Source organism: Arachis stenosperma, chromosome 9 (genome assembly GCF_014773155.1).
Source record: "Arachis stenosperma cultivar V10309 chromosome 9, arast.V10309.gnm1.PFL2, whole genome shotgun sequence".
Classification (NCBI taxonomy): Eukaryota; Viridiplantae; Streptophyta; class Magnoliopsida; order Fabales; family Fabaceae; genus Arachis; species Arachis stenosperma.
Genome location: NC_080385.1, coordinates 91,575,003 through 91,647,091, shown reverse-complemented (window position 1 = coordinate 91,647,091; position 72,089 = coordinate 91,575,003). Strand labels below are relative to the sequence as shown.

Sequence of the window (72,089 nt, the reverse complement as noted above, 5' to 3'; positions counted from 1 at the left end):
AGATCATAACAAGCCATACCAAGCTAATCACTACCAAAATCACAACCCCAACCATCAATCAAACAACAACAGACCCTACCACAATCCACCTCACACATCATACCCTTTCACCTAGCAAACACACCACCATCAAGACACATTAACCTCAACCTCACAACCATGCGAGATCAGAGGTAACTTTGAGAGAGTAGAGGTTGCAATAGCATAGCTATCATCACAGCTCACATGGGCTATTTCCACCCTTTTGGAGAGACAAGCACAAGTTGAAAAAAAGATAAATGCCAACCAAGAAGAATACAGATCGAATCTGAAGAATCAAGGTGCAGCAATCTCAAAGCTGAAAGCACAAGTGGGGATCTTATCCAAGCAAATTCCAATGCCTACACACACATTTCCCAGTGACACCATGGCCAACCCAAGAAAAGAATGCAAGGCCATCATACTTAGGAGTGGAAAGGTGGGAGAAGAGGCAACCACAAGTGATGCCAGGGCATCTTGGCTAGTTTTACTAGCCATTTTTGTATGTTTCAGGATGGTTTCATGTATTTTCTTAGGAAATAAGCAAGTATTTGGGTAAAAATGCAATCATACCATGATTCAAGCAAACATTGTGAATTTTGAATGATTTCATGAGAATTATGCATGAATTGAATGATAAATTGGATGATGCATGATCCCATGATTAAGAGCAAGACTTTGATGCACTTTGTTTGATTGATTTCAGGTAACAAGAAGCAGAGAAGAGCCATGTTAGTGGCTACGTTAGTGCCACTAACATGGTCATTAACGTGGAAGAAAAGAGAAGCCCCAACGTTAGTGAGAAAGTTAGTGGCATTAACTTTAAAGAAGGAGAGCATGGAATGTTAGTGGTAAAAGTGAACGCCACTAACATTTGCAAAGCAAAGAAGGCTTACGTTAGCTTCCACGTTAGTTACATTAACGTGGGAACAAATGTAGAAGGAAAGGGAAACGCCAACGTTAGTGGAAAAAGTGAGTGCCACTAACGTTTGCGAAGCAAAAAGACCCACGTTAATGGCCACGTTAACTACATTAACGTGGTAGTTAACGTGGAAGGAAAGGGAGATGCCAATATTAGTGAAAAAGGTGATATCCACTAACATTTGTGAAGAAAAAAAAGACCCACGTTAACGGCCACGTTAACTACATTAACGTGGTAGTTAACGTGGGCAAAAGTCTCACCTGGCAGCCTGACCATGCCTTCTTCAAACAAGAATAACTTGAGCCACAAAGCTCCAAATGAGGTGATTCCAAAAGCATTGGAAAGTAGAATTCCAAAGCTTTCCAAGAATATATGGCACTACATGGTGGACACTATATTTGAGGGAGAAAACCTGCCCCGAAAGTCCAAAGATGAACATGGTATAAGCCTGTAGTAAGGCCAACTGACCTCTTCACTTTCCAAGAAGTGTAACTCGAGCAGTAGAGATCCAAATGATGCGCTTCTAATAGTGTTGGAAAGTAGACATTTAGAGATTTCCAACAATATATAATAGTATGGGGAGGACATTAAGTTTAAGCTCCAGAACCTGGCAACATTAACCCCATGATCGCTAGCGTTATTGTGACTCACTTTTTCCAGTAACGCTAGCGACTATGCCAGCGACCATGTCCACTTCAAAGGAGCATAACTTGAGTTACAGAGGTCCAATTGAGGTGATTCTAGTTGTGTTAGAAAGATGACATTCAGAGCTTTCCAAAGATATATAATAGTCTATAGTGGTCATGAAATTATAGCACAAACAAGAGGCATCTTTTAAGCCCCAAAAATACCAATTGGTAACAAGTGCAACGTTAGCCACAATAACTTTGGCACTAATGCCACACTTGTAGCGTTAGTGTGGCTAACGGTAGCACTAACATTAGCACCTGGACCTCAACTTGATTCACTTCTCTTTCATGGACCACCCAAGCTCAAGCAAGTAAGCCCACAAGTGTCAACCAATCAAGGCCACAAGAAGCATCTAGAATAGGAATTTTCATTTAATTGTAATTTGCTTTTAATTTCATTTTGTAATTTAGGAGAGCCTATATAAAGGCCTTAGTTTGTACATTCAAAGAGGCTGGAAATTGGGGATTGAAGAGGGGTCTTCGGACTCCCTCCCCTCACACACTTTTTCTTCTCTTTCTTTTCTTTGTACTTTTCATTTATGAATTTTGAAGTTTCAATTTTAGTTTTAATCTTCATCATTACTTTTTTGCATTTTCTTTATTTTCTATTTTGGTAGAGCAATGATCAACTAACTCTTTTCATTGGGTTAGAGAGCTCTATTGTGATTCAATGGATCAATTATAGTTTCCATTCTTCTTCCTCTTTCTTTCTTCTTGATTTTACTAGAAAGCTTTCGATCTTCATCCAATTGATTAGTTGTCTTAGAAAAGAAACTCTCCATAATTGGATCTCCTCTGAGCCTTGGAAAAGGGATGAGGAGATCATGCTAGAAATGCTTTCTCATGTTGGACAAAATTGGGGTTTAGGCAGATATAGTGACATGTAATCCTCCCAACACTTTGATTTGGATCTACATGTGGTATAATCAGTGACCACACTTCATCTCTTCCCATGAGCAATTAAATCAAGGAATTGGGCAATTATTCAAGCTTAGAGAGATTGGATTGCCAAGGAATTGGGATCCAATCACTTAAGATTGCCAAGGAGATCAATGAATGCATTGATTGAGGAAGAGATGAGAATGAACTTGATTTGGAGGATTGCAATATCTCTTGATCCCAATATTCATTTTATTTTTAGTTCTTACATTTACTTTTCTTGCCATTTTACTTTTTTGCACTTTATTGCTTTCTTTACTTTTATGCCATTTACATTTTCTTGTTACTTATCACTCCTTAATGATTCGTCTAAATAGGATAATCAATTAACCATTGATTGCTTAATCCGTTAATCCCTGTGGATTCGACCTCACTCTATTGTGAGTTTTTACTTGACGACAAATTCGGTATACTTGCCGAAGGAAAATTTGTTGAGAGACATGTTTTCGTGCATCAAGTTTATGGCGCCGTTGTCGGGGATTAATTGTGATTAACAAACTACCGGTTGATTGATTTACTAGATTAGACACTTTTCTTTTGTTTTTATTTTCTTTTGTTTCTTTATTTTCTTTTGCTAACTAACTGTTTGTGATATTGCCTCACTGGGAATTTCCTCATCTGTGACAATGGAGATTCCAATTTCTTTTGGTTATTATTGTTTAAGACAAAGCTTTCTGCAGGAAAGAAAGGAGCATCCATCATATGGTAGTCAATCAAATTTCATGGGAAACTCTCCACCACCACATAATGATCCACTTTACTATGCTCATGGTGGGTGGGAGTATCAAAAACATGAAATGGGGTACTTTCCAGAGCCACAAAATGGTCCATATTTTGATGACTTTGATCACTACTCAAGCTGTGCCTGGGGAGATCAAAACCGAAGAAGTTTCACTTATTCACACCCCATTCATCAAGAGCCATCATCCTTTAATTATTCAACCTCACCTCCTAGCTTTCCACATCAAAACCCTTCACCACTTGGACATGCCTCAACACAAAATTCCCTCCCACATCCATATAATTCATCTCACCACTCACACAATGCATTCTATTACACACAAAATTCTTTTCACACTCCACAAAACCCATATCATTACCCACAAAAGTCACACCACTCTTAGAACATACAACCACAAAACAACCAATTCCGTTCACAAAGTAGCCACCCTCAACCTCCAAATTTCACCCCAGCTGCACACCCTCCCCTCGAGGATAAGCTATCAAGGATAGAGAACCTACTGGCAATGCTCTTAGAAGAATCTAAGGACATGAGGACTTTCCAAGAGGAAATAAAATCCATTATGCAGAACCGGGGGCTTGCCATTAAGAAGCTTGAGGCACAAGTTGGATATCTATCGAAGTAATTCCATACCTATAATTTCCTTAGTGACACCATGGCAAACCCAAGGGAAGAATCATAAGAAAAAGAAAAAGAGGCACCCATACCAAGTGAGATTTCTATGAAGAAGGAGGAGGTTGTGAGAATATATAAGCCTAAGGCTCCATACCCATAGAGGTTACTAGTGGTGACAAAGGAACATGCAAACTCACTCCCAAAAGACTTAATGCAACATCATGTAGAAGAAAGGGAGGAAGTCAATCAAGGGAGCCCACACTCCAATGAAACAGAGAGTTGCATAGAGGGTGAGTTCATTGAACCACCAATTCAAGAAGCACTTGATGAAGAGGATGCTCCAACCATCATACAACACCCATGTCCTGAAATCAAGGTGGTGAAGGCAATCAACATGAGCACTAAAAAGAGGATGGTGACCAAGAAAAGAAGGACAATATCCATGAAGAAGAAAAGGTCAACCAAAAGCCATCCCACCCCTACCCCAACAAGCAAGTTTACTCAAGCTAACAACAAAAGAAAGCTTGCTGGGGAGAGGCACTCTAAACAAGGGGCATTAACTGGTTCCTCTTTCCTCCTGAGGTCATTCCTCTTAACAAACTGGAAGAAGAGGAAGAAAGTCATGAACAACATGTCAAGCTAATGACATTAAAAGAGCGCTTGTTGGGAGGCAACCCAACCGTAGGTAACATTTTCTTTCCTTGCTTAGTTTACTTTCAATAATTTGGCATATGATTGCATTCTAAGTTTGGTGTTGCCATGCAACAATTTCATTTTCAATCTTCACTGGGTACTTGCAACATTCTAAATTGAGAGTGTCACACTAAGTTTGGTGTTGCCACTTATCTTTCATGCAAGGTACCAAGCACACCACTTATTAATGCAATCAAAATGTCTCTGTTTGTATCTCTTGTGCCTTTATTGTATCCTTAATCTGGCTTGCTGAAACACATGCATACTCACACTTCATTCTAAGATATTCATGATCTATCATAGACCCCATCACCACTGTTTTAATTGTTGCTTGAGTATAAGCAAGCATTCTAAGTTTGGTGTGGGAAGGGAAAGACTAGGAGGAAAAGGGCAACAACAATAAAGATAAACTACAAGGTGGTAAAGTTCCTTTCTCCTCTTACTTATTTCTAGCACTTTAAATTGCATGATTGTTTTCTATTTTCTTTGTATGCATGTGTGATTACTCCTTGTGAATAAGCATAATTTGATATTTGATTTGTAACATGTTGCTATGATATCATGATTGTCATCTTGAATTTTACTTGCACCCAATATCTTTAAGAATGCAACAAAGAATTCATTCTTTTGAAAGGAAAATGTTGAAGAATTTTATAAATCATGGGAAAAGCAAAAGATTAAGAGGAGTGGAGGTTCTGATTGTATGATTATGTATTGAGGTTGCATGTTTGTGAAAACTTGCATGGGAGCTCATAGACAGGAAATGAAGTTTAGAGAAGTATTATGGAATTTCTCAAACATCTATTGATCCAAGAAGCAGTAACAAAAGAAAACAAAAGAAAAAGAAAAACAAAGAACAAGCCCAAAGCTCTGAGCATCAATTACTAAGAAGAAAAAGAAAGAAACAAGAACTCAAAGAGTTATTGTCCTAGTTAAATGCTTGTGGTAGATTTGTATCAAAGAAAGAGGCTTGAGCAAGTAAATCCTAAGGGGTACTTCAACACCTAATACCATAGACTAACTGGTTTGGGAGTATTGATTGAAAGTTTATCTTAAAAAGCCGCTTTGATACATGACACCTAGAGTCGAGGCCAAATCCCGAAAAGAAAGAAAAATGCTAGAAAATAAGTGCTGCTTCAAGGTGACAATCTATAAAGAGACTTCCATAATATTATTTGAATGAAAGTCCTAAGATCTAACACTTCCAAAATGTGAGGACTAATGAGTACTGAAATCCTTGCATAAGCATACAAAATAGAGTTCACCTCACTGTCACTTATTCACTTCACCCACTAAGGCATCATAAGTGATTCTTCAATACATTCCAATTAAGAGGATTCTTTGTGCATAGTTCTTTTCTTGCTTGGGGACAAGCAAGATTTAAGTTTGGTGTTGTGATGCCAGGGCATCTTGGCTAGTTTTACTAGCCATTTTTTGTATGCTTTAGGATGGTTTCATGCATTTTCTTAGGAAATAAGCAAGTATTTGGGTGAAAATGCAATCACCATGATTCAAGCAAACATTGTGAATTTTGAATGATTTCATGAGAATTATGCATGAATTAAATGATAAATTGGATGATGCATGATCCCATGATTAAGAGCAAGACTTTGATGCACTTTGTTTGATTGATTTCAGGTAACAAGAAGCAGAGAAGAGCCACGTTAGTGCCACTAACGTGGTCATTAACGTGGAAGAAAAGAGAAGCCCCACCGTTAGTGAGAAAGTTAATGGCATTAACTTTGAAGAAGGAGAGCATGGAATGTTAGTGGTAAAAGTGAACGCCACTAGCGTTTGCGAAGCAAAGAAGGCTTACGTTAGCTTCCACGTTAGTTACATTAACGTGGGAACTAACGTGGAAGGAAAGGGAAACGCCAACGTTAGTGGAAAAAGTGAGTGCCACTAACGTTTGCGAAGCAAAAAGACCCACGTTAACTACATTAACGTGGTAGTTAATGTGGAAGGAAAGGGAGATGCCAACATTAGTGGAAAAGGTGATCTCCACTAACGTTTGCGAAGAAAAAAAAGACCCACGTTAACTACATTAACATGGTAGTTAACGTGGGCAAAAGTCTCACCTGGCAGCCTGACCATGCCTTCTTCAAACAATAATAACTTGAGCCACAAAGCTCCAAATGAGGTGAGTCCAAAGGCATTGGAAAGTAGAATTCCAGAGCTTTCCAAGCATATATGGCACTACATGGTGGACACTATATTTGAGGGAGAAAACCTGCCCCGAAAGTGCAAAAATGAACATGGTATCAGCCTATAGTAAGGCCAACTGACCTCTTCACTTTCCAAGAAGTGTAACTCGAGCTGTAGAGATCCAAATGATGCGCTTCTAATAGCGTTGGAAAGTAGACATTCAGAGATTTCCAACAATATATAATGGTATGGGAAGGACATTAAGTTTAAGCTCCAGAACCTGGCAACATTAAGCCCATGATCGCTAGCGTTATTGTGACTCACTTTTTCCAGTAACGCTAGCGACTATGCCAGCAACCATGTCCACTTTAAAGGAGCATAACTTGAGTTACAGAGGTCCAATTGAGGTGATTCCAGTTGTGTTAGAAAGCTGACATTCAGAGCTTTCCAAAGATATATATTAGTCTATAGTGGGCATGAAATTGGAGCACAAACAAGAGGCATCTTTTAAGCCCAAAAAATACCAATTGGTAACAAGTGCAACGTTAGCCACAATAACTTTGGCACTAACGCCACACTTGTAGCGTTAGTGTGGCTAACGATAGCACTAACATTAGCACCTGGACCTCAACTTGATTCACTTCTCTTTCATGGACCACCCAAGCTCAAGCAAGCAAGCCCACAAGTGTCAACCAATCAAGGCCACAAGAAGCATCTAGAATAGGAATTTTCATTTAATTGTAATTTGCTTTTAATTTATTTTGTAATTTAGGAGAGTCTATATAAAGGCCTTAGTTTGTACATTCAAAGAGGCTGGAAATTGGGGATTAAAGAGGGGTCTTCGGACTCCCTCCCCTCACACACTTTTCCTTCTCTTTCTTTTCTTTGTACATTTCATTTATATATTTTGAAGTTTCAATTTTAGTTTTAATCTTCATCTTTACTTTTCTGCACTTTCTTTCTTTTCTATTTTGGTAGAGCAACGATCAACTAACTCTTTTCATTGGGTTAGAGAGCTTTATTGTGATTCAATGGATCAATTATAATTTCCATTCTTCTTCTTCTTTCTTTCTTCTTGATTTTACTAGAAAGCTTTCGATCTTCATCCTATTGGTTAGTTGTCTTGGAAAAGAAACTCTCCATAATTGGATCTCCTCTTAGCCTTGGAAAAGGGATGAGGAGATCATGCTAGAAATGCTTTCTCATGTTGGACCAAATTGGGGTTTGGGCGGATATAGTGACATGTAATCCTCCCAACACTTTGATTTGGAAATACATGTGGTATATTCAATGACCACACTTCATCTCTTCCCATGAGCAATTAAATCAAGAAATTGGACAATTGTTCAAGCTTAGAGAGATTGGATTACCAAGGAATTGGGATCCAATCACTTAAGATTGCCAAGGAGATCAATGAATGCATTGATTGAGGAAGAGATGAGAATGAACTTGATCTGGAGGATCGCAATATCTCTTGATCCCAATGTTTATTTTATTTTTAGTTCTTACATTTACTTTTCTTGCCATTTTACTTTTCTGCACTTTATTGCTTTCTTTACTTTTATGCCATTTACATTTCCTTGTTACTTATCACTCCTTAATGATTCGTCTAAATAGGATAATCAATTAACCATTGATTGCTTAATCCGTTAATCCCTGTGGATTCGTCCTCACTCTATTGTGAGTTTTTACTTGACGACAAATTTGGTATACTTGCCGAATAGAAATTTGTTGAGAGACAAGTTTTCGTGCATCACCAAGCCAGGAGAATCACGAAGAAGATGCTGCAGAAAAGCCTAAAGAAAAGAAGAAGGAAGAGACCCCTGGCCCATCTTCACCAAAGCCAGTCTTGAAGCTTTATGTGCCAAAGGCACTATACCCACAAAGGCTAAGGAAGGATGGGAAGGATGGCCAGTTTTCCAGGTTCTTAGAAATCTTTAAAACGCTCCAAATCAATATACCATTTGCTGAAGCACTAGAGCAAATGCCCCTCTATGCCAAGTTCTTGAAAGAACTCATGACAAGAAAAAGAAACTTGGGAGAAAAATAGACTGTAGTCCTAACTAAGGAGTGTAGTGCCATCATACAAAAGAAACTCCCCTAGAAAATAAAAGACCCAGGGAGTTTCCAAATCCCCTGCATCGTAGGGAATATTAATATTGAGAAGGCCTTATGTGACTTGGGGGCTAGCATCAATCTCTGTCCTTGAACATGATGAGAAGGATTAGAATTGAGGAAGCCAAACCAACAAGAATGGCACTCCAACTAGCTAACAGGACATTCAAGTTTCCACATGGAGTAGTGGAAGATTTATTGGTGAAAGTGGGTGAATTCATTTTCCCAGCTGACTTTGTTGTGCTGGATATGGAAGAAGAGGTTAACACTTCAATTAACCTAGGAAGGCCATTCCTAGCTACTGCTGGAATCATCATTGATGTGCAAAAATGGGAACTAGTCTTGAGATTACATGAGGAGAAGATGATCTTCAATGTCTTCAAGGCAATGAGTTACCCCAAGAAATCAATAGGAGAATGCATGATAGTGGACACCATAGAATAGATAGTTCAAGTAGTTTTGGAAGAAGAGCAACGTGAAGGAACTAGAATTGGAGCAACAAACATCACGTGGAAAACTACCACAAGAAACCATAGGAAAGTTCAATCATGACAAACCACAAAGACAACAATGGAGAAGAGGCACCAAAACTAGACCTGAAAACCTTACCTTCAAGCTTGAAATATGCATATCTGGGTGACAACATCACCTACCCAGTGATCATTAACTCAAGCTTGAGTACGGAGCAAGAAGAGAAACTCATCCAAGTGCTGAAACAACACAAGAATGCTATAGGCTGGATACTCACAGACTTAAAGGGGATTAGCCTCTCAATGTGCATGCACAAGATCCTGCTTGAGGAGGGTGCTAAGCCCTCAAGATAACAACAAAGAAGGCTGAACCCAACTATGATTGAAGTGGTTCAGAAGGAGGTGTTGAAGTTGTGGAAAGCTGGGGTGATCTACCCCATCTCAGACAGCCCTTGGGTGAGCCCTGTACAAGTAGTTCCAAAGAAGAGAGGGGTCACTGTTGTACCAAATGAGAAGAATGAGCTCATACCAACAAGAACGGTGACTAGTTGGCGCATGTGCATCGACTACAGGAAGTTCAATGAAGCCACCAGGAAGGACCACTTCCCCTTACCATTCATGGACCAGATGCTTAAGAGGTTGGCCGGACATGAATACTACTACTTTCTTGACGGTTATTCGGGTTACAACCAAATAGTTGTAGACCCCAAGGACCAGGAGAAAACTTCTTTTACTTGTCCATATGGTGTCTTTGCTTATAGAAGAATGCCCTTTGAATTGTGTAATGCACCTGCAACATTCGAAAGGTGCATGCTCTCCATGTTTTCAGATATGATTGAAAGATTCATTGAGGTGTTTATGGATGACTTCTCTGTATTTGGTAACTCATATTCTGATTACCTACATCACTTGGCCTTGGTGGTAAAGAGATGCCAAGAGACCAACCTTGTTTTAAATTGGGAAAAATGCCATTTTAAGGTTACATAGGGGGTGGTCCTTGGTCATAAAATCTCAAAAAGGGGCATAGAAGTGGACAAGGCAAAAGTGGAGGTGATTGAAAAGTTACCCCCACCTTGCAATGTCAAAGCAATTAGAAGTTTTCTAGGACATGCTGGCTTCTATAGGAGGTTTATTAGTGACTTCTCTAAGGTTGCCAAACCCTTGAGTAACCTGCTTGTCTCTAATATGCCTTTTGTTTTTGATAATGAATGTGTTCATACCCTGACCGAGCTCTCCTAACCCGGCTAATCCACAGAAGGTCCGAGGTCGTCCCAAAGGCCCACGCCTGAGGTCGGACCTCGGACCAACAAAGGAAAAGGCCCATCAAAAGGAGCGAAGCCCAAAACCTAAAGGCCGAAAAGGCCTGGGAAAGGCGGTTCCACAGAGATAAAGATAAAACTCCCAAAAAGATAAGATAAGATAAGAATATCTTATCCAGGGATGATCACGACCAACTACTATAAATACACTGGAGCACCCAGGTATAACTCATACTCTAATTCTACTCGATATCTGCTTGGACCCATGCTAACTTAAGCATCGGAGTGTCATTGCAGGTACACCCCCCCGTCGTTCAGCACACCAAGCTCGGGTCACAGACCCCTACCTCGGACCTTGCCTGAACGACCGAGCTACACGTTTCAGGTAACCCTCGGAACATTGGCGCCGTTGCCGGGGACCCTGGAAGTCATCCATGGCGGACGACCCTCCCAACAATAACCACGCTACATCAGAACAAGAAGAGGAAGTTGACACCGGAGAACGGCCGGACAGCCCTCTATCACCACGCACTCCAGGGGGAAACAAACAGAATCGCCCAAAGACATCACTCCTAGACAAAGATCCACAAAATCCCGAAAAAGAAAAGAGTTCGGAGATTCTGGAAACAGTACAAGCGCAGCAAAACCGGCTGAAACAGCTCGAAGAAGACATAAAGAAGCAGAAAGAAACTGAACAAGATCTAAGAAGGGAAGCTCGCAAACGCAGAGAATTAGAAGAAAAACTACGAAAGATAGAGGCCAACCTGAAAAATCGGACGGAACGCGGCACCACCCCCGAAGGCAATCATGATCCCTTTACGCAAGAGATCATGAAAGAAAAGGTACCGCGAAACTTCAAACCGCCCGATATGGACCTCTACGACGGCACCACCGATCCAAGCCTTCAGAAGCAGAATGTACCTAGTCGACGCCTCCGACGCGATTCGATGCAAAGCCTTCCCTACCACTCTTACAAAATCGGCCATGAAGTGGTTCGACAACCTGCCGCCAGGATCAATCTCCAGCTTTGAGGACCTGACCAAAAAATTCTTAACAAGGTTCTCTATTCAAAAGGATAAGGCAAAACATGCCCCCAGCCTACTCGGGATCAAACAAGGCAACCAAGAAACCCTCCGAGAATACATGGAGCGATTCAACAAAGCCTGCCTGGACATACAACACTTGCCCACTGAAGCAGCCCTCATGGGACTAGCAAACGGCCTAAAAGAAGGACCGTTTAGCCAATCCCTATCCAAACGATACCCGACCTCCTTATACGAGGTGCAAGAGCGAGCAGAAAAATATATCAACATGGAGGAAACTTCCCAGATAAGGGACTCTTCCAAGAAGGAGTCAACCCATTCATTCCGAGATCGAGATCGGGAACAGAAAAAGAAAGAAGAATCCAGTTCGGACAGGCCACGGAAATACCACAGCTACACCCCCCTCCGAGTCGCCCTGGTAGACGTCTACAGAGAGGTGTGCCACACCGAAAGAATCCCACCACCCCGACCTCTAAAGCACAAGAGAGCAGGGAGAGATCGGTCCGAGTACTGCGAATATCACAGACTCTACGGCCATCCTACTAACGACTGCCACGACCTAAAGAATGTTATAGAAAAATTAGCCAGAGAAGGAAAACTCAACAGATATATAGCAGAGAAAGGAGAAGAGACCAGGAAGAGGAGACGAGGAGATAACGAAGATCGGGCCGAACCGACCCCACGAACCCCTGAAAGGCACGTACACATGATAAACGGAGGTTTCGCAGGCGGAGGAACATCTAGATCCTCGCGAAAGAGACACCTCAAGGAAATATATCACGTCCGAGAAGACAGTCCCCTGCCCGAGTTACCCACCATCTCATTCACCCGAGAAGATGCCCAAGGGATAATACCCGGGCACGACGATCCAATGGTGATCACCATTATTCTAGCAAACGCCAACCTACATCGAACCCTGATCGACCAGGGGAGCTCAGCAGACATCCTGTTCAAAACAGCCTTCGACAAGCTCGGACTTGAAGAAAAAGAGATAAAAGCCTATCCCACCGACCTGTTTGGACTAGGAGATACCCCGATCCGTCCCTTGGGATACATCTCGTTACACACTACCTTTGGAAAGGGCGAGCAAGCCAAAACATTAAATATCGACTACATTGTAGTCGACGTCACTTCGGCATACAACGCCCTCATCGGACGACCAACCTTAAACAGACTAGCAGCTATAGTCTCGACCCCACACCTCTGTATGAAGTTCCCTACCGCAAAGGGGATCGCTACCCTAAAAGGCGACCAAAAACTAGCACGACGATGCTACAACGAAAGCCTGAGCCTAAAAGGGAAAGAGGTCAACACAATAGAACTCGGGCGAGTCCAGGCCCGAGAAGATCTTCGGCCACAACCAGAAGGAGAAACCGAAAAGATCCAAATCGGGAACACACCCGAGAAAGTAACAAACGTGGGGGCAAACCTCGAAGCAGGCCTAAAGGAGGAACTCACAACCCTCTTAAGGGAGAATTCCGACCTCTTCGCCTGGAAAGCCTCCGATATGCCAGGCATAAGCCCCGGCCTAATGTGCCATAAGCTATCAGTATACCCGGGATCCCGACCTGTCCAACAAAGACGCAGGAAGCTCGGGCCCGAACGCATGCAAGCAATAGAAGAACAAGTACAAGCACTACTAGATGCAGGGTTCATTAGGGAAGTAAAATACCCCCTATGGCTCGCAAATGTGGTCCTAGTAAAGAAGCCCAATGGAAAATGGAGGATGTGCGTCGACTACACGGATCTCAACAAAGCCTGCCCCAAAGATCCATATCCACTACCAAACATCGACGCCTTAGTCGATGCAGCTTCGGGCTACAGATACCTCTCCTTCATGGATGCATACTCGGGATACAATCAAATCCCGATGTATGGACCTGACCAAGAAAAGACCTCGTTCATAACCCCAAAGGCAAACTACTGCTATGTAGTAATGCCCTTCGGGCTGAAGAACGCAGGGGCAACCTACCAGAGGCTAATGAACAAAGTATTCTCAGAACACATCGGGCTACAGCTAGAGGTGTACGTCGACGACATGCTGGTAAAGACACAAGAAGACAAAAACTTGGTGGCCGACCTCAGCAGTATCTTCGACACCCTCAGGAAACACAATATGAGACTTAACCCGACAAAGTGCACCTTTGCCGCGGAAGCCGGAAAGTTCTTAGGCTTCATGCTGACTCAAAGAGGCATCGAAGCAAACCCGGACAAATGCCAAGCAATACTCAATATGAAAAGCCCGACGTGTGTCAAAGAAGTACAACAACTGAATGGAAGGCTAGCCGCCCTATCAAGATTCTTGGCAGGATCAGCGATAAGGTCACTACCTCTCTACTCACTCCTAAAGAAAGGGAAACCCTTCTCATGGACCCCGGAGTGCGAAAAGGCCTTCCAAGAATTCAAGGAATTCCTCGGGCGGCCACCAACCCTAACCCGACCTCTAAAAGGGGAAGAGCTCGTGCTATACCTCTCAGTCGGACATCGGGCAGTCGCCTCGGCGCTAATACGAGAAAACGAACAGGGGCAACACCCCATATACTTCGTAAGCAAAGCACTACAAGGGGCCGAATTAAACTATCAGAAAATAGAGAAATTCGCCTATGCACTAGTATTCACAGCTCGAAGACTCCGCCCCTACTTTCAAGCCCACACCATCAAAGTCCGGACAAACCAACCCATGAGACACATCCTACAGAAGACAGACATGGCAGGACGAATCCTACGATGGGCGGTGGAACTGTCCGAGTTCGACCTCCACTATGAAGCCCGGACTGCTATAAGATCTCAATATCTAGCCGACTTCGTCGCGGAATACACTGAGACCCCAGGAACCCCACTCTCATGGAATCTGTATGTCGACGGGTCCTCAAACAAAACAGGAAGCGGAGCCGGTGTTATACTCGAAAGCGATCAAGGAACACGGATAGAGCTATCCCTAAAATTCGAGTTCCAGGCCTCAAACAACCAAGCTGAATACGAGGCCCTACTAGCAGGACTAAAGCTAGCCGAAGAGGTCGGAGCCAAGAGAATCACGATCTTCAGTGACTCCCAGGTCGTCACCTCACAAGTAAATGGAAGCTACCAGGCCAAAGACCCTACTATGAAAAAATACCTGGACCAAACACAGGCGCAATTACGACACTTCCCGGAAATACAAATCCAGCACATACCTCGGGAGCAAAATGCTCGGGCAGACGCCCTCTCAAAACTTGCTAGCACCAAGCCCGGAGGGAACAACAGAAGTCTCCTCCAAGAAACTCTACAATCTCCGTCCGTGTTAAGGGAGGAAGAAATACTAAACATATCCGACCAACAACAAGGATGGATGACCCCCATACTCAGCTACCTGAAGTCGGGAACTCTCCCCGCCGAAAGAAGAGAAGCTAAAAGGCTTACAAAGGACGCCCAGAATTATACGCTAATCCATGACGTATTATACAGAAGAGGATTCTCAAACCCCCTCCTGAGGTGCGACCCGACCTCAGAAACAAAGAGCGTCCTCGAAGAAGTCCACGAAGGCATGTGTGGGAACCATCTCGGAGCTCGGGCCCTATCCAAGAAAATAGTCAGAGCCGGATTCTACTGGCCGACCTTGCAAAGAGACGCGGCGGAGTTTGTGAAAATATGCCCCCCCTGCCAAAAGCATGCCAATTTTCACAAAGCGCCACCCGAAGACCTCATAAGCATCACTGCACCATGGCCCTTCGCAAAGTGGGGACTCGACCTACTCGGCCCGTTCCCACAAGGACCGGGGCAGGTCAAATACCTCATAGTAGGGGTCGACTACTTCACAAAGTGGATCGAGGCTGAACCCTTAGCCACTATTACGGCCCAGAAAAGCCGTAAATTCCTATACAAAAACATTGTCACGAGGTTCGGAGTCCCCTACTCCATCACAACAGACAATGGAACACAGTTCACAGACACAAGTTTTCAGAACTTAGTGGCCGACCTAAAAATCAAACAACAGTTCACGTCAGTCGAACACCTACAGGCCAATGGACAAGCAGAGGCTGCAAATAAAGTCATCTTGGCCGGATTAAAACGAAGACTCCAAGAGGCCAAAGGGGCATGGGCCGACGAACTCCCCCAGGTATTATGGGCATATCGGACAAGCCCACACTCTACAACGGGAGAATCCCCATTCCGACTAGCTTACGGAATGGAAGCAATGATTCCCGTCGAAATAGACGAAGGATCACCCAGAGCCGTCTTCTACAACGAAGGAGGCAACCCTCAGGCACAAAGGGAAGAACTCGACCTCCTCCCCGAGGTCCGAGAAAGAGCCCGAATCCGAGAAGAAGCCTTAAAGCGGCGAACGGCCCTCAGATACAACCAAAAGGTAATAAAGCGAAGCTTCTCCATTCACGACCTGATCTTAATCCGAAATGACATCGGAACACAAAAGTCGGGAGAAGGAAAGCTAGCCGCAAATTGGAAAGGGCCCTACAAGGTAACAGAAGTCTTAGGGACAGGCTACTACAGGATATCCGACTTAGAAGGCAATGAGCTGCCCAGAGCCTGGCACGCCTGTAACTTAAGACGGTACTACAGCTAGAAAAACTTAACCCGAGGTGTACTCTTTTTCCCTACAAGGGTTTTTTAATGAGACACCCGGTTAAGTAGGACACCCGACCTAGTCAAAGGGGTAAACACTTTGTAAATACTCTTCTTTTTTAATACTAATCAAATTTCTTTATTTTCTCTTCTTCGTGATGAAGCATATCCTAGAAAAGTACCCCACCAAGGCGCATTAATTTATGCTCGGCAAAACGCAAAAAATCATTTGCCAAAAGGCCATACAAGGTCGGCAAAGATGAAGCGACGAGGTTCAAATTAATGTGAGAAGTTATAAAAGTAACTCTGAAATGGCTCGAAAAGCCAAATAGAAAAGAGGTTACAAAAATAACTTAAAGGGCCGACCAAACGACGAAGTCGGACCTGACTAAAGGAGGTACTCAAAGGATCCCGAGGTCCGAGAATAAACTCGGACCCAAGAAAGAAAGCCTTAAAACGGCAAAAGAACCAGGACTTCGAGAAAACGCTAGCTAAAAAGTTGTTACCCGAAAACAACTAAAAAGCAAAAAAGCGAAAACGAGAAGCCAAAACGCTAGCTAAAAAGTTGTTACCCAAAAACAACTAAAAAGCAAAAAAGCGAAAACGAGAAGCCAAAACGCTAGCTAAAAAGTTGTTACCCAAAAACAACTAAAAAGCAAAAAAGCGAAAACGAGAAGCCAAAACGCTAGCTAAAAAGTTGTTACCCAAAAACAACTAAAAAGCAAAAAAGCGAAAACGAGAAGCCAAAACGCTAGCTAAAAAGTTGTTACCCAAAAACAACTAAAAAGCAAAAAAAAGCGAAAATGAGAAGCCAAAACGCTAGCTAAAAAGTTGTTACCCAAAAACAACTAAAAAGCAAAAAGCGGAAACAAAAAAAAGCCAAAACACAAAAGCATGGCATAATAAAAGCTACAGAGTAGCTAAAGTAAAAAAGATGTCCAAAATGTTTGCAGAACACATCCAAAAAACAAAGAAGCCCACAGGCCGGGCCAACCACCAAAAAAGATCACAGAGGATCAAGGACCTTCCCGGTCTCCACATCAACAGAAGGCTCCGGAGGGACCATCGAAATCGGGACCGCAGGAACAGCACCATCCCCCCGGCTTGGAACTTCCACACCAGATCTATCCTCGGCCAAAGGGGAAGTCGGGTTCACAACCGGAACCTCGGGATCGGACGCTGGAGCCTGGGGGTCGGACACTGGAACCTCATCCTCAGCAGGAGCAGGAATAATCTTTCCCTCCACAACCATGTTATCAGTACTGAACAAGCTCAGATCCAGGTCGGGAGCAAGAACCCGGACCTGATCCCTCAGATTCACAAACATAGCATCCATACCCTTGGCCACATTATCCTCCAGCTCATAAAAATCATCTCGAGCAGACTGCAATTTTTCCTTTGCCTCCACAAGCTCGGCATACAGCTTAGTGTAGTTCTCCGTCGCCACCCTCGCCATCTCCTCAGACGTCCTCGCCGCCGCCACAGCCGCAATAGCCCTAGTCTTCTCTACCTCCAAAGAGGCCTCCAGCTCAGTAATCCTAGCATCCTTCAGTTGACTAATTTTATCAAGGTCAGACCGTGCCTTCTCAAGTCGGGAGCTGGTCGCCCCAAGGGGAGCTTTCTTGAACTCCCGAGCAATGGCGGCATGAAGACTAGCCATCCGAACACAGCTCCGCGCCATATACTGAAAGTGATGCTCCATAGACGCATCATCAGTAGAAATATAGGTTTGGGGGAGAATGTGCTGCTCAACCCAACCAAGAGCGTCAAAATCCTTGTCATTAAAGCCGGCAAGCTCTCAGGAGGTCTTCTGTTTCTTGGGGGGAGGACCCGAGGTCGAGGACGGGGAAAGCTGACCGGGTCCGGAGGACGGAGGATCCTGAGTTATAGCTCGGAACTGAGGGGTTGGAATAGTCTTCGACCGAGTCTGAACACCCACGGTAGTCTTCTGCGGGGAAGGTCGGGCAGAAGCCTCAGCCTCAATATTCCGAGCTGCAGCGGACTTTTTCGACCGACGAAGAAACTTCATAGAATCAGCCTGAGAAGACATCTCTGCAGAAACAAAAGAAAGAGACTATCACAAACAGAAAAACCAAAAACGAAGCCAAAATACGAAAAAGGAAATCTCAAAGAGAGGTCGGGAACTACCTAACTCGGAACGGAGAAGGCTTGGATCTCCCAGCATTTTCTTCGTATCCAAGTGAGGTGCCCGACCCCATAGACTGCTCAACACACCAACAAAAGCCTGTTCCACCTCATCTAAACTCTCAAAAGTGTACTTAACCGACACCACATTCTCTTGCCAACAAAGAGGAAAAGAAGGCTCCCCACTCTCATCTAAAAAGAAAGGTCGGACATCTCCAAAAGCCCGAACTTTGAAATAATAGTTCTTGAAATCATGAAACGACTCATCATACAAAGTACAAAACTTCTTTCCGGCGTTTGCCCTAAAAGAGACCCAAGACACCTTCCCTCCACCCGAGCCCGGCTTCGTCAACACAAACAGATAAGAAAAAAGGGAAACAGAAGGAGAGACGCCCAAAATCTGACACAAAAGTTGAAACAGCTTTAAAAATGCCCAAGAATTCGGATGGAGTTGCGTAGGGGCAAGGTTACAAGACCAAAGGACCTCGGATTCTAAGTCGGTGAAAGGAAGTCGGACACCTAGCTTAGAGAAGAAACAATCGTAAGCATAGAAGAAAAGTTTCTCGGAACTCTCTAAAGGCGGGAAACATACCCTCTCCTCGGACTCCGGGGCTACTAGCTCATAATCTCGCTCAGACTCCCTGTTCTCACAAATACTACACTCCCTACGGAACCTAATCAAGTACTCAGAATCTACAACAGACGGGACCCTTAGAGGAGCAGGATCTACCCAACCTAGACCACTCGGAATCTTGGTCGACATTGCTTGAAACACCTTTCGAGACATAAAAAATCTTGCCTACAAAGAAAAAATACAACAGCAAGGCAAAAATCACACAAAGGCAGAAAAAAACCCATTTCAGCAGAAGCAAGAAAACAAAGTTCTTTTAGGGAAAATACAGCAACCCGAATAGGCAAAGTAATCAGAGAAAAGAGCCCCCACCACACAACATGCAAACAAACAGTGGCGGCACCTCTTTCCGGGGCAACCCAAACATAGAAGAAAAAGAAACAGAAGCATACGTACACAGCAACAGTGAAAGACGAAAACAAACCTGGAAAAGAAAGGAAGACGACGGCGAGCTCCAACGCAAAAAGAGCGAGAACGGCGGCACAGAAGAAACTCCGAAAAGAACGCACAGAAAAACTGGAGAGAAGAACAGAGAGAAAAAAGGAAGGTGCTCGAAAAAGAAAAGCGACGAAAAAACTCAGAAAAGGAAAGGAATAAACGAAGAAAAATGAGGAAAGGGGCAAATATATAAATGCCTCCACAGAGCGCCGCACGGAAATCGAGGAAGAAACGGTAACAAAGCAATAAATGCTGAAACGACCGTTTTTTCAAAATTCAAAACTACTATGCCCGAGCTCGACCTCTCAAAAGGACGAACTCGGGCAGGGGCACTGTTCATACCCTGACCGAGCTCTCCTAACCCGGCTAATCCACAGAAGGTCCGAGGTCGTCCCAAAGGCCCACGCCTGAGGTCGGACCTCGGACCAACAAAGGAAAAGGCCCATCAAAAGGAGCGAAGCCCAAAACCTAAAGGCCGAAAAGGCCTGGGAAAGGCGGTTTCACAGAGATAAAGATAAAACTCCCAAAAAGATAAGATAAGATAAGAATATCTTATCCAGGGATGATCACGACCAACTACTATAAATACACTGGAGCACCCAGGTATAACTCATACTCTAATTCTACTCGATATCTGCTTGGACCCATGCTAACTTAAGCATCGGAGTGTCATTGCAGGTACACCCCCCCGTCGTTCAGCACACCAAGCTCGGGTCACAGACCCCTACCTCGGACCTTGCCTGAACGACCGAGCTACACGTTTCAGGTAACCCTCGGAACAGAATGCATGTTTGCTTTTGAGGAACTTAAGAACAAACTTTCCTCTGCACCTATCATAGCACCACCATGCTGTGATTTGCCCTTTGAGTTGATGTGTGATGCATCAGATTTTGTAGTGGGTGCTGTTTTAGGACAGAGGAAGGATAAATTGATGCATGTCATTTACTATGCCAGCAAAGTTCTTAATGAGAATCAAAGGAACTACACCACTACAGAGAAGGAATTATTGCTATTATCTTTGCTTTTGATAAATTTAGATCATATCTCATTGGTTCTAAAGTAATTGTATTTACTGATCATGCAGCACTCAAATACTTGCTTACCAAACAAGAGTCCAAGCCAAGACTAATAAGATGGATCCTGCTACTCCAAGAGTTTGACATCGAAAGTAAAGACAGGAGTGGAGCAGAGAATAAAGTGGCTGACCACCTCTCAAGAATTCCACAAGAAGAAGAAGGAGCACACCATCTTGCAGGGAATGAAAGCTTCCTTGATAAGCAATTGATGATGATCCAAGAGACCCCTTGGTTTGCAGACATAGCCAATTTCAAAGCCATTGGGGAACTACCAACCAACATCAACAAACACATGAGGAGAAAGCTCATGAAAAATGCCAAATACTATATCTAGGTTGAGCCATATTTGTTCAAAAAGTGTGCTGATGGGATCTTGAGGAGGTATATCCCATGGGAAAGGACAAGAGGTGCTTTGGCAATGTCATAGATCTGCATATGGAGGCCATTTTAGTAGAGAAAGGACAGTAACTAAGGTGCTTCATTGTGGATTTTACTGGCCAAGCATTTTCATGGATGCAAAGGACTTGGTGTCAAGATGTGATGAATGCCAAAGGGCTAGAAATCTACCCAAGAAAAATGAAATGCCACAGAGATTTATAATGGAGTTAGAACTATTTGATTTATGGGGGATTGACTTTATGGGGCCTTTCCCATCCTCGTACTCAAATAGTTATATACTTGTGGCTGTAGATTATGTGTCAAAATGGGTAGAGGCTATTGCCACCACAACAAATGACAACAAGGTCGTAATGAGCTTCTTAAGAAGGAACATTTTCAGCAGGTTTGGGGTTCCCAGGGCACTCATCAGTGATGGAGTAACACATTTCTGCAATAAATAACTGGAAGCACTCCTTCTCAAATATGGAGTTAAGCATAAGTTGGCAACTCCTTATCATCCGCAGACCAACGGGCAAGCAGAAATTTCCAACAAAGAGCTAAAAAGATTCTTGAAAAACCTGTTGGAAGCTCAAGGAAGGACTGGTCTAAGAAGCTGGACGATGCTTTATGGGCCTACATAACAGCCTTCAAGACCCCCATTGGGATGTCTCCATACCAATTGGTATTTGGCAAGGCTTGCCACTTGCCAGTTGAGCTTGAACACAGAGCATTCTGGGCTCTAAAATTGTTAAACTTTGATGAGCAAGCTGCTGGAGAAAAGAGACTAAGGCAACTCAACGAACTGGAGGAATTTAGGAGCTAAGCATATAAGAATACAAAGATTTACAAAGAGAACACAAAAAGGTGGCATGATCAAAAGATAGCATGGAGAGAGTTCACTGAAGGACAAAAGGTGTTATTGTATAATTCTAGACTTAAGTTCTTCCCTGGGAAAACATTGAATTCTCTTCCTTTCCCACCATTCGAACCACACTCTCACCCCTATAAAAACCTCACTTCCCCATCTCCCTCCTACTTCAAACCCCATCCCACACACAAAAGAAACTCACATAGATCTTTCTTTCTCTCTTCTCTTTTCTCTTTTCATCCCCTTTCTCTCTATCTTTCTACTTGATTGGGACAATCAAGTCCTAAGTTTGGTGTTGGAGCAAAACTTTTGTTTTGCTTGTGTTTCTTTGCAACACTCTATTACTATCTCAAAACCTTTAAACACACACTCTCTCTCCACCCAATGGCACCACCAAGGTCCTCAACCTCAAAGAAAAGAAAGACCAAAGAACCAACTTCCGGTTCCTCAAGCTCAACCTTCAATGAATACAAATTCCTCTCCGCATTCAACCAAAACCAATTCTATGGTTGGGTGAGTGAGAGGGAGATCATCCCAGAGGTTGGTTTCCAACTGGGAAGGAATGAGCACCATGAGATCAACATTGAGATTAACAATAGGGGCTGGGCACTCTTTTGTAACCCACCAAGGAAAATGGTGGAAGGCATGGTAAGGGAATTTTATGCCAACGCCGTGCCACAACCAGGGCAAGCTTATGGGTACATTAGCTATGTGAGAGGGAAGTCCATTGACTATAGTCCCTCTAAGATAGAAAGGGTGCTGATGGTGAAGAGGACAGACTCCACTCGGAGTTATGAGGAGAGGATGAAGCAACCAAACCCAGGATTTGATGAAATCTTGAACGAAATTTGTGTACTAAATGTGCAATGGATCAATGATAAAGATGGAAAACCCAACCAGCTGAGAATAAGGGACTTGAGCCCCAAGCTAGGGGGTGGTTGGACTTTGTGAGAAGATCTTTGATTCCTACATCCAACACCTCTGAGGTGACCAAAGAGAGAGCTGTGCTCATATACAGCATTATGAAAGGAGAGAATGTAAATATTGGGTAGTTGATTGCCAACAACATCAACAAGATACTGAAGAGCACTAATGAAAGCACAAGGTTGGCATTCTCCAGCATCATACAAGAGCTATGTGATGACGCTGGAGTTGAGAAAGTTATTGAGGAGGTGCTAGTGAAGCAAGATAAGCCTATAACTGCCAAGAAAATGGCCAAGGTGTTGGCTGTCAACCCACTTCAGAGGGCCAGAGAGCATAGAGCTCATGCTCATGTGCGACAACAACAACAACAACAACAACAAGAGGCTGAAGAGCAACCACATTTCTTGGCACTTCAACCACCACAATATCAACAATACCAGCAATTTCAACAATTTCTTGAAGGAGTAAACTGGGAGCAGCTGCAAGGAGACGTGCATCAAATGAAGGGAGATTTGCATTAATTGAGGGAAGATGTCAACCAATTTCAAAATAGCCAATAGGAGCAATGGAATTAAGTGAATGAGAACATACAAAACCTCCATGAAAGCTTTGAGCAAGCAAGGAAGGAACAGCAAGAGGAGTTCGATTGGGGAGAGGTGCGAAGTGCACTCGACAAAGTAATAGAGCAGAACAAATGGTAGCAGAGGAACCTCGCTGAGTTCAGGCATCTTTATGATGCCCAAACCATTTCAAGGAGGCAATATGATATCAACACACAAGCAAAGCTGAATCACTTGTGTAATGCTGTGGCCGCTCTTAATCCCGGGTACCCAACATTCATGCAAGGACTGGAGGAATTGAGTGCTAGACAAGAGGAGATCCTAGCTAAGCACAAGGAGGATGAAAGAAATTATATGGTAAGGCTGGGATTCTGGAAGCCCAAGAACAAGAAAGCACAAGAAGGATCCTCCCAAAAAGGTAAAGATGACTCCTTCCCCTCCAAGAAGAAAGACAAAGGCAAAGGGCCAATGAACTAAAGTTGAAGCTGCACAAGGTTGTTGAGTTCCATGGTTGCCATTTTCCAAATTTCTGAATTTTGTTTAATTTTTTATCTATCTACTTTACTTTATGTTTGAGAATAATTGGTAATGCTAGGATAGTTTATGTTTTATGTTTAGTTCTTTATTACTTAAAGTCTTTTGTGAGTCCCTTGATATGCAAGAAAGAGAATGCAATGTTAACTGTAGTCTTTTTCAACATCAATAAAGTGTAGTTTGTCTCCATAAGAGTTGTTGTGAGTTATGCAAGAACAAGAGTAAATGAGACTAAGACCAAGAAAGCTCTTTCAAAGAATAAAGAAACAAAAGACTAAGTGTAAAACTGGTGCACGAAATTGCAATCACAATTTTGCAATTCCGCACAACTAACCAACAAGTGCACTGGGTCGTCCAAGTAATACCTTACGTGAGTAAGGGTCGATCCCACGGATATTGTCGGCTTGAAGCAAGCTATGGTTATCTTGTAACTCTTAGACAGGATATCAATAATTCTCAGGTTTAATTGTGAACAATAAAAGAACATGAAATAAATACTTGTTTTGCAGTAATGGAGAACAGGTTGAGGTTTTGGAGATGCTCTATCTTCTGAATCTCTGCTTTCCTACTGTCTTCTTCTTCATGCACGCAAGGCTCCTTCCATGGCAAGCTGTATGTAGGGTTTCACCGTTGTCAATGGCTACCTCCCATCCTCTCAGTGAAAATGTTCAACGCACTCTGTCACAGCACGGCTAATCATCTGTCGGTTCTCAATCAGGTTGGAATAGAATCCAGTGATTCTTTTACGTCTGTCACTAACACCCAGCCCTTAGGAGTTTGAAGCTCGTCACAGTCATTCAATCCTTGAATCCTATTCAGAATACCACAGACAAGGTTTAGACCTTTCGGATTCTCTTGAATGCCGCTATCAATTCTAGCTTATACCACGAAGATTCTGATTAAGGAATCCAAGAGATATTCACTCAGTCTAAGGTAGAACGGAGGTGGTTGTCAGGCACACGTTCATAAGTGAGAATGATGATGATTGTCACGGATCATCACATTCATCAAGATGAGGAACAAGTGATATCTTAGAATAGAAGCAAGCGTGATTGAATGAAAAACAGTAGTAATTGCATTAATCCATCAAGACACAGCAGAGCTCCTCACTCCCAACCATGGGGTTTAGAGACTCATGCCGTAGAAGGTACAATACGAAACGTGTAAAGTGTCATGAGGTAAAAATACAATGTCAAAAGATCCTATTTATAGTGAATTAGTAACCTAGGATAAACAGAAATGAGTAAATGACGTAAAAATCCACTCCCGGGGTCCACTTGGTGTGTGCTTGGGCTGAGCATTGAAGCTTTCATGTGTAGAGACTTTTCCTGGAGTTAAACGCCAGCTTTTATGCCAGTTTGGGCATTTAGCTCCAACTTTTGTGCCAGTTCCGGCGTTAAACGCCGGGAATTCTGAAGCTGGTTTGCAACGCCAGTTTGGGCCATCAAATCTCGGGCAAAGTATGGACTATTATACATTGCTGGAAAGCCCAGGATGTCTACTTTCTAACGCAATTAAGAGCGCGCCAATTGGGATTCTGTAGCTCTAGAAAATTTGCTTCGAGTGCTGGAAGGTCAGAATCCAACAGCATCTGCAGTCCTTTTTCAGCCTCTGAATCAGATTTTTGCTCAGGTCCCTCAATTTCAGCCAGAAATTACCTGAAATCATAGAAAAACACACAAACTCATAGTAAATCATAGAAAAGTGAATTTTAAATAAAAACTAATAAAAACATGCTAAAAACTAACTAAAATGTACTAAAAACATACTAAAAACAGTGCCAAAAAGCGTATAAATTATCCACTCATCAAGAACCTTGAATGAACTAAAAAGAAAATAAGTCATGAAAGGCAACTAGTCCTAGAAGGCATGACAAGTAGAGGTTGAGGGGTGTTCCTTGAATATCTATAGAACCAAGAAGTAGTAAGCAACAAAGACCCAAGGCTCTGAGCATCAACTACTAGGAAGGAAAGAGAAACATTAAAAAAAACTCAAAAGAGTTAGAGACCCTAGTAGATGCTTGTGGTGAAGATGTGTCAAGAAGAGGCCTGGGCAAGTAAATTTTCAGGGGTGTTTCAACACCTAACACCCTAAAGCCAACTGGTTTGGGAGTGTTGATTGAAAGTCTAACTAAAGGGTTGTCTTGAGACAGAACACTTAAAGTCGTGGTCAATGAATAGAAAAGAAGCAAAACCAAAAATAGAATAAACTAACTCTTACTACTTCAAGGTGACAATTAATGAAAAGGACCCCTGAGACACATACTTGGAAGAACCCTCAAGGATCTAGGGACTCTCTGTGACATTCAAAGCATTCATGCATGTGTTGAGCACTTAATCCCATTCTTAGTTATATTACATCCATTCAAGGTCAAGTCTCAATTCACAAAAAGACCACTCACATTGATTTGCTTGGGACAAGCAAAGCTTAAGTTTGGTGTTGTGATGACTTACATCATCTACCCTTTTTCTTGCATAAAAAGGACCATAAAAGAGGCATAATCCTATTTGATCATTGCAATTCATGCCTTAATTAATGAATATCATAGTACATTACTTTGAAATGAGTTTGTGTTGAATTTCAGGAGAAAAAGACATCAAAAATGGGAAGGAAACAACTAAACAAGTGGGTGTGAGGCAGGCGTGCCACTTGGAACAAACGCCACAAAAATGTATTGGCGTGGCATGCCAGAAGCTGGGCGTGGCACGCTGGTACAACATTCCAGAGAGCAACAATGAAGACCATCAAAAGGGCGTGGCACGCCAGAAGTTGGGCGTGGCATTCCAACTCATTACTTAGAAGAGTCATCACTAGGGCGTGCCACTTTGTATCGAAGGTGTGGCACGCCAGTTCCAGAATTCACTTGGGTGTGCCACTTGAAGATCAAGGCGTGGCACGCCAAGCCTAGGAGACCCACAATTGAATGGGCATGCCACTTGAGCAACATGGCGTGGCACGCTGGTACAAGAATCTAGAGAAGGGGGTCGAAGGCTAATAAGGTCTGGGCATGCCACGTGAGCAACCAGGCGTGGCATGCCAATGAACAAGGCAAATAAAAAAGTTGGGCGTGCCACTTGGTGTCAAAGGCGTGGCACGCCAGCTCAAGAAGACCCACAAGGGCGTGCCACTTGAATGATCAGGCGTGGCATGCCAGCACTGAAGGAGGCCAAACAAAGCTGGGCGTGCCACTTGGTATCGAAGGCATGACACGTCAACTCGATTGTCCCACTTTGGCGTGCCACTTGAACGTCCAGGCATGGCACGCCAACCTTTAGAACCAAGGCAAGTAGAGGGCGTGGAACGCCAGTCTCATGGCGTGGCACGCTAGTAGTGTTTTCTAGAGGACGAGATAAAGGGCCAAATGAACTGGGCGTGCCACTTGGATGATAAGGCGTGGCACACCAGCAAGAGGATGAAGCATTTAGAGGGGCGTGGCACACCAGACCCTGGGCGTGCTACGCTGGTACAAGTTTCCAGAAGCATGAAGATATGGAAAATGGCCTGGGCGTGCCACTTGGCGTTGAAGGCGTGGCACGCCACGCTACTTGAGGATTTTAAAATGGCCTGGGTGTGCCACTTTGGCTCGAAGACATGGCACGCCAGGGTACTTGGGTCAATTAAAACGCCATGGGCGTGTCACTTTGGCTTGAAGGCGTGGCACGCCAGGGATGTGATAGAGGAAGGCGTGCCATTTGGAGGGTGAGGCGTGGCACGCCAAGCTTGAAACGAAGAGAGCGTGACACGCCAGGGGAGCGCCAATCACATGCCATCTGGAAGATCACGTTTATTGAGTTTCTTTTCCCTCCAAATTGTAATTTTCTTTTCACTTTTGTAATTTCCTTTATTTCTAGATCTAGGAGTATTATAAATACCCTTGGAAGTATTGGAAATGGGGGGATACGCAGATCACTATCTTAAGGGGGATACGCAGATCACTATCTTAAGGGGATTGTAGAGTTTTAGTTTTTCACTTTTTACACTTCATCTCTTCCATCTTTTGTACTTGCTTTCTGAGCTATGAGTAGCTAAATTCCCTCTAATTTCTTCATGGGAACCTTGGAAAAGAAAACATGAAACCATACTAGAAATCTCTTCTCACAATTGAGTAGAATCTGGGTTTTGGTGTTTGGATATGGTGACATATAATCCTCCCTCTACCTGGACCGACAAGGATGTGTGGTATAATCAGGGACCAAGCATATCTCTCTTCATGAGCAATTAGACTAAGGAATTGGCTATTGATCAAGATCTGAGAGATTGAGTCACCAAAGGATTAGGGCTCAATCAATCATGATTGCCAAGAGGTCAATGAGTTGCATGATTAAAGAGGATATAAGCTGGACTCATTCTTATCTCTCCCATTCTTTTATAGCTTTCATTTACATTCAGCAAATTTCCACTCCCTTTTACATTCTTGCTATTTCTATTTCTGCACGTTATTGCTTTCCTTTATTCTTTTGCCATTTATGTTTTTGCCATTTATGATCCTGCACTTACAACTTATTTTGTCTAAGCTTGACTAATTCACCAATTAATTAAAATTGTTCAAATCTACCAATCTCTGTGGATACGATCCCACTCTACTGTGGGTTATTACTTGACGATAATTTTAGTGTGCTTGCCAAAGAGCGGAATCATCAATTTTATTGGGAGGGGAGTGAATTCGAACTCATCAGATGTACAATGTGACTAAAAATGAAAATTCTTTTAATCTTTTGGGTTGGATTGCTCATAATTAAAAATGGAGACAAAAACAGAAAAATTAATGTAAAATTAACAATTTATATGGTTATGAAATTTAAAATGCTAAATTTGATTGATTTCTTGCTATAATTTTTGTTGAGTTTAAGAAAAAATTAATTTAATTTGATGATGACAAATACATCATATATGGTTGGGTCTAAAAGCCCAAGTGATTGTTTGACAAGGTGCATTTTATGTGCCTAAATGCTTGTTTGATAAAGTAAATTTTATGTGTAGGCCCATGTTAAAAGTTTAGCCCAATATTGATGCTTTTTGTGCAAATTACTACTTTTTGATTTGTATGGCACATAAGCCCAGCTTATAACACAACAAACAACCATAGAAGGAAAAGCCTTTGTGTGCTGCATTCTTATGCTAGAGCATCAACTTGGGTAAAAGAAGTTACAAGAAAATTAGGTTCTCTTAAATATATGTTTTCATCAAATGGTTGGAGGAAAAAAAATTACAGGAAGAATCAATGGTGATTATTCAAGTAGTATAACAAAGGACAAATGACCTTTACCACCAGAAGGAAGAAAAAGTAGCAGCAAGGACAACTGACAAAGCACTTCTCCTAAGCATAATTTTCTGCTGTAGATGCATTGCTCCTCTGCAACTTTGCGCCTCCACTACCTTTGGGACTCTGCTCTTATTCTAGGAGAAGAAGACAAGCAATACACTGGCTTTATACTCAAACATTATCACCAAGGATAACTTCAAGTTTTGGAATTGTAATGGCCTAGTTTTTTGTAAAATAGAACTTTTTTTCAAAGAAACGGATTTTTTTTCAAAAGTTCAATGAATGAGCACCTTTATTGCATAGTCAAGCACTTCTACTGAAGAAGCAAGAACCTGAAGCACCTTACCATGCAGTCAGCTCCCAGTGCGGTAGAAAACTTGAGTTTTCAAACCACTTCGGCTAGAAATTTCAAAATCCCGAGAATCACGGTTAAGCTCGCCTCGATGAGTCGGAACCAAATTCCGAGAGAAAAATATAATACATTATTATTATTATGATTATTATTATATTATATTATATTATAATTTTACCCACTTTAGGTAAGTCTGAGGTAAGTTTAATAACATTATAACCAGATCTAAAATCTACCGGCATAAACTAATGCCAGCACTCTCCAATGAATCTAGCTATGCTAATGCATCATCATAGATCTTTTATACCCGAGATAATCATGTTACTAGTATCATTTATAGTAGTAGCTCATATATTTACTTTGGTAGTTGGTGCGAATTTAGAAAACCACAAACTAATCGACAAGTGCATCGAGTCATACAAAGTAATACCTCAGGTGGTGAGGGTCGTGATGGTTCAAGAAAAAATAATTGAATGATTTACTTAGTCAGACATGTAGAAAAGAATGTTTTGGGTTCAAATTGCATAAAATAGTAAATCAAGAGAATTGAGAAAGCAAGCAGTAAATTGGTTTTGAGAATTATATGAGAAAACAGTTAAGGTTTTGGAAATATTTACTTTTTCGGATTAACAAATTCTTATTAACCACGTTGATTATGCAAAGATTTAATTCATAGAAAACTTTAAGTGATTAGATTCTAATTCCTTGCTAATTTAATCTTCTTCTAACGCATTTCTTGGTCACTCAATCTAATTAGAGGGTTTAAGTTCAAACCCTAGTTTATAGCCACACAAAACCCTAAAGATCCAAAGATGATATGATTATATGTCACATATCACATTAAATTTAGATAAGTAGAGAGTGATGAGAATTTAGTTTCAAGCTGTTATTCAAGTGAGATAACTTTTCCAAGATTCAACAAGAATTCAATTTAGAAAAGAGTTATTTTTCAATACACTCTAATCCATAGGATAAAAAAGGAAATAGATTCTTGAATATAAATCAATGCATTAATCAGAAGTAGAAAACAATAGTTATTAATCCATTCAAATAAATAGAGCTCATAACCTTAACAATGGTGGTTTAGTTACACGTGATGTGGAAACCCTAACAGAGAATAGTGTAATGCAGAAAAGGAGAAGAAGAAGCCCTAGGCCAAGATCTCTTCTCCTTTTATATCTAATCCTAATTAATGTAAAATATATTTTCTAAAACCTAAAATATTTTTTCTTAATTTAAAAATTAAACTCTAAAACCTAATTAAATTAAATAATAAAATTTAAAGATTTCGCAAAAGTATTCTAGGTCAGAGTCTGGCGCCAAACTTGAGTTATACCAAGTTTGGTAACACTTTGTGTGTACAAGGGGCACCTATTCCAATGTCTTCAGCGCCAAACGCCAGTGATGCGGCGTTTGGCGCTACCCTGGGCGAATCAGATTGTGACTTATGTGGTGATCCTGGTGCCAAACTTGGAGTTTCCAAGTTTGGCGCCACTATGACCGAATCAATTAAGAACTTTATGAGTTCTTGGCACTAAACATGGATGAGTAAAGTTTGGCGCCACCTTCTGTATGCATGTGGCTTTGTTTCTCCTTTCTGAACTCCATAAAATCCGCTTGAACGCTACCTGAAATGAATCAAATTACACACAACTCAAAGTAGCATTCATAGTGGCTTAAAACACCTAAAACTTGATTAAACTTAACAAATTCAAATGCAAATTCACTAAGAAAAGATAAGAAAGATACTCATGCATTAGAAGTGTAAATATATGTGATCTAATACATCTAGCTTTATTAATTATCTCCCTAATAATATTTTAACATTATTTTTTTAATCTTATAACTTTATGGCCTACCCAAGAACCAGCCACCTCCACCTTCATTTTGCTTCATGATCCATCGAGTTTGAGAGAGAAAAGAGCAAGCACACACTTCCATTTCCAATCTTCCAAGTTCAGTTTACTTAGCCTCTAAAACTCCCATTCAAATTCTAAACCGATTAAAGTGTTTTCCTTTTCCTCATCTTCACTTTCAAACCAAATTTTATAAGGTTGAATAAAGTATTTTAGTTGTTCATCTTCTTAAATGTTTCAGCCATGGCTAACCATAGAGGACATTCTTCGAGGAACAACTAGCCTGTAGGTGGGCCACATGGGAACTTGCCTAATGGCGATGTATAATTCTAATTTGGGTACACAAGGCAGCTAGCTTAAAGGCTTTTAAATGGGCTAGGCCTTAGTGTGTTGTATATTTATATATGTTTATATTTGCTATATAGTTCGATGATGGGGTGTAGACTAACTGATCTATATGCACGTTTCCTGATGATAGCTTTTTTATGTACATTATGAGTTATGGATATCTAATGGTTTTATTTATATTTATGTTGGCAGTTATTCTTGTATGGCTTGTTATATTTATTCGTCAAACATTTCCAAAAAAAATTAGCCCGTAAATAAACCACATTTTAACTATGTGACACGCTCATATATTAAATAATAGTTAAAGTTAAGAAAGCCAGTTAGTGACACTTGATTTCTAGTGCGATTATGACGTATTGAAAATCAGGGCATTACAATTTGGAATCAGAGTAGTTCATCCTTAGTGGTCCTGGGGAGTGGACTGAATCATGTTTCATTGCATAATTTGTTGTTTGTCTCATGCAGATAGGATATCCTTGTGATATACATTACATGATCGTCTTTGTGTATTCATTCTAGATATTGATTTTTTGGTGTGAATATGACCTCGATGGCTTTACGGAGATGGGGTACTCAGAGAGAAACTCCCAATAACATTCCTACGAGAGATAAGGATGCTTTTATCACTACTATAAACCCCATGTCTAGAGTCGTGCATGAGACGGTGGCTGCGACTATCAGGGAAGTTGACCATTTAGGGGTGAGAAACGATGATAGTAGCGACAATGACGATACAGATATGATGCATCACGATAGACATATGTCATTAATTGCTTTTTTAAAGGTAAATCCGCCATAGTTTCATGGAACGAATGTTGCAACTCAGGCTGACAACTAGTTTCATAGGATTGAGAGGTCTCTTTGAGCTTAACATGTTCTTGCAGGACAGCATGTAGAGTTTGCATCCTACATGCTAGAAGGAAAAGCACAACACTCGTGGCAGGGTATATAGCGCCTGCTACAACAGGAAAACACATCATCTTAAGCGATTTTTCTGTTTTATTTTAATTTATTTTCTTAGGTTTTAATCTAATTTCTTTTGACTCTCTCTCTCTATGGGCTTCGGGCTAACGCCCTAGATCCTCCACTAAATCCTCCAACGGTGAGTGTATGACTTTCTCTTAAGACTACAGATGTACGTAAAGTAGAGGTCCCTCAATTCCACTATCTCTGAATACTTTTCTGGGTGACCAAGACATAGACTAAGATTCCTTTGTATCCGGGCGCTTACCTCGCTTGTTAGGGATCGATGCTTCGCCTCATCCGTGCTCATTGGAAACCTTGACTCTTCAATAGATTCATCTTAACTTAAGAAAAGTGGTACTTTCTGTTTGCCTTCCCGTCTTTTCTCAGCGGATCAGCCACATAGTCCGAAGTCACTAACGTGACGGGAATGTAGCTATCTTTTGGTCAGGTTTTCCGGGGGTCGGTTCCTCTACTAGAATAGGTTCAGAACGCCTCACTTCCCCTTTTGGCGGAATTGCTTTCGGTGCTTATCTTCAATCATAAGATGGTCACCTGCCCTAAGCAACATCGGTTCACCATAGATATCTCGAGAACTTCTCTTCTTGACTAGGATAGCGCTCTTCCTTCTCAAAGATTTGCCTTTTTTTTCACTTCTCCCAGCGCAGCTCAAGAATCATTCAGGTATCTACTACTCCGGTACCTACTATTCTTTCCGAACCTGGGGCTTTGCTTGCTCGCCCACTTATCCATGTGTTCTTTGGTAGGCAGCATAGCATCTTTTGGTTTTCCACTTCCAAGAAAGACATGAGTGAATTAACCATTCGCTTACTCTTGTAGACCGCTCTCCTCGCTTTTTTTGTTATTAGAAATCTTTCTTACTTGGGTAGCCAGATCTTGATAATTCGAATGGGCAAAGCTATTCCTTCCTTTGGTGATAAAGTTGGGCCATCTTTATTATGTCAATTCTGAGTCAACCATATTCCCATCCTCGGCTTTCAGCCTCCAAGACTTTCCAACCTTTTCGGGAGGAAGGATCACTACAACTTTACTCAGGTTGGGTACTACCGAATGATCAAGTACCGGTTACAGTACAGGATACCACAACTAATTCATGACTCCTCCATCGAGCAATGCAACTCGAGATGGAACATGTATTATTTCATTCAAAATGGCTATTCTAAAAATATGATATGAACAATCTTTTCTCATGAAAAATGAAACTTTGAAATTGCATAGGTGATGGCAGAAAATCCATCAAGAAATTACACAGATAGAGCAGTGCAGGGCTACTCTTGACAGTTTTCATTTTCAATTGAGAAAGCGGCAAGCCCAAAGAGCACTACAATAGCGCCTTGCGAGGATGTAGAGCCGTAACCCTCGTTCGCCAAAGATCGAAAATGCTCTGTCTTTGATGAAAGAGAGATATAGAAAGTGTTCAGTGATTTCATTATTGATACTCGAGATCACTGATGTTACATTTGATCAATAGAATAGGAAAAGGTGGCATTGCCTAAGGCCTAAGGCCGTGCTTGATTTCAGACCTGACCACTTCCTTCGAACTTACTACCTCCCTTACTGGTATCGAGTTTTTAAAAGAGCTAGAAATAAGTAGTAAATCAATCGAACTCAGGACGGGAAGAGCTACATTCAAGCCACCACTAAAGAGGAGAGAATCGGACTTTTAAGAGCCTACAGAAGTCATGGCAGCTGCTAATGTAGTTGATGAAACTGCTGTGCCTTATTCAGTACCTTTGATTCAATATGTAATTTCCCGGTTGAAGAGAAGGAAGTTAGGCACTGGATCCCGGTTAATCTAGGGGCTAATCTCCACAGCTAACTTGAAGGCTTTTGGCGCCCCAGGCTTCTTCCTTAAACTTCTTTTTGGCTTCTCAATCAAAGGGTATCAAAAGTAAACTTCTAAGTCATTCACCTCCTGCGGGTGGATTCCCTGGATACTAAGAACATATCAGACTTGTTTAAGAACTCCTCTGATATGTTATTATTCGTTACCTCTAACTACGTCTAAGCCTACTAGACTGTCTTGTCTAACCTCAAGAAATGGGAAGAGAACTGCAACTTTTTAGAGGTCAATAAAGACTTGACTTATCTCCCCTACTACATTTACTTCTTACGGGGACATTAAGAAGACAGAGAAAGAGGGCTACTTCCCCAGAAGGTGATTTTAGGCTTTAGTCTTACTTCCTGGCCCTAACTTCTCAATCTATAAGGGCTCTTGCACACAAAGAGTTCGAAAGATGAAGCTATGCCTTAAAAACATACGTAATTAAGACTTATCCGAAGTGGAAAGTGTAACACTAAACTCTTATTGCGGCTTTTAATCTTTCAAAGCACAGGAATGTATCTTAATCTAAAAACTTCTTGTCTTCAAACTAAACTACTAAATCCTCAACAAGCTGTAACTCTATCTTGAAGTCAGAATCTCTAAATTCAATTCTGACTGGCTGAGGAAAGAAAGCTTACTTATCATATGACCTTTCTCTTGAAGCTAAGGTATCTTTTCCTTTTTGACTTTTGACTCTGTCTGAAGTAGAGCTAGTGTGAGTTTTGAGCCTAGCAGGCGAGCTCAATATCATGACTGTAATGCAATAGAAAGATCAAGATATGTTCCTTACGGATCTAACTTCTGAAGCGGGGTTATAGACTGGAAAGACGAGACCTGATTCCTTAGTTACTGCCTACCAGAAGTAAAGGCAGGGCTGGCAGTAGAGAAAAAAAAGCACACTACGTGACAAAATCTCAAAGCTACTTACTCTTATCTATCTTCGAAAGTAAGTAAAGTCACTTTTAGCTAAGAGATTAAGCAGGTAAAAAAAAACCTGACCTAACTTAGCTAACCTATCCTATTGTCTTCCTATGGTAATTTGCTAACAGCCTGCCAAGTGTCATTCTACTGCTAAAAAAAGATTCCTGACTATTTCTCCCGTGTAACTAGAATGAGGAAACTTGGTGCACGAAATTGCAATAACACTTTTGCAACTCCGCACAACTAACCAGCAAGTGCACTGGGTCGTCCAAGTAATAAACCTTACGCGAGTAAGGGTCGATCCCACGGAGATTGGTGGTATGAAGCAAGCTATGGTCATCTTGTAAATCTCAGTCAGGCAGACTCAAATGTATAATGGTGATGAACGAAAATAACATAAAGATAAAGATAGAGATACTTATGTATATCATTGGTGTAAGAGCTTTAGACAAGTGTATGAAGATGACTTCCCTTCCGTCTCTCTGCTTTCCTACTGTCTTCATCCAATCCTTCTTACTCCTTTCCATGGCAAGCTCATGTAGGGTTTCACTGTTGTCAGCAGCTACCTCCCATCCGCGCAGTGAAAGCTAATGCTCTTACACTCTGTCACAGTGCGGCCAATCACCGGTTTGGTTCCCTCCCCTACCGGAATAGAATCACTCTTTTGCGTCTGTCACTAACGCCCAGTAGGTTACAGGTTTGAAGCACGTCACAGTCATTCAATCATTGAATCCTACTCAGAATATCACAGACAAGGTTTAGACCTTCCGGATTCTCTTGAATGCCGCCATCAGGTCCTGCCTATACCACGAGGATTCCGATTAAAGAATCCAAGAGATATTCACTAAGCCTCAGATGCTTGTAGAACAAGAATGGTTGTCAGTCACCTTGTTCGTGAGTGAGAATGATGATGGGCGTCAATCATCACATTCATCAGGTTGAAGAACAAGTGATATCTTGGATAAAGAACAAGCGGAATTGAATAGAAGAACAATAGTAATTGCATTAATACTCGAGGTACAGCAGAGCTCCACACCTTAATCTATGGTGTGTAGAAACTCCACCGTTGAAAATACATAAGAACAAAAGTGATCATTGGTTTCGGCCCCAGAGAGGGAACCAGAAGAACCAAGATCTGATCTAAGAACTAGATGTCCCAAAAGATGAAAATACAATAGTACAAGGTCCAACTTATAGAAAACTAGTAGCCTAAGGCGTACAGAAATGAGTAAATGACATAAAAATCCACTTCCGGGCCCACTTGGTGTGTGCTTGGGCTGAGCAATGAAGCATTTTCGTGTAGAGACTCTTCTTGGAGTTAAACGCCAGCTTTAGTGCCAGTTTGGGCGTTTAACTCCCAATTAGGTGCCAGTTCCGGCGTTTAACGCTGGAATTTCTTGAGGTGACTTTGAACGCCGGTTTGGGCCATCAAATCTTGGGCAAAGTATGGACTATTATATATTGCTGGAAAGCCCCGGATGTCTACTTTCCAACGCCGTTGTGAGCGCGCCAATTGGGCTTCTGTAGCTCCAGAAAATTCACTTCGAGTGCAGGGAGGTCAGAATCCAACAGCATCTGCAGTCCTTTTTAGTCTCTGAATCAGATTTTTGCTCAGGTCCCTCAATTTCAGCCAGAAAATACCTGAAATCACAGAAAAACACACAAACTCATAGTAAAGTCCAGAAAAGTGAATTTTGACTAAAAACTAATAAAAATATAATAAAAACTAACTAAAAGATACTAAAAACATACTAAAAACAATGCCAAAAAGCGTACAAATTATCCGCTCATCACAACACCAAACTTAAATTGTTGCTTGTCCCCAAGCAACTGAAAATCAAATAGGATAAAAAGAAGAGAATATACTATAGACTCCAAATTATCAATGAAACTTAGCTCCAAATTAGATGAGCGGGACTAGTAGCTTTTTGCCTCCGAACAGTTTTGGCATCTCACTTTATCCCTTGAAATTCAGAATGATTGGCTTCTTTAGGAACTCAGAATCCAGATAGTGTTATTGATTCTCTTAGTTAAGTATGATGATTCTTGAACACAGCTACTTATTGAGTCTTGGCCGTGGCCCAAAGCACTCTGTCTTCCAGTATTACCACCGGATACATACATGCCACAGACACATAATTGGGTGAACCTTTTCAGATTGTGACTCAGCTTTGCTAAAGTCCCCAATTAGAGGTGTCCAGGGTTCTTAAGCACACTCTTTTTGCCTTGGATCACAACTTTATTTCTTTCTTTTTCTTTCTTTTTCTTTCTTTTTCTCTCTTTTTCTTTCTTTTTCTCTTTTTTTTTTGTATTCACTGCTTTTTCTTGCTTCAAGAATCATTTTTATGATTTTTCAGATCCTCAGTAACATGTCTCCTTTTTCATCATTCTTTCAAGAGCCAACAATTTTAACATTCATGAACAACAAATTCAAAAGACATATGCACTGTTCAAGCATACATTCAGAAAACAAAAAGTATTGTCACCACATCAAACTAATTAAGCTAGTTTTAAAGATGAATTTGAAATCCTGTACTTCTTATTCTTTTGTGATAAAAACAGTTTTCATTTAAGAAAGGTGATGGATTCATATTGATAGCTTTAAGGCATAGACACTAAGACACTAATGATCATAAGACACAAACATAGATAAACATAAGCACTAAAATTCGAAAAACAGAAGAATAAAGAACAAGGAAATCAAGGAACGGGTCCACCTTAGTGATGGCGGCTCTTCCTTCCTCTTGAAGGTCCTATGGAGTGCTTGAGCTCCTCAATGTCTCTTCCTTGCCTTTGTTGCTCCTCTCTCATGATTCTTTGATCTTCTCTAATTTCATGGAGGAGAGTGGAGTGTTCTTGGTGCTCCACCCTTAGTTGTCCCATGTTGGAACTTAATTCTCCTAGGGAGGTGCTTAGTTGCTCCCAATAGTCTTGTGGAGGAAAGTGCATCCCTTGAGGCATCTCAGGGATCTCTTGATGAGAGGGGTCTCTTGTTTGCTCCATCTTCTTCTTAGTGATGGGCTTGAGGTCATGCCTTCTCAGTTGAACCGGCTTTGGATGCCATAAATGGTTATGGAAAAGCAAAAAGCAATGCTTTTACCACACCAAACTTAAAAGGTTTGCTCGTCCTCGAGCAAAAGAAGAAAGAAGAGAGTAGAAGAAGAAGAAATGGAGGAGAGGGAGATGGCCTTGTGGTTCGGCCAAAAGGGAAAGGAGTGGTGTTTTATGAAGGATGGATGTGAGTGGTGAAGAGAAAGAGATGTTGAGGTGATTGGTGAATGGGTGAAGAAGAAGAGAGAGTGGTGGGGTTGTTTGGGGATCCTGTGGGGTCCACAGATCCTGAGGTGTCAAGGAAAAGTCATCCCTGCACCAATTGGCATCAAAATCCACGTTTTGAGCCATTTCTGGCGTTAAACGCCGGGCTGATGCCCATTCCTGGCGTTTAACGCCAGGTTCTTGCCCTTTCCTGGCGTTTAACGCCAGTCTGGTGCCCCTTTCTGGCGTTAAACGCCCAGAATGGTGCCAGACTGGGCGTTAAACGCCCAAATGCTAGGCTTACTGGCGTTTGAACGCCAGCAGCATCTTCCTCCAGGGTGTGCTGTTTTTCTTCCTGTTTTTCATTCTGTTTTTGCTTTTTCAATGGATTTTGTGACTTCTTATGATCATCAACCTACAAAAAAACATAAAATAACAAAAGAAACTATATAAAATATAATATTGGGTTGCCTCCCAACAAGCGCTTCTTTAATGTCAGTAGCTTGACAGAGGGCTCTCATGGAGCCTCACAGATACTCAGAGCAATGTTGGAACCTCCCAACACCAAACTTAGAGTTTGAATGTGGGGGTTCAACACCAAACTTAGAGTTTGGTTGTGGCCTCCCAACACCAAACTTAGAGTTTGACTGTGGGGGCTCTGTTTGTCTCTGATTTGAGAGAAGCTCTTCAAGCTTCATCTCCATGGTGACAGAGGGATATCCTTGAGCCTTAAACACAAAGGATTCTTCATTCACTTGAATGATCAGTTCACCTCTATCAACATCAATCACAGCCTTTGCTGTGGCTAGGAAGGGTCTGCCAAGGATGATGGATTCATCCATGCACTTCCCAGTCTCTAGGACTATGAAATCAGTAGGGATGTAATGGTCTTCAATCTTAACCAAAACATTCTCTACAAGTCCATGAGCTTGTTTTCTTGAATTGTCTGCCATCTCTAATGAGATTCTTGCAGCTTGCACCTCAAAGATCCCTAATTTCTCCATTACAGAGAGGGGCATGAGGTTCACACTTGACCCTAAGTCACACAAGGCCTTCTTGAAGGTCATGGTGCCTATGGTACAAGGTATGGAAAACTTCCCAGGGTCTTGTCTCTTTTGAGGTAATTTCTGCCTAGACAAGTCATCCAGTTCTTTGGTGAGCAAAGGAGGTTCAGTCTCCCAAGTCTCATTTCCAAATAACTTGTCATTTAGCTTCATGATTGCTCCAAGATATTTAGCAACTTGCTCTTCAGTGACATACTCATCCTCTTCAGAGGAAGAATACTCATCAGAGCTCATGAATGGCAGAAGTAAGTCCAATGGAATCTCTATGGTCTCATTTTGAGCCTCAGATTCCCATGGTTCCTCATTGGGGAAGTCATTGGAGGTTGGTGCACGCCCATTGAGGTCTTCCTCAGTGGCGTTCACTTCCTCCCCTTCCTCTCCAAATTCGGCCATATTGATGGCTTTGCACTCTCCTTTTGGATTTTCTTCTGTGTTGCTTGGAAGAGTACTTGGAGGGAGTTCAGTAACTTTCTTGCTCAGCTGTCCCACTTGTCCTTCCAAATTCCTAATGGAAGACCTTGTTTCAGTCATGAAACTTTGAGTGGTTTTGATTAGATCAGAGACCATGGTTGCTAAGTCAGAGGGGTTCTGCTTAGAACTCTCTGTCTGTTGCTGAGAAGATGATGGAAAAGGCTTGCTATTGCTAAGCCTGTTTCTTCCACCATTATTGTTATTGAAACCTTGTTGAGGTCTCTCTTGATTCTTCCATGAGAAATTTGGATGATTTCTCCATGAAGAGTTATAGGTGTCTCCATAGGGTTCTCCTAGGTAATTTACCTCTTCCATTGAAGGGTTCTCAGGATCATAAGCTTCTTCCTCAGATGAAGCATCCTTAGTACTGTTTGGTGCATTTTGCATTCCAGACAGACTTTGAGAAATTAAATTGACTTGTTGAGTCAATATGTTATTCTGAGCTAAAATGGCGTTCAGAGTGTCAATCTCAAGAACTCCTTTCTTCTGACTAGTCCCATTGTTCATAGGATTCCTTTCAGAAGTGTACATGAATTGGTTATTTGCAACCATTTCAATTAGCTCTTGAGCCTCTGCAGGCGTCTTTTTCAGATGAAGAGATCCTCCAGCTGAGCTATCCAAAGACATATTGGATAGTTCAGAGAGACCATCATAGAAGATACCTATGATGCTCCATTCAGAAAGCATGTCTGAGGGACATCTTCTGATTAATTGTTTGTACCTTTCCCAAGCTTCATAGAGGGATTCTCCATCCTTCTGTCTGAAGGTTTGGACTTCCACTCTAAGCTTACTCCATCTTTGTGGTGGAAAGAACTTTGCCAAGAAAGCATTGACTAGCTTTTCCCAAGAGTCCAGGCTTTCTTTAGGTTGAGAATCCAACCATATTCTAGCTCTGTCTCTTACAGCAAAAGGGAATAGCATCAGTCTATAGACCTCAGGGTCTACCCCATTAGTCTTGACTGTGTCACAGATTTGCAAGAATTCAGCTAAGAACTGATGAGGATCTTCCATTGGAAGTCCATGGAACTTGCAATTCTGTTGCATTAGAGAAACTAATTGAGGTTTAAGCTCAAAGTTGTTTGCTCCAATGGCAGGGATAGAGATGCTTCTCCCATAGAAATCAGGAGAAGGTGCAGTAAAGTCACCCAGCACCTTCCTTGCATTGTTTGCATTGTTGTTGTTTTCGGCTGCCATGTCTTCTTCCTCTTTGAAGAATTCGGTCAGGTCCTCTAAAGAGAGTTGTGCTTTGGCTTCTCTTAGCTTTCTCTTCAAGGTCCTTTCGGGTTCAGGGTTAGCTTCAACAAGAATGCCTTTGTCTCTGCTCCTGCTCATATGAAAGAGAAGAGAACAAGAAAATGTGGAATCCTCTATGTCACAGTATAGAGATTCCTTGAGGTGTCAGAGGAAGAAAAATGGAAGACAGAGGTAGAAAATTCGAACTTATTAAAGAAGATGAAGTTCGAATTTTGTATTAAGGAATAGTGTTAGTCTATAAACAGAAGGATGTGAGAAGAGGAGAAGTAATTTTCGAAAATTAAGTAAAAAAATTTTGAAAACATTTTGAAAAACACTAATTGATTCTCAAAAACTAAGAATAGAAAAAGAATCAAGTGATTTTTGAAAAAGATTTGAAATTAGAAATCAAAAAGATATGATTGAAAACTTATTTTGAAAAAGATGTGATTGAAAAATTATGGTTTTAAAAAGATATGATTGAAAAGATATGATTTGAAAACAATTTTAAAAAGATTTGATTTTAAAAATTAATGACTTGCCTAACAAGAAAAGATATGATTCAAACATAAAACCTTCCTCAACAGAAAAGGCAAAAAATGTTCAATCAAATCATTAATTGTTAGTAAGTATCTTTGAAAAAGGAAAGAAATTGATTTTGAAAATATTTGATTGAAAAGATATGGTTTGAAAAAGATTTGATTTTGAAAAACTTTGAAAACTTGAAAAAAATTGATTTTGAAAACAAAATCTTCCCCCTTTGCCATCCTGGCGTTAAACGCCCAGAATGGTGCACATTCTGGCGTTTAACGCCCAAACTACTACCCTTTTGGGCGTTAAACGCCCAGCCAGGCACCCTGGCTGGCGTTTAAACGCCAGTCTGTCTTCTTCACTGGGCATTTTTGAATGCCCAGCTTTTTCTGTATAATTCCTCTGCAGTATGTTCTGAATCTTCAATTCTCTGTATTATTGACTTGAAAAGACACAAATTAAAAATATTTTTGGATTTTTAATAATGAGGAATAATCAAAATGGAACTAAAATCAAATAACAATGCATGCAAGACACCAAACTTAGCAGTTTGTACACTACTGACATTAACAAAAATGAGAATGCATATGAGAAACAACAAAACACTCAAGTCAATAGAATTCAAAGATCAGAGCAAGAAATCATCAAGAATTACTTGAAGATCCTTAAGACACATGAATGAATGCATGCAATTGACACCAAACTTAAGATGAGACACTAGACTCAAGCAAGAAACATCAAATATTTTTGGTTTTTATGATTTTTGTAAAATTTTTTTTTTTTCTGATTTTCGAAAATTAAGTAGAAAAAGATATCAAAATTCTTAATGAGAATTCCAGGAATCATGCAATGTTAGTCTAAAGCTTTAGTCTAAAGGAATTAGACATGGCCGGCCAAGCTTCAGCAGCACACTGCATTCAAGAGCTAAATTGATGAGAATCAATCAGCCTTGGTGATGATAAGAACATCACCTTGAAACACTAGAATTCATTCTTAAGAACTCTGAAGAAAAATACCTAATCTAAGCAACAAGATGAACCGTCAGTTGTCCATACACAAGAACAATCCCCGGCAACGGCGCCAAAAACTTGGTGCACGAAATTGCAATAACACTTTTGCAACTCCGCACAACTAACCAGCAAGTGCACTGGGTCGTCCAAGTAATAAACCTTACGCGAGTAAGGGTCGATCCCACGGAGATTGGTGGTATGAAGCAAGCTATGGTCATCTTGTAAATCTCAGTCAGGCAGACTCAAATGTATAATGGTGATGAACGAAAATAACATAAAGATAAAGATAGAGATACTTATGTATATCATTGGTGTAAGAGCTTCAGACAAGTGTATGAAGATGCCTTCCCTTCCGTCTCTCTGCTTTCCTACTGTCTTCATCCAATCCTTCTTACTCCTTTCCATGGTAAGCTCGTGTAGGGTTTCACTGTTGTCAGCAGCTACCTCCCATCCGCGCAGTGAAAGCTAATGCTCTTACACTCTGTCACAGTGCGGCCAATCACCGGTTTGGTTCCCTCCCCTACCGGAATAGAATCACTCTTTTGCGTCTGTCACTAACGCCCAGTAGGTTACAGGTTTGAAGCACGTCACAGTCATTCAATCATTGAATCCTACTCAGAATACCACAGACAAGGTTTAGACCTTCCGGATTCTCTTGAATGCCGCCATCAGGTCCTGCCTATACCACGAGGATTCCGATTAAAGAATCCAAGAGATATTCACTAAGCCTCAGATGCTTGTAGAACAAGAATGGTTGTCAGTCACCTTGTTCGTGAGTGAGAATGATGATGGGCGTCAATCATCACATTCATCAGGTTGAAGAACAAGTGATATCTTGGATAAAGAACAAGCGGAATTGAATAGAAGAACAATAGTAATTGCATTAATACTCGAGGTACAGCAGAGCTCCACACCTTAATCTATGGTGTGTAGAAACTCCACCGTTGAAAATACATAAGAACAAAAGTGATCATTGGTTTCGGCCCCAGAGAGGGAACCAGAAGAACCAAGATCTGATCTAAGAACTAGATGTCCCAAAAGATGAAAATACAATAGTACAAGGTCCTACTTATAGAAAACTAGTAGCCTAAGGCGTACAGAAATGAGTAAATGACATAAAAATCCACTTCCGGGCCCACTTGGTGTGTGCTTGGGCTGAGCAATGAAGCATTTTCGTGTAGAGACTCTTCTTGGAGTTAAACGCCAGCTTTAGTGCCAGTTTGGGCGTTTAACTCCCAATTAGGTGCCAGTTCCGGCGTTTAACGCTGGAATTTCTTGAGGTGACTTTGAACGCCGGTTTGGGCCATCAAATCTTGGGCAAAGTATGGACTATTATATATTGCTGGAAAGCCCAGGATGTCTACTTTCCAACGCCGTTGAGAGCGCGCCAATTGGGCTTCTGTAGCTCCAGAAAATCCACTTCGAGTGCAGGGAGGTCAGAATCCAACAGCATCTGCAGTCCTTTTTAGTCTCTGAATCAGATTTTTGCTCAGGTCCCTCAATTTCAGCCAGAAAATACCTGAAATCACAGAAAAATACAAAAACTCATAGTAAAGTCCAGAAAAGTGAATTTTAACTAAAAACTAATAAAAATATAATAAAAACTAACTAAAAGATACTAAAAACATACTAAAAACAATGCCAAAAAGCGTACAAATTATCCGCTCATCAAAACTCTTGCTGCTAAATCTCATGACTAGATTGCAACTGCATACTCTGACTATAGTAAAGTGAGCGGTAACTAAATCTAAAGATCTCCTTTGGCACTGGATTATAGGCTTTCTTACCGGAAGTCCAGGCTTTAAAAGAGCTAGAAAATGAAGAAAGTAGGGCATGTATTAGCACTACTATTGGCACTCTAGACTTTTCCATCTATACTAACCTTACTAACTGGCATTGAAGACTTTGATTCCATCGGCAACTAAAGATTCCTTGTAGTCAGACTCCCCTGGAACTAGTGTTAAGTAGCTAATTCTCTTCTACTAAATTTCATCAGTAAAGTCAAACTTCTGGCTGACTCAACAGTATGAGCTCTTGAGATAAATTTTGTTAGATTTGGGTATAACCTTTTACGGCTACCTTATCCTCATTCCCCCAGAATGGTTAATCGGAAGGAAGCTCAACACTAACTTGCCGGATCTTGTGTGCTATAGACTTATGGCTTTTTATGGTCATCTTGTGGATAATCGGTCGAGTTAACTTCTAATAAGGCTTAGAGGTCGGTCGACTTACAAACCTCTAACTTTCCAATGTCGAGCATCTTCACTCCTACTGAAGGATCTAATGAAATAGGCAGTTTAAGGTACAGAGATGAGTTCCATATCCATTGATATCTTTCCTTCTATTGGTTTTCTTCTTCCCTTGTGACCAATGCGAATGACTTGTTTGCTGGAGAAATCCTAGTTTCATCGGAGGGAGTCAAGACTACAATGAATTCAATCCCTTCTGATACTGCTTTCGGGGATGACGAAGTAAATACTTTAAGTATTTTCTGGACTACAAATATGGCTTACTTGTTTACTGAAAAAAGAAAGAAAGAAAGGACTTCTCTCGGGCTTCTCCGAGATATGGGAAAGCGGCAGAGCTTATCTTATATAGGAGTAAAGTGAGACTTGCACGGATGATAAGGGGGTGTGGGGACAACCAGGCCACCACTTTTACCAGATATGGGTCCGGACGACCCAAGAGCCCGCCACTAGAACCCAACCCAAGGGGCTACTGCAGGAAGTCAGCTTCACCTGTAACCTTAAGGAATAGAGAAAGTTAGCCGGAATTCCTTTTCTTTACTTTGCCTGCTATTCATTCCTAAATCCCTTTCACCCAACACTAGCTAACTCGATGGGACGTCAACAGCGTTCAAATGCAAGACCTGGATAGTTTGTGGTGGCCTTCTAATACGCCTGACGGACCCGTTTTGCTCCATTCCTCCGCCGAGCGTCCTCCACCACTCCAAGACTCACACTCGGCGTATTTGCACCTTTGGAGATGGATTTTGGGCCTTTCCTCCAAATTTTTTCTTATCAAAGCCAGTTTAGAAGCAATGACAACTCTCGGATTCAATAATTAAGGCCCAAGCCTAATTATCCGCATCAGTAGAGGCCTTAATCATATCCAAAGTATTGAGGAATCTAGAAAATTAGTTATTTATTCTTTCTAGAAACATAAGAGATTTGGTCATTTAGATTTTGATTTGAATTATTATTTTGAATTTGAAATTATAGTTAGTAAGCAGATATCTTGTTTTCCTCTCTGGAAGATAAGTGGTTATCTTGTCTTTCTCTTCGAGAGACAAGATTATGATAGTTTGATTTTGAATTCTAGAATTAGGATATTAATAAATGAACCTAGTTCACAAAGAGGATCATCTAGCTCCTTCGTAATCCATTCTTCTTATTTCTCTTTCACTTTTTCATGGCTAACTAATCCTTTGTTAAAGGGGTTCAAAGGGGTTAGGAGCCCTATTTATGTTTTCCATGGGTTATTAATCCATGTTTATTTTATTTTGAAGTTTTGTATTCATCTATTTCATTTGAGTTATTTATTTTTCATTGGGATTAGTAGTATCGAAAGGTATGCTAATCTCATTTGAATTCTGGGATTTCTGGAGGAATTTCCCATGAAATTAACCTGCTCAGGAGTAAACTGGCCGTAGTCATTAGTTTCACCTTGAGGGAAGCCACCACTGATATCATAAGAAGTGTCTTGAGTACTGATAATTGAAACCTGCATTCCACTTAAGTGCTGATGGTGAAAAATTGAATTCGCACAAACTGCTGGCAAGTATACCAGGTCGCACAAATTGCATTCCACTTAAGAGTGAGGTCGATCCCATAGGGATTGATGGATCAAGCAATTTTAGTTCGGTGATTTGTCTAGTCAAGCGAATATTGATGAATTGAGTGAAATTTGATTAACAAAATGTAAATTGCAAGGAATTTAAAGTGCATAATGTAAATTGCTTGAAAGGTAACTGACAGGAAACTTAAATAACTGAAACTTAAAGAGCAAGAAATTTAAAATAGTTGAATCTTAAATTGTAAGAAATATAAATGATTGGAATCTTATATTGCAAGAAAGTAAAAGAGCAGAATCTAAATGGTAATAAAACTTAAATTTACATGAATTATAAAGGGAATTGGGTGCTGGGAATTAAAACAGCAGTGAACAATTTCAATTGAAGTGAATTAAGAGAGATCTAAATTGAAGGAATTCAAAGAAAATAATTCATCAGGGATTGGAGATATCATAATCCATCATGAATCAAATGGGTCTCAACTCTTTTCTCAATCATATGAGTAGATCTATGGCGGAATAAAATTGATTGGATCCCAATTCTTTGGCAATCCAATCTCTCTAATCACAATTAATCTTGCCAATTCCTTGATCTAATTGTTATGAGAAGAGTTAGAGCACATTCTCTTATCCATAAGCCACACAAATTCTCAAAATCTCAATTCCTCCCGAATGATGTTGGTTAAGAGAATTGTGAAGGATAGAGCTCCAATTCTAATGCAAGTAATTTCCCTTCCGAAGCTCACACACGCATTCAGTTGAATTAAACCCCCTTCCGGAGTGAATAATTCTCAATCAAAATAGAAGTTATCCTATAGCTACCCAAGTGGATTGAAAAGAAGAAGAATTTCATTGATTCATTATGATTACAATAAAGCTCCTCCCCCTAATGAAATTGGGGTTTAGTTCATCTTTGCTCAATTAAACCAGAAAGCAGAAGAAAAATTAGAAAAGTGCATAACAGTAAAGAAAATACAAAGGAAAATGAATGTAGAGTTTCCAAATTAGGGTCCCTGACTCCCAGCCTTCCAGATCCTTCTCTAAATCAAATTCTCTACTATTTATACACTTTCTTCTTTCAATTCTTCAAGTTTTTGGATTGGGCTTTTGGCCTCTGTTGGAGTAAGCTAGAGTCGCTCTTAGTGACGTTAAAGAGGAACATTTGGCAATTAACGTTCATTATCTGCATGGGTGCTCAATTGTACTAGAGCTGGTGTCAACGTTGGTGATCAACGTTTGTAAGAAAACGCTGAGTCAAACATTGCATTTGAAAAAGGATTGGGCATTGCCACCAACGTTTTTCCATCCACACGTGGGCAACCATCAAAACAGTGTTTTGCACATGCGCGTCGCTCACGTGTTTGCGAGACTGGCTAAAAGTTGCTTCCACGCGTACGCGTCATAGACGCGTGCGTGTCGTAGCAAGTTTTCCAACTCCAAAAATTGAGATCTCATCGAGGACGTTGGAGGCAATGTTTGAGGCAACGTTTGCATACCAATGTTCTCTTGGTCACGTGTACGCGTCGCCCATTCGTTTGCGTCAAACTGGGTTTTTTCCATTTTGTGCGTGTGCGTTGGTCCTCCATACGCGAGAATTTCACACTAAAATTTTCCAGCTCCAGAAATGAAAGTTATCGAAGACGTTGGAGGTAACGTTGGTTCACCAACGTTCCCTCCAACGTTGGCACCCAAATTGCAAGAATGTTGCTAGCAACGTTGGTGAGCCAACTGTGGCCACCAACATTGCATACCCCTTTTCCTCCAACGTTTGAGGTAATATTGGTGAGCCAACTTTGGCCACCAACGTTACTTCCTCTGATTCTTTCTCTGCTTCTTCCTTGGTTCTCTTCACCTATCATCAACCAAACACATGCATCAAAGCCTTACCAAAATCACAAGATTTCGCATCATTCATAATAATCAAATAAATATTGGATTAATCTCGTGAAAATGCACCAATTTAACCATGTTTGATTGAATCAAGATATGCATGAATTTCTAATCCAATTACTTACTTGTTGCTCAAGAAAGTGCATGAAACCTAATGAAAACAAATGAAAAATGCTTGTTGTAACACCCTAATTAGCCTAAGCTTTACCTCGCATCGTAAAGCAAAGGTTAATCAAAGGTTACAACAGTTCTAAAGCTCATACATATAATATGTAGAAAGAATTAATATAGTCTAGAAGCCTGATGAAGGATATAGCAGAAAAACAGGATTTGAAAAGCGCAAAGCGTACTCACGAAGCTACTAACTTAATGCACAGGATATGGATAAAATATAACAAAAGATAATAGTATAACAGTATAAAGATCTATCCACGACTCGTGGAGTTTAAGCCATATAGTTATATACAGATAGTATAGATGTTTGACAATTAAAAACAGCTTATACAAATTGTTCTCTCAAAGATAAGCCTCTAGGCAAAAGCAAAGTACAAAAGTGAGAGATATATATAAACAAAACAAATAAAAAAGACTCCAAGAGTAATAGGATCCTCCGCTTCTGTCACCATCCAAGCAACTCACCGAGGTGGGTTGCGACCTGCATCTGAAAAATAACAACAGAATATGGTATGAGAACCGGAGGTTCCTAGTATGGTAACAGTGCCCAATAAGTAAGATGTAAGGCTCCGGGACGCCGAAGGCAATCCTAGAACTTCACATCGAATACAGGTATTCCAGCTTAACAAAATAAATTAAATAAATAAAGAACTTAAACCAGAAATTGTGTTACCTAAATTTAGGGGAGTTCTAACTAATACTAACCACACCGTTATATTCCACAGCCTTCGCCAACCTAATCTCCGTGTGATCCCATCGCCACTGCCTACCTAACTTCATCAGCACCAGACAATCACAATTACTGCAAACAACTAATACACAGGTAATAATCATATACCACAATTAATCCAAGAAGCAAGTAGGCATGTTATACAATTAGGCAAACTCAAGTAATCAAAGCAAACAAGCACATAAAGGATGCATATGATGAATGCCTGTCCTATTGGCTCGTGATATCACTTGTCGGTCCATAAATGCCAACCCAACACATCCTTTAGGATGTAGCTTTTCTACCATGCCCACGAATATAGTGTCAGGCACACTCTATTGACCCACGGATATAGTGCCGGGCACACTCGGATTCACAACCCAAGGATATAGTGCCTGGCACACTCTTGCAGCAGAAAAGATTATCATTCATAATTCAATCCCAGGGACAGAGTACCCTGCACATTATCATAATTAACCCAAGGATATAGTGCCTGGCACACTCTCAATATTCATCAAGATCATCATTCCTCTTTGAATTACCACCACACTTAACCCAAGGATATAGTGTCTGGCACGCTCTCAACATCATCTACTCATGCAGCAGAGGAATCTGCTACGCCAGGGATATTGGCTCTGCACACTCTCACATAATCTAATAAGTCTATCGACCTCAAATCATCACTAGTCATAACCATTCCTCATCTCAAACCACTTTCAAGTACCAATTCTCACATTCCAAGGATAAAGTGCCTGGCACACTTTCTTTCAATATTCATCAAGCTCGTAATAACCATCATCAGTTCTTAATTTTGTTTCGAACTCATTAGTCCATTAGTTTCTCAACTCATTGTCAATAATCACCAAGTTTACTACTCTTCCCTCTCAACCAAACTCATCCTCAGTACACCAGAAACCTAAACCTCCGTTCTCTAACTTTTCAAGTGAAACCCAAGTTAAACCTCCTAGGATCCTTCCCATGCTTTGATACCCGAAAATTAAACCCAAGAGTCTTAAAATGGTTTCTAAGAAGTATACAAGCTTGTTAGGAAAGTGAAATAATTGAAAACTAAATTTAAGTTGAGAAACAGGGCGTGTGCATACGCATAGGAGTGTGCATGTGCACGCGCAGGAGAAGTTTCAAAACGTGTGAGTTTGTATAGAGGTGTGCGTACGCACAAGTACAAAAGTTTTCAGTTCTGTTCACTCGCACAAGGTGTGCTAGCGCCCTCGACAGACTGATCTTCCCAATGTGTGTGTGCGCACAGGGCTGTGCGTACGCATAGGTTGTAAATTCTCCTTGGGTATGTGCCCGCACAAGTCGTGCTAGCCCTGTAAACAGGAAGCCTTCCCTTGCGTGTGCGTATGCACGGGTCTGTGCGTGCGCACAGGTTTGAAATTTCCTAGGGGTGTGCGTGCGCACATACCAGAAATAACAAAAACCCAACTTTGAGTGATCATAACCTCCTCTACAAAAATTCAAATCATACAAACTTTATACCGATTTGAAGAGTTTTCAATAAGCTTTAATTTCAAACAAATTTCAATCAATTTCAAAAACCGAGGCCCAAGTTATGATCCATCAAAGTTCACCAAAAATCAAGTTTTACGCAAAAACATTAAAACTCAATTTTAACTAATTCTCAATCCTAAAAGCAACTCAATCACTTTTCAACCATACCAAAGCAACCCAAAATTCATACCAAACACTGCTTCAACCATTTTCTCAATCACACAACCTTTTAAATTATTCAACAAGTCTATATCCAACCTAATTCACATTTTCCAAAATTCCATTAACCTTATTAATATCAATATGACTACTCACCATTCCCTCCATTATTCAACTATACCACATCCAACATTTAATATCTCAAATTATCAACCCCTTCAACACTCATCCATCCAAACATCAAATATAAAACACTATAATCAATCCTCCACCAACACCTTCGCCAATCATCATTCTTCCACTATCAATCTTCATCAACAACCTCATTCATGCTTTATACCAATAATCAACAATATACATTCATTCAAATTCAATATACATCATACCTCAACAACATTATTTAACAATATTTACAAAATTAATTCATCAAGCATCATCAACCAACCAACATCAACAACTACTACAAATCCTTATCAATTCCAACAATAATCACCAAACAATATCTAACATTAACCAACATCATAATACATCATTAACACTAATAGTCCTCAACAATTATCATCATCATATATCTACCACAAACAATCACATATCCAATTCAATCCTATCCTTTGGGCTACTAGCCTAAGTTCTAGAAACATTACATATTACATAAAGGAAACTGAAATCATACCTTGACCGATTTCCAAAGCCACGAAGCCACGAAGCTTGATCCAAAGCCTCAACCAACTCTAACAAACACCAAAACTCAATCTAACATCACATATATACCAAAATCAAAACCTATAAACCACAACATATAACACCATAAGGGTGTATGACCAACTTTACCTTGTCCAAAGAGGATTGGGGCAATTTCCAACAATTACTCACTACTAGAGATCACCTAAATAAGCAAAACCACAAAATCTACTCAAAAACCAAACCCAAAAAATGCAGAAACATAAGACAGAAAACTGGAGCGTGAAGAGAGAGATCATACCAGATTTGCTTAGATATAAACGTAGAGCTCGTCGAGAGTTTTGTGTGGCTGTAAAGGGCTCCCTAATCGGATCTCCGTAGCTGAAGTTATGGCTCCCGGAAGGTGGAGATGAATAGTACTCTCCTTCCTCCTCTATTCTCTCAAAACCAGCGCCCTTTTCTTTGTGGGTTGCTGAAAATGAGCTTAAGGCTCATTAAAAGGTGCTTTTATATGTTGGGCTTGGGTCGAACTTGGTACCGGTCCAACCGCGTAGCGTTTTTTGGTTCGTTTGGCCCACTTTGGGCCTAAACCTTTAAGATTAGTGCCCAATTTTTAATTCTAAATTATTTTTATCCTTTCAAAATAATAAATCATTTTTTTCAAAATCTTATTTTTATTCTCAAAACAAATTACCGAACAGACTAGAGCCGGTACTGCCGGCATAAGCGCCAGTGCGCATTTTTACAAAAACCTTTCAAAAGGATACATTTTCCAACTCAGAAAAATTCATTTAGATCAAATTTCACCTTTAAATTTTCAAATTAAAACTTCTAAATTTTGAATCTATCTTATGCACTTGAAATTATAATTTTTATAAAAACGATTTTGCCTGAAAAACTCTAGTTCTTACATTCTCCCCTCCTAATAAAATTTTCACCCTCGAAAATTCGAATCACGCAATATATCCTCCTCGAAACGTTCTACCGTGTCGATGTTCTCTCTCGCCTTCCGTTGCGTCACTTTGATTATCGTCATTAAGCATCCGAAATTTTCCTTAAAAAATACCTATTTTTTGTAACATTTTTTCAAAATCTTCAAAACAAGATCAATATCAAACCTTTTTCAAAAGACTCAAGAATCATTTATTCCTTAATCAATTACTTTGTACTATAATTTTCTTAAATTCATTTAAAATCCTTAAATCATAATTTCAAGTTGAATCCCTTCTTGATAAGATAAATTGTAAACCAAAATCAAAAATCAAGAAATTCTTAAAACTCACTTTTTCTGTAAACTAAAATGTCCAACTAAGAGTTTCGGCTGAGTTTCAAAACCAAATAATTTAAACCAAAGTTTCAAACTAGATTTGAAAATCATTCTAAACCTTAAAATCGCAAAAATCATAGTTAAAAACCGGAAAAGCGTCAGTTGGTACTTTCATTGCCACTAGTGCTGAACCACACCCATCACCCATACAGGGAGCCAACAAGATTGCAGTCATGCCCGATAACCATCCCGGCACGTCCACTCTGATTATCGTCATTAAGAATCCAAATTACTCAGCTATATGCATCCAAAGCCTCCTTCTCCATCGGTCCCTCTAACAATTCTCTAAGTCCGGCCAAACTTACGACAACCTTCTATAGGATAAAACTAAGCCAACTGGATCCTAATAACATATCACAACAACCTTATGTTCTTACCTCTTATCAGTGGATCCGATTCCGTAGTCTCTCCTGCATCTCTAATGAAATTTTGCCCTGGTTGCCGACTCCTACCCACATCTCGGTTCCTCCCTCAACGACAGTCCTTAGCAAGGTGCCCTGGCAATCCACAGGTATAGCATCAACAATTTCCCTTTGCCATGTTGAACTGAGCATTGTTGTTTCTTCTAAAATCCACTTGACCTCGAAGATGCTGAGGAGTGTGTCCATTTCCCTTAAAGTTTTTTCCCCTTGATCCAAGATAATTGTCACATCATCGATTAGTGTTTCTGATGAGCGGATAATTTATACGCTTTTTGGCACTATTTTTAGTATGTTTTTAGTACATTTTAGTTAGTTTTTATTATATTTTTATTAGTTTTTATTTAAAATTCACTTTTCTGGACCTTACTATAAGTTTGTGTGTTTTTCTGTGATTTCAGGTATTTTCTGGCTGAAATTGAGGGACCTGAGCAAAAATCTGATTCAGAGGCTGAAAAGGGCTACAGATGCTGTTGAGTTCTGACCTCCCTGCCCTCGAAGTGGATTTTTTGGAGTTATAGAAGCCCAATTGGTGCTCTCTCAATTGCGTTGGAAAGTAGACATCCTGGGCTTTCCAGCAATATATAATAGTTCATACTTTGCCCAAGAATTGATGGCCCAAACCGGCGTTTCAATTCAGCTTCAGAATTCCCAGCGTTTAACGCCGGAACTGGCACAAAAGTTGGAGTTAAAGGCCCAAACTGGCACAAAAGCCGGCATTTAACTCCAGGAAAAGTCTCTACACATGAAAGCTTCAATGCTCAGCCCAAGCACACAGCAAGTGGACCCTAAAAGTGGATTTTTACGTCATTTACTCATTCTTGTAAACCTTAGGTCACTAGTTCACTATAAATAAGACTTTTTGCTATTGTATCTTTACCTCATGACACAATACAATTTTCATATTGTATCCTCATTTCCCGTTCTCCATCATGAACCTAAGTGGAATTGAGCAGTCCAGAAGGACTCTGGGATCATATGCTAACCCCATTACAGCTGCATATGGGAGTAGCATCTGTATACCCCCCATTAAAGCAAGCAGCTTTGAGCTAAATCCTCAACTCATTATCATGGTGCAGCAAAATTGCCAGTATTCCGGTCTTCTACAGGAAGAACCTACTGAGTTTCTAGCACAATTCTTACAGATTGCTGACACAGTACGTGATAAAGAAGTGGATCAGGATGTTTACAGATTGTTACTGTTTCCATTTGCTGTAAAAGATCAAGCTAAGAGGTGGTTAAATAACCAACCCACAGCAAGCATAAAAACATGGAGACAGTTATCAGACGAATTCCTGAATCAATTTTACCCTCCAAAAAGGATGACACAACTAAGGTTGGACATCCAAGGCTTTAAACAAGAGGATAATGAATCCCTTTATAATGCCTGGGAGAGGTATAGAGGTATGCTAAGGAAATGCCTCTCTGAAATGTTTTTAAAGTGGGTACAGTTAGACATCTTCTACTATGGGTGGTGGACGAAATTGTGATCCATGCTCTTTGTACTTGTATGAAATTTAATAATTGGCTCTATTTGAATTCACAACTCCGTTCAACTAACCAGCAAGTGTACTGGGTCGTCCAAGTAATAAACCTTACGCGAGTAAGGGTCGATCCCACAGAGATTGTTGGTATGAAGCAAGCTATGGTCATCTTGTAAATCCCAGTCAGGAGGATAAAATTATGGAACTTAGAAAATCAAATATAAAAAGAAAATAAAAGGGATAGAAATACTTATGTAAATCAAGAGTGGGAATTTCAGATAAGCGTATGGAGATGCTATGCTCCTCTTGAAACTCTACTTCACTACTCTCTCTTCCAATCCTTCTTATTCCTTTCCATGGCAAGCTGTATGTAGGGCATCACCATCATCAATGGCTACTTTCAATCCTCTCGGGAAAATGGTCCTATGCGCTGTCACTGCACGGCTAATCGTCTGGAGGCATCACCCTTGGTTGATAGCTACATCCCATCCTCTCAGTGAAAATGGTCCAAATGCTCTGTCACAGCACGGCTAATCATCTGTCAGTTCTCAATCAGGTTGGAATAGAATCCATTGATTCTTTTGTGTTTGTCACTAACGCCCAGCCTTCAGGAGTTTGAAGCTCATCACAGTCATTCAATACCGGAATCCTACTCGGAATACCACAGACAAGGTTAGACTTTCCGGATTCCCAGGATCCTACTCGGAATACCACAGACAAGGTTAGACTTTCCGGATCCCCATGAATGCCGCCATCCATCTAGCTTATACCACGAAGATTCTGTTGGGGAATCTAAGAGATATGCGCCCGGCCTAGAGTAGAACGGAAGTGGTTGTCAATCACGCGCGTTCATATGTGAGAATGATGATGAGTGTCACGGATCATCACATTCATCAAAGTTAAGTACAACGTATATCTTGGAATAAGAATAAAAGAGAATTGAATAGAAAGGAATAGTAATTGCATTGAAACTTGAGGTACAGCAGAGCTCCACACCCTTAATCTATGGTGTGCAGAAACTCCACTGTTGAAAATACATAAGTGAAAGGTTCAGGCATGGCCGAATGGCCAGCCCCCCCAAAACGTGATCAATAGTCTCCTAAGATGAGGAATAAAACAAAACTGAGACCAAAGATGAAACGTGGTCAAAAGACTTCTAATACAATAGTTAAATGTTCTATTTATAATAACTAGCTACTAGGGTTTACATGAGTAAGTAATTGATGCATAAATCCACTTCCGGGGCCCACTTGGTGTATGCTTGGGCTGAGCTTGATCTATCCACGAGCTGAGGCTTCTCTTGGAGTTGAACTCTGAGTTATGACGTGTTTTGGGCGTTCAACTCCGGATCATGACGTTTTTCTGGCGTTTAACTCTAGACAGCAGCATGTACTTGGCGTTCAACGCCCAGTTACGTCATCAATTCCCGAATAAAGTATGAACTATTACATATAGCTGGAAAGCCCTGGATGTCTATTTTCCAACGCCGTTGAGAGCGCGCCAATTGGAGTTTGGTAGCTCCAGAAAATCCATTTTGAGTGCAGGGAGGTCAGATTCCAACAGCATCAGCAGTCCTTTTGTCAGCCTTTTTCAGAGTTTTGCTCAAGTCCCTCAATTTCAGTCAGAAATTACCTGAAATCACAGAAAAACATACAAACTCATAGTAAAGTCCAGAAATGTGAATTTAACATAAAAACTAATGAAAACATCCCTAAAAGTAGCTTGAACTTACTAAAAACTACCTAAAAACAATGCCAAAAAGCGTATAAATTATCCGCTCATCACAACACCAAACTTAAATTGTTGCTTGTCCCCAAGCAACCGAAAATCAAGTAGGATAAAAGAAGAGAATATACTGTAAATTCCAGAATATCAATGAATATTAATTATAATTAGATGAGCGGGACTTGTAGCTTTTTGCTTCTGAATAGTTTTGGCATCTCACTTTTTCCTTTGAAGTTCTGAACGATTGGCTTCTCTAGGAACTTAGAATTTCGGTTAGTGTTATTGACTTTCCTAGTTAAGCATGTTGATTCTTGAACACAGCTACTTATGAGTCTTGGCCGTGGCCCTAAGCACTTTGTTTTCCAGTATTACCACCGGATACATAAATGCCACAGACACATAACTGGGTGAACCTTTTCAGATTGTGAGTTAGCTTTGCTAGAGTCCCCAGTTAGTGGTGTCCAGAGCTCTTAAACACACTCTTTTTTGCTTTGGATCACGACATTAACCACTTAGTCTCAAGCTTTTTACTTGGACCTTCATGACACAAGCACATGGTTAGGGACAGCTTGATTTAGCCGCTTAGGCCTGGATTTTATTTCCTTGGGCCCTCCTATCCATTGATGCTCAAAGCCTTGGATCCTTTTTACCCTTGCCTTTTGGTTTTAAGTGCTATTGGCTTTTTCTTCTTGCTTTTTCTTTTTCTTTCTAATTTTTTTCGCAAGCTTTTGCTATTCACTGCTTTTTCTTGCTTCAAGAATCAATTTTATGATTTTTCAGATCATCAATAACATTTCTCTTTGTTCATCATTCTTTCAAGAGCCAACAATTTTAACATTCATAAACAACAAGATCAAAAGACATATGCATTGTTCAAGCATTCATTCAGAAAACAAAAAGTATTGTCACCACATCAATATAATTAAATTAATTTCAAGGATAAATTCGAAATTCATGTACTTCTTGTTCTTTTGAATTAAAACATTTTTCATTTAAGAGAGATGAAGGATTAATGAAATTTATTCATAGCTTTAAGGCATAGTTACTACATACTAATGATCATGAAGTAAAGGCACAAAACATAGATAAACACAACATTAAAAACCGAAAAGCAGAAAGAAATAAGAACAAGGAATGAATCCACCTGAGTGAGGGTGGCGCCTTCTTGAAGGTCCAATGGTGCTCTTTGAGCTCCTCTATGTCTCTTCCTTGCTTCTGTTGAATGATTCCTAGTAATTTTGGTGTTCCTCCCCTTAGTTGCTTTCAATATTTGTGTGGAGGACAACTTATCTCATGAGGTATCTCAGGGATCTCTTGATTTGCAGCCACCTGTTCTACCACTGAGCTATGACGGCTTTATATGAGTCTTTCCATCTCCCAAGACTCAGAGGTGGAAGCTTTTGTCTTCCCTTTGAGGTTTCTCTGGCCTTAGGTGCCATTAATGGTAATGAAAAAGCAAAAAAGCTATGCTTTTACCACACCAAACTTAAAATATTGCTCGCCCTCGAGCAAGAGAAGAAAGAAGAGAAGAAGAAGAAGAGGTTGAGGGATGTGTGTATTCGGCTATATGGGTGGGTTTGGGTGGGAAAGAGTTTTGAATTTTGAAGGTGAGTGGGGAAGATTGGATAGAAGTGAGTGGTGAATGAAAAACAGAAGGGATGACCATGAATGGAGAGAGAGAGAGCGAGGTAGGTGGGGATCCTGTGGGGGTCCACAGATCCTGAGGTGTCAAGGAATTCCATCCCTGCACCAAATAGGCATGTAAAATGCCTTGGCACACCATTCTGGCGTTTAAACGCCCATTGGTGCACGTTCTGAGTGTTCAACGCCCATGTAAAGCATGTTTCTGGCATTGAACGCCAGTTTCATGCTTGTTACTGACGTTCAGCGCCAGCTTTTCTTCTCCAGGCACATTCCTGGCGTTTAGCGCCAGAATGTTGCTTGTTTCTGGCGTTCAGCGCCAGAATGGTGCTCTGTTCTGGCGTTGAACGCCGGCCAGATGCATCTTACTGGCGTTGAACGCCAGCCTGTGCGTCCTCTAGGGTGTGAATTTTTTTCTTCTGCTGTTTTTGATTCTGTTTTTAATTTTTATGATTTTTTCGTGACTCTTCATGATCATGTACCTAATAAAACATAAAATAACAATAAAATAGAATAAAATAAAAATTAGATAAAATTGGGTTGCCTCCCAACAAGCGCTTCTTTAATGTCAATAGCTTGACAGTGGCTCTCATGGGGCCACAAGGTGATCAGGTCAATGTTGTATAGTCCCAACACCAAACTTAGAGTTTGGATATGGGGTTTTAACACCAAACTTAGAGTTTGGTTGTGGCCTCCCAACACCAAACTTAGAGTTTGACTGTGGGGGCTCTTCTTGACTCTGAACTGAGAGAAGCTCTTCATGCTTACTCTCTTTTGTCACAGAGGGATGGCCATGTGCCTTAAACACAAGGTAGTCCCCATTCAATTGAAGGACTAATTCACCTCTATTGACATCTATCACAGCTCCTGCTGTGGCTAGGAAAGGTCTTCCAAGGATGATGCATTCATCATCTTCCTTCCTAGTGTCTAAGATTATGAAATCAGCAGGGATGTAAAGGCCTTCAACCTTTACTAGCACGTCCTCTACTAATCCATAAGCTTGTCTCAATGACTTGTCTGCCAATTGTAATGAGAACAAGGCAGGTTGTACCTCAATGATCCCCAGCTTCTCCATTACAGAGAGTGGCATAAAATTTATCCCTGACCCCAGATCACACAGAGCTTTTGCAAAGTTCATGGTGCCTTTGGTGCAAGGTATTAAGAACTTGCCAGGATCTTATTTCTTTTGAGGTAGAGTTTTCTGAATCCAAGAATCTAGTTCACTAATGAGCAAGGGATGTTCACTTTCCCAAGTCTCATTACCAAATAACTTGGCATTCAGCTTCATGATAGCTCCTAAGTATTGAGCAACTTGCTCTCCAGTCACATCTTCATCCTCTTCAGAGGAAGAATAGTCTTCAGAGCTCATGAATGGCAGAAGGAGATTTAATGGAATCTCTATGGTCTCTATATGAGCCTCAGATTCCTTTGGATCCTTAATAGGAAACTCCTTCTTGCTTGAGGGACGTCCCAGGAGGTCTTCCTCACTAGGATTTTCGTCCTCCTCCTCCCTTGTGCATTCGGCCATGTTGAGTATATCAATGGCCTTGCACTCTCTTTTTGGATTCTCTTCTGTATTGCTTGGGAGAATACTGGGAGGGGTTTCAATGACTTTCTTACTCAGCTGGCCCACTTGTGCCTCCAAATTTCTAATGGAGGATCTTGTTTCATTCATGAAACTGAAAGTGGTCTTTGACAGATCAGAGACTATATTGGCTAAATTAGAAGTGTTTTGTTCAGAATTCTCTGTCTGTTGCTGAGAAGATGATGGATATGGCTTGCTATTGCTCAGCCTATTGCGTCCACCATTGTTAAAGCCTTGTTGAGGCTTTTGTTGATCCTTCCATGAGAAATTTGGATGATTTCTCCATGATGAGTTATAGGTGTTTCCATAAGGTTCACCCATGTAATTAACCTCTGCCATGGCAGGGTTCTCAGGATCATAAGCTTCTTCAGAAGCTGCCTCTCTAGTACTGTTGGATGCATGTTGCCATCCATTCAGATTTTGAGAGATCATGTTGACCTGTTGAGTCAACACTTTGTTCTGAGCCAATATGTCATTCAGAGCATCAATTTCAAGAACTCCTTTCTTCTGAGGTATCCCATTATTCACAGAATTCCTCTCAGAAGTGTACATGAATTGGTTGTTTGCAACCATGTCAATGAGTTCTTGAGCCTCTTCATGCGTTTTCTTTAGGTGAATAGATCCACCTGCAGAATGGTCCAATGACATTTTCGAAAATTCAGAGAGACCATAATAGAATATATCTAATATGGTCCATTCTGAAAACATGTCAAATGGACATCTTTTGGTCAGCTGCTTGTATCTTTCCCAAGCTTTATAGAGGGATTCACCATCTTTTTGTTTGAAGGTTTGAACATCCACTCTTAGCTTGCTCAGCTTTTGAGGAGGAAAGAATTTGTCCAAGAAGGCTGTGACCAGCTTATCCCAGGAGTCCAGGCTATCCTTGGGTTGTGAATCCAACCATATTCTAGCTCTGTCTCTTACAGCAAAAGGGAAAAGCATGAGTCTGTAGGCTTCAGGATCAACTCCATTCGTCTTTACAGTCTCACAGATCTGCAAGAACTCAGTTAAAAACTGATAAGGATCTTCAGATGGAAGTCCATAAAACTTGCAGTTTTGTTGCATTAAAGCAACTAGCTGAGGTTTCAGCTCAAAGTTGTTGGCTCCAATGGCAGGAATGGAGATGCTTCTTCCATCAAACTTGGACGTTGGCTTTGTGAAGTCACCAAGCATTCTCCTTGCATTATTATTATTATTTTCGGCTGCCACCTCCTTCTATTGTTCGAAAATTTCTGAAAGGTTGTTTCTGGATTGTTGTAATTTAGCTTCTCTTAATTTTCTCTTCAAAGTCCTTTCAGGTTCTGGATCAATTTCAACAAGAGTGCCTTTATCCTTGTTCCTGCTCATATGAAAGAGAAGAAAACAAGAAAAGAAGAGGAATCCTCTATGTCACAGTATAGAGATTCCTTTATGTTAGTAGAAGAAGAAAGTGGTAGAAGAATGAAGAAGGAGATTCGGATTTTTGGATGAAGAGAGGTGAAGAGAAGTGTTAGTAAATAAATAATTAAATAGAATAAGAAAAGAGAAGGGAAGATTTTCGAAAATAATTTTGAAAAAGGGGTTAGTAATTTTTGAAAATTAGAGATAAAATGTAATTAAAATTAAAACATGAAACAATTAGTTAATTAAAAAGAATTTTGGAAAAAGAGAGAGATATTTTTGAAAATTGAAGAGGGAAAAGTAGTTAGGTGGTTTTGAAAAAGATAAGAAACAAACAAAAAGTTAGTTAGTTGATTGAAAAAGATTTAAAATCAAATTTGAAAAAGATAAGAAGATAAGAAGTTAGATAAGATATTTTGAAATCAAATTTTGAAAAAGATAAAATTTTTGAAAAAGATAAAATAAAAGATAAAAAGATCTAATTCAAAAATTTTGAAATTATTTACTTCACTAACAAGAAACTACAAGATAAGATTCTAGAACTTAAAGATTGAACCTTTCTTAACAAGAAAGTAACAAACTTCAAATTTTTTAACCAATCACATTAATTATTAGTGAATTTTCGAAAATATGATGTAAAGATAAGAAAAAAGATTTTGAAAATATTTTGAAAAAGATTTTTGAAATTTTTTTCGAAAAATAAAAAAAATAAAAAAGATATGATTTTTGAAAAAGATTTTGAAAAGATAAGATTTTTTTTTAAAATTGAAAATTTGACTTGACTTGTAAGAAACAACTAATTTTGAAAATTTTTGACTAAGTCGACTCAAATTTTCGAAAATTTGGAGGGAAATAAGGAAAAGATATTTTTTTTATTTTTGAATTTTTAATGAGGAGAGAGAAAAACACAAACATGACCCAAAACATAAAAATTTTGGATCAAAACACAAAATGCATGCAAGAACACTATGAATGTCAAGATGAACACCAAGAACACTTTGAAGATCATGATGAACATCAAGAACATATTTTTGAAAATTTTTGATGCAAAGAAAACATGCAAGACACCAAACTTAGAAATCTTTAATGCATGGACTCTAACAAACGAAAAATGCATATGAAAAACAAGAAACAACACAAAACAAGAAAACATCAAGATCAAACAAGAAGACTTACCAAGAACAACTTGAAGATCATGAAGAACTCTATGAATGCATGGAATTTTTGAAAAAAATGCAAGAAAAATTTTTAAAGCATGCAATTGACACCAAACTTAAAAATTGACTCAAGACTCAAACAAGAAACACAAAATATTTTTGGTTTTTTATGATTTTATGATTTTTTAGTATTTTTATTATTTTTTTTTCGAAAATTATATTAAAAAAACGAAAATAATAAAAAAATATTTTTGAAAGATTTTAGAAAACTTTTTGAAAAGAAAATTACCTAATCTGAGCAACAAGATGAACCGTCAGTTGTCCATACTCGAACAATCCCCGGCAACGGCGCCAAAAACTTGGTGTTGTTGCCGGATTAAAAACTTGGCACCATTGTGGGTTGGAAACAATTGTTTGAATTGTTGTTCGAAATTGATTGTCCCCCGGCAACGGCGCCAAAAACTTGGTGGACGAAATTGTGAACCATGCTCTTTGTACTTGTATGAAATTTAATAATTGGCTCTATTTGAATTCACAACTCCGTTCAACTAACCAGCAAGTGTACTAGGTCGTCCAAGTAATAAACCTTACGCGAGTAAGGGTCGATCCCACAGAGATTGTTGGTATGAAGCAAGCTATGGTCATCTTGTAAATCCCAGTCAGGAGGATAAAATTATGGAATTTAGAAAATCAAATATAAAAAGAAAATAAAAGGGATAGAAATACTTATGTAAATCAAGAGTGGGAATTTCAGATAAGCGTATGGAGATGCTATGCTCCTCTTGAAACTCTACTTCACTACTCTCTCTTCCAATCCTTCTTATTCCTTTCCATGGCAAGCTGTATGTAGGGCATCACCATCATCAATTGGTACTTTCAATCCTCTCGGGAAAATGGTCCTATGCGCTGTCACTGCACGGCTAATCGTCTGGAGGCATCACCCTTGGTTGATAGCTACATCCCATCCTCTCAGTGAAAATGGTCCAAATGCTCTGTCACAGCACGGCTAATCATCTGTCGGTTCTCAATCAGGTTGGAATAGAATCCATTGATTCTTTTGCGTTTGTCACTAATGCCCAGCCTTCAGGAGTTTGAAGCTCGTCACAGTCATTCAATACCGGAATCCTACTCGGAATACCACAGACAAGGTTAGACTTTCCGGATTCCCAGGATCCTACTCGGAATACCACAGACAAGGTTAGACTTTCCGGATCCCCATGAATGCCGCCATCCATCTAGCTTATACCACGAAGATTCTGTTGGGGAATCTAAGAGATATGCGCCCGGCCTAGAGTAGAACGGAAGTGGTTGTCAATCACGCGCGTTCATAGGTGAGAATGATGATGAGTGTCACGGATCATCACATTCATCAAAGTTAAGTGCAACGTATATCTTGGAATAAGAATAAAAGAGAATTGAATAGAAAGGAATAGTAATTGCATTGAAACTTGAGGTACAGCAGAGCTCCACACCCTTAATCTATGGTGTGCAGAAACTCCACTGTTGAAAATACATAAGTGAAAGGTTCAGGCATGGCCGAATGGCCAGCCCCCCCAAAACGTGATCAATAGTCTCTTAAGATGAGGAATAAAACAAAACTGAGACCAAAGATGAAACGTGGTCAAAAGACTTCTAATACAATAGTTAAATGTTCTATTTATAATAACTAGCTACTAGGGTTTACATGAGTAAGTAATTGATGCATAAATCCACTTCCGGGGCCCACTTGGTGTATGCTTGGGCTGAGCTTGATCTATCCACGAGCTAAGGCTTCTCTTGGAGTTGAACTCTGAGTTATGACGTGTTTTGGGCGTTCAACTCCGGATCATGACGTTTTTCTGGCGTTTAACTCCAGACAGCAGCATGTACTTGGCGTTCAACGCCAAGTTACGTCGTCAATTCCCGAATAAAGTATGGACTATTATATATAGCTGGAAAGCCCTGGATGTCTACTTTCCAACGCCGTTAAGAGCGCGCCAATTGGAGTTCTGTAGCTCCAGAAAATCTATTTTGAGTGCAGGGAGGTCAGATTCCAACAGCATCAGCAGTCCTTTTGTCAGCCTTTTTCAGAGTTTTGCTCAAGTCCCTCAATTTCAGTCAGAAATTACCTGAAATCACAAAAAAACACACAAACTCATAGTAAAGACCAGAAATGTGAATTTAACATAAAAACTAATGAAAACATCCCTAAAAGTAGCTTGAACTTACTAAAAATACCTAAAAACAATGCCAAAAAGCGTATAAATTATCCGCTCATCAATGGGCTTACATAAAAAGCTCAGATATCTTTAGACCACTCAGCTGGTGGATCTATACATATGAGGAAGATGATTGAAGAGGCTCAAGAGCTCATAGATACGGTTGCTAGAAATCAACATTTATACTCAAGCAGTGAGTCCTCTATAAAAGAAGAAGCAATGGCAGTAACTACTGATCCTAATCCTCAAGAACATATTGTTGAACTTAATCAACAATTACTCCTGATGACAAAACAATTAGCAGAGTTTAAAGAGATGCTCCAAGAAACTAAAAATGCTATCCAGAATATGGAAGCACAATTGAATCAGACAAGACAGCAGCTATCTAAACAGATAATAGAAGAGTGCCAAGCTGTTAAATTGAGGAGTGGGAAGACATTGAATGTATCAATTCAAAGCAGTAGAAAGCCAAGAAAGGAACAACTGGCAGAGGATAACCAAACCACTGCCCAAAATCCCTCTGAGGACAGTAAGAGCCCAGAGAGGAGTACTTCTGGCGTTTAAACGCCAGAAGAGGAGGAAAAACAGGCGTTAAACGCCCATTCCTTGCCCAGTTCTGGCGTTCAAACGCCAGAAAAGGGTGAAAAGCTGGCGTTAAACGCCCATCCTACACCCATTCCTAGCGTCCAAACGCCAATGAGGAATCAGACACCTGAGAGTGCTGATAGTAACCCCTCTAAGAAGGCTTCTCCAACTACCTCTGTAGGGAATAAAACTGCAACAACTAAGGTTGAAGAATATAAAGCCAAGATGCCTTATCCTCAGAAACTCCGCCAAGCAGAACAGGATAAACAATTTGCCCGCTTTGCAGACTATCTAAGGACTCTTGAAATAAAGATTCTGTTTGCAGAGGCACTTGAGCAAATACCCTCTTATGCTAAGTTCATGAAAGAGATCTTAAGTCGTAAGAAGGATTGGAGAGAAATTGAAAAGGTGTTTCTCACTGAAGAATGCAGTGCAGTCATCCTGAAAAGCTTACCAGAGAAGCTTCAAGATCCAGGAAGCTTTATGATACCATGCACATTAGAAGGTGCTTGCACCAAGACAGCCCTATGTGACCTTGGAGCAAGTATCAACCTAATACTTGCATCCACTATCAGAAAGCTTGGGTTGACTGAAGAAGTCAAACCAACCTGGATATGTCTCTAACTTGCTGATGGCTCCATTAAATATCCATTAGGCATAATTGAGGACATGATTGTCAAGGTTGGGCCATTTGCCTTTCCCACTGACTTTGTAGTGCTGGAAATGGAGGAGCACAAGAGTGTAACTCTCATTCTAGGAAGACCTTTCCTAGCAACTGGACGAACTCTTATTGATGTACAAAAAGGGGAAGTGACCCTGAGAGTCAATGAGGATGAGAGTTCAAGTTGAATGCTGTCAAAGCTATGCAGCATCCAGACACATCAAATGACTGCATGAGCATTGATATTATTGACTTTTTGGTGGAAAAAATCAATATGACTGAGAGTCTCGAATCAGAGCTAGAGGACATCTTCAAGGATGTTCAACCTGATCAGGAGGAACCAGAGGAAATAAAAGAAACTCTGAAAATTTCTCAGGAAGAGGATAAGCCTCCCAAACCTGAGCTCAAACCACTACCACCATCCCTGAAGTATGCATTTCTGGGAGAGGATGACACTTTTCCAGTGATTATAAGCTCTGCTTTAAATTCACAGGAAGAGGAAGCACTGATTCAAGTGCTAAGGACATACAAGATAGCTCTTGGATGGTCCATAAGTGATCTTAAGGGCATTAGCCCAGCAAGATGCATGCACAAGATCCTATTGGAGGATAATGCCAAACCAGTGGTTCAACCACAAAGGCGGCTAAATCCAGCCATGAAGGAGGTGGTGCAGAAAGAGGTCACTAAGTTACTAGAGGCTGGGATTATTTATCCTATTTCTAATAGCCCCTGGGTGAGCCCTGTTCAAGTTGTTCCCAAGAAGGGAGGCATGACAGTGGTTCATAATGAAAAGAATGAACTGGTTCCTACAAGAACAGTTACAGCATGGCGTATGTGTATTGACTACAGAAGGCTCAATACAGCCACCAGAAAGGATCATTTTCCTTTACCATTTATAGACCAGATGCTAGAAAGACTACCGAGTCATGATTATTACTGCTTTTTGGATGGCTATTCAGGCTACAATCAAATTGCAGTGGATCCTCAAGATCAAGAGAAAATAGCATTCACATGTCCTTCTGGCGTATTTGCTTACAGAAGAATGCCTTTTGGTCTATGCAATGCACCTGCAACTTTTCAGAGGTGCATGTTATCCATCGTTTCTGATATGGTAGAGAAGTTCCTGGAAGTCTTCATGGATTACTTCTCAGTATTTGGAGACTCATTCAGCTCCTGTCTTGATCATCTAGCACTTGTCCTGAAGAGATGCCAAGAGACTAACCTGGTCTTAAACTGGGAGAAATGTCACTTTATGGTGACTGAAGGAATTGTCCTTGGGCACAAAATTTCAAGCAAGGGAATAGAGGTGGATCAAGCAAAGGTAGAAGTAATTGAAAAATTACCACTACCTGCCAATGTTAAGGCAATCAGAAGCTTTTTGGGGCATGCAGGATTCTATAGAAGGTTTATAAAGGATTTTTCAAAAATTGCAAAACCTCTGAGCAACCTGCTAGCTGCTGACACACCATTTATGTTTGACATAGAGTGTCTGCAGGCGTTTGAGACCCTGAAAGCCAAGCTGGTCACAGCACCAGTCATCTCTGCACCAGACTGGACATTACCATTCGAACTAAGGTGTGATGCCAGTGACCATGCTATTGGTGCAGTGTTGGGACAGAGGCACAACAAGCTTCTGCACGTCATTTATTATGCTAGCCGTGTTCTAAATGACGCACAGAAGAATTACACAACCACAGAAAAAGAGTTACTTGCAGTGGTTTATGCCATTGACAAGTTTAGATCCTATTTAGTAGGGTCAAAAGTGATTGTGTACACTGACCATGCTGCTCTTAAGTACTTAATCACAAAGCAGAATTCAAAACCCAGGCTCATAAGATGGGTGTTGCTTCTGCAAGAGTTTGATATAGAAATAAGAGATAGAAAAGGGACAGAGAACCAGGTAGCTGATCACTTGTCCTGGATAGAACCAGTAGCTGCGGCGTCTCTCTCCTCTACTGAGATCTCTGAGACCTTTCCAGATGAGCAACTCTTTACCATCCAGGAAGCACCATGTTTTGCAGACATTGCAAACTCTAAAGCTGTGAGGTTCATACCCCAGGAGTACAGTAGGGTGCAACGAAAAAATTTAATTTCAGATGCCAAGTACTACCTATGGGATGAGCCATATCTCTTTAAGAGATGTGCAGACGGAATGATCCGCAGATGTGTACCTAGAGAGGAAGCACAAAGGATCCTATGGCATTGTCATGGATCACAGTATGGGGGATATTTCGGAAGTGAGCGAACAGCCACTAAGGTCCTCCAATGTGGCTTCTATTGGCCTACTCTCTATAGGGATGCCCGAGAGTTTGTGTGTAACTTTGACAGTTGCCAAAGAGCTGGTAACTTGCCTCATGGTTACGCCATGCCTCAACAAGGGATCTTAGAGATTGAATTGTTTGATGTATGGGGTATTGACTTCATGGGTCCCTTCCCACCATCATATTCAAACACTTATATTCTGGTGGCAGTAGACTATGTATCTAAATGGGTAGAAGCAATTGCCATACCCAATAATGATACTAAGACCGTGCTGAAACTCCTCCAGAAACACATCTTCAGCAGGTTTGGTGTTCCCAGAGTACTAATCAGTGATGAGGGCACTCATTTCTGCAATAAATAGCTATACTCTGCTATGGTCCGATATGGAATTAGCCATAAGATGGCAACTCCGTATCATCCACAGACAAATGGGCAAGCTGAAGTCTCTAATAGAGAGCTAAAAAGAATCCTGGAACGGACTGTAATTGCCCGTAGAAAGGATTGGGCAAAGAGCTTGGATGATGCTCTGTGGGCGTACAGAACAGCATTCAAGACTCCTATAGGAACCTCTCCATACCAACTTGTGTATGGCAAGGCCTGTCATCTGCCCGTGGAGCTAGAACATAAAGCCTACTGGGCAACCAGATTCCTAAACCTGGATGCTAAGTTAGCTGGTGAAAAAAGATTGCTCCAGCTAAATGAGCTAGAGGAATTCAGACTCAATGCCTTTGAAAATGCAAAAATTTATAAGGAAAAGTCAAAAAAGTGGCATGACAAGAAGTTGTCATCCAGAGTCTTTGAGCCAGGACAAAAAGTCCTGCTCTTCAACTCTTTGGGCCCGTATGTGATTACAGGGGTGTCACCATATGGATATGTTGAGCTTCAGGATATTGATTCTGACAAAAAGTTCATTGTTAATGGACAGAGGGTCAAACATTATCTTGAAAGCAATTTTGAGCAGGAATGCTCAAAACAGAGGCTTGAATGAGTCTCAGTAAAGGTCCAGCTAAAGACAATAAAGAAGCACTTGCTGGGAGGCAACCCAATTATTGACAGGTTATTTGTTTTACTTAATAAAAGTTTGATATATATTCTTCAAGGTTGATCATCAAAATTGAAGGAATTCACAGAGTTACAGAAGGATTCAGTGAAAAAAGTAGAGAAAAGGAGCTTGCTGGCAAGAAAACGCCAGTAAAGGGCACTCTGAGCATTAAACGCCAGAATGGATACCATTTTGGGCGTTTAACGCCAGTAAAGGCACCATTTTGGGCGTTAAACACCAGAATGGGCACCATTTTGGGCGTTCAATGCCAGAATTGCAGCATCTTGGGTGTTCAGCAAAACGCCCAGTGATAAAGGGGTTTCTGGCGTTTAACGCCAGCCAGGGTGCCTGGCTGGGTGTTAAACGCTCATAATGGCCACCAATTGGGCGTTAAATACCAGAATGGATACCATTCTGGGCGTTTAACACCAGAAAGGCAGGGGAAAGAGATTTTGCTTTCCACTTCAAATTTCTTCACACTTTCATGTTTTGACCCATAATTTTCTACATAAACATGTTACAAATTTTCATTATTCACCATCAAATTTCGAAAATCCAACGATTTTCTAAATTATTTCTCAAATCTCTTTCAAATCCCTTCCAAATCTTTTTCAAAAACTCAAGTATTTTCTCAAATTCTTTTCATATCTTCTCAAATCTCTTTCAAAACTTTCTAAATCCCTCCCCCTCCCTTATAAATACACATTCGGCCATCCCCCTCTCTTCACCATTCGAATTTGCTTCTCCTCCTCTCTTTCCCCTTTCCTTTCTTTTACTTGAGGGCAAGCAAACCTCTAAGTTTGGTGTGCTTTTCCGTGATCACTAGGCTAAGGCTCATCAAAACCATGGATCCCAAAGGAAAACAAACCAATTCAAGAGGCAAGAAAGAGAATACTCCAAAGAATCTTTGGAGTCAAGAGAGGTTCTTAACCAAAGAACATGCAGACCATTACTACAAAATAATGGGTCTAAGGTCAGTGATCCCGGAAGTTAAATTCGATCTGAAAGAAGACGAATATCCAGAGATCCAAGAGAAAATTCGAAATAGAGGATGGGAAATTCTAACCAATCCTGAGACAAAGGTTGGAAGAAACATGGTTCAGGAATTCTACTCAAATTTGTGGCTGACAGACAAGCAGAGAATGACTGGAACTGCTTTCCATACCTACAGAACCATGGTCAGAGGGAGAATTATTTACTTCCATCTGGACAAAATAAGAGAGGTCTTCAATTTGCCTTAACTACAAGATGATCCTGAATCCTTTAATAGGAGATTGGTGAGAGTGGATAAGGGGTTAGATCAAGTTCTAGAGGACATATGCCTCCCTGGAATTAAGTGGATGACCAATTCAAAAGGTGTCCCAAACCAACTTAAGAGGGGAGATCTCAAACCAGTTGCAAGAGGTTGGTTAGACTTCATTGGGCATTCTATTTTGCCCACTAGTAACCGTTCTAAGGTTACTATCAAGAGAGCAGTGATGATTCATTGCAATATGCTGGGAAAAGAAGTAGATATTCATCATCTGATTGCTTGTGAGATTTACACAATTGCAAACAAGAACTCCACCGAAGCCAAACTGGCTTACCCAAGCTTAATCTCTTTGCTATGTAAAGATGCTGGGGTGAGGATGGGAGTAGATGAATTCATCCCAATTGAACATCCAATCACCAAGAAGTCAATGGAAGGACAAATGCAAGATAACTCTATCAAAAAGAGGGCGCAGGAATTCCCCCTGAACTTCCTGAATTTGACTACTGGGCCCGCCTAGAAGCATCTGTTGCCAAGTTGCAAGAAGCTGTGGAACAAATTAAGGAAGAACAGCAGAATCAAAACTGCATGCTCTGCAAACTACTGAAGGAACAAGAGAAACAGGGGCGTGAGCTACAGGAGCTGAAGCGCCAGAAGCTCTCCCTTGAAGGGTCAAACACCCCACAAGTTGAAGGAGCATCCACTTCTCAAAATCAAGGTTGTTGAGTCCTAACTCTGTGATAACCTCTATCATTAGGAATCTATTTTAGAATCATTTAAATTTCTATTTTTAATTTTCTATTTTCTATTATTATTAGTCTTCTCTTATAATTATCCTTGAGTCTTGTTCTTACTCCATGATTAATAAAATTTAAAGTTTATGTCTTAAAGCTATAAATGTCCTATGAATCCATCACCTCTCTTAAATGAAAAATGCTTTAATCACAAAAGAACAAGAAGTACAGGATTTCGAATTCATCTTTGAAACTAGTTGAATCAGTTTGAAGTGGTGACAATACTTTCTGTTTTCTGAATGAATGCTTGAACAGTGCATATGTTTTTTGAATTTGTTGTTTTAAGAATGTTAAAATTGTTGGCTCTTGAAAGAATGATGGAAAAGGAGAACTGTTATTGAGGATCTGAAAAATCATCAAATTGATTCTTGAAGCAAGAAAAAGCAGTGAATACAAAAAAAAAAGAGAGAGAAAAAGAAAAAGCAAGCAGAAAAAGCCAATAGCCCTTTAAACCAAAAGGCAAGGGTAAAAATAAAAAGGATCCAAGGCTTTGAGCATCAGTGGATAGGAGGGCCTATAGGAATAACATCCTGGCCTAAGCGGCTAAACCAAGCTGTCTCTAACCATGTGCTTGTGGCGTGAAGGTGTCAAGTGAAAACTTGAGACTGAGCGATTAAAGTCATGATCCAAGGCAAAAAGAGTGTACTTAAGAACCCTGGACACCTCTAATTGGGGACTCTAGCAAAGCTGAGTCACAATCTGAAAAGGTTCACCCAGTTATGTGTCTGTGGCATGTATGTATCCGGAAAATACTGGAAAACAGAGTGCTTTGGGCCACAGCCAAGA

The 72,089-nt window shown here is 40.6% G+C and overlaps 1 non-coding gene across 1 annotated transcript; it reads left to right on the top strand.

Annotated features, from left to right (window-relative positions):
- The first annotated feature begins 40,784 nt into the window (after nt 1-40,784).
- Nucleotides 40,785-40,892, top strand: LOC130953234 (small nucleolar RNA R71). The gene has a single exon (XR_009075405.1). It is a non-coding gene; the product is annotated as a small nucleolar RNA R71 (small nucleolar RNA).
- The last annotated feature ends 31,197 nt before the right edge of the window (nt 40,893-72,089 follow it).